A 72,089-nucleotide genomic window follows, 5' to 3' on the forward strand; every position below is an offset into this window, starting at 1 on the left:
GTTTACAGAAAAAAGAAGATAATTATTGTAAACTCAGGATGAATTTAGAGTTAGGGTTTTATTATAAGAATCATTATGAATCTTTTCTTTGATTCCATGTTGTTCAACTGTGGTTGTTTTATCTAGTAGATTTTATGCTACTTTTCCAGTTCAATTCTTGAATCTATTACTTTTTGATTTTTGATTGATGGGGAAACATCGTCTCTCAGAAGAAGAAATTAAAGCAGCGGATGGGTTTTTGGTAAAGAAGACAATAAAGATTTTTTAAATCATTAAATGAGATTCGTATGAATTTTGATCCATATGTTGTTTCTGACAATATAATATCTAATGGAATTTAAAGTACTTCATCTTTTTCATATAATCTTTACTAACCTTGATATTCTGTGTTGAGAAAGTTGTTGCGATTTGTATGATAAATTATGGGTTGTTTTCCTGATCTTGAATTCGTTAATTGCACAAATAGCTTAATCAGATGGATGTAATTGATTTTGGGCTCAAGTCCCTTTGATTAATTTGGAAATTATGTCATAAATTAATACTTATAATTAAGTTTTAATTTTTAATATTAATTTTACGGGCTAACCCGTGAGCCCGCAGGTTTTACCCGTTACGGGCATGGGTTGAAGAAATGACAACCCGTGAAGAATATCAACCCGCAAGCTTAGGCTTGTTTTAATCCGTAACCCGCGGGTTGGTCACAAGCCAGCCCCGACCCGCCCGTTTTCCAGCTCTACTTGCAATGATGACTCTGTAAGAGAAGATTATATTAGTTATGTGTCATAGTAGTGAAGATTATATTGTTAGTAAAGTTTATTCTACTTACTTTGCAAATAGAGCTAGATGATGAATCTCCCATCCCTTGTGAAGCTTTAACCGTGCTTGCTTTCTTGAGAGAAGGATTTTTGTTATTTGGTGAGTGGTTTGTGTAGATTTTTCTCAAGGAATGGGGGGTATTATATACAAATGAATCACCAACGGTCTTATTTTTCAAAAAACTAGCCGTTTTTTTTTAATTTCACAAACACCGGCATAGTCGCTATTATAGATCCAATGCCGGTTCTTTGTAATGGCATTGAATGTTGTTGTACAAACATGCCATTAATGGTTGAATATTTGGCCCAATCTCTTTGAAGAAATTCCCTTGTACCGGCATGGTTAGCTTATGGCAAAACTGTACCGGTACTTGTTGCCAGCAGCTTATGTCACAATTACCTCAATGTCGGGTTTGGTGATTTTTAAAAAAAAAAGTCGTTGAGGTTTTTCTCTATATAAAGTGAGATAATACTTGGGCCCAAAAGTCCAAAACTCATGTGTTTTTATATATTTCCTTGAGCCTCTTAACTTAGAAAACCTAAACCCTAGAGTAATTATCTATAAATAGCTTAGTATAGTACCTAATCTTATATACAACAAATGGCATCGTTCGACTCGGAGGAAGATTTAGCAATCACCCAAGCATGGTACGCCAAAACTCGTCCTTCAACTATAGATAACAACACGCGGGATTCCATGTGGTTGAATATTTTTAACAAATTTATTCACGATTACGGTAACCCGAAAGGAAGAACTACCAAACAAATCGAGAAACGACACGACATCATCCTAAATGCGGTGGTTGAGTATCTAAAAATGAAACACCGGATCAATCACGCTACCCGCAATACATTGTCCCTTCAACAACTCATAAGTATCTTTATGATTAATTCGACATAATCTACTCGTTTGCAAATTTAATGAAACAAACAAAGTTTTTGTGTTGTTTTTGTAGCATCAAGCCGTGAAAACGTGTTACTTACAAGAAAAGGGGGAAGCATTCATGTTTGAAGCCAAAGTCAACCATATTGTAACCAAAGTCACGGAGTACCACCAGCTGGGTGAATCAGAGACAGATTCTTTTTAAGAAGATTGATAGTTTAGTGGTGTTTGCTCAGGTTTTTAGGGCATTTGGTTAGGTATTTCGTAAGGTTTTGTGGGTAGATATCTATGTAAACCCTCACGAGACTATAACTCGTCCACTAGGGTCGCTTAGGGGTTTAAAGGCTTGATGCATGTGCTAATTGCATTCGTTGTTCCGTCGACAAGGATTACGTTTGAAATAAATTATATTTCCGGCATTCTATGTTTACATAATTCCATGCCGGTACCAAGAACCGGCATGGGTTTTATATATTTATTACATGTCGGTATAAAGTGTCAAGCAATATATTTTTTATGTGTATATAAACCAGGTACCGGCACTGATGATATATACGAAACAACGCCGGCTCCAACTTCCGGCGCGTCGTTTATCCTTATTAATATGCCAGCAAATTAAAAATTCAAATTTTTGCAAGTACAATAACGACCATATTTGGGCACCATCCTATAAATACACTTTTCTCCCTACAAAACAACACACACCTGGTTCCATATACTCTAAAAGGATGATATCATTATATAATATTTCTAACTCTACCAATACCTCAACATACAAAGAATGGCATCCTTTGATTCAAATGAAGATTTGTCGATCACCAAAGCTTGGTACGTGGAAACTCGAACTAAGAGCCAGTCCTCCGTAAGGGTGGATTCCGTGACCTTTTGGGGTAAGGTATACAACAAATATATGCAAGAGTTTGGGAATCCGAATAAAATAAGTGTTAAAAAGATTCATGATAGGAACCAAGTCATCGAAAGTGCGATACTTGCTTATTTAGAAACCAAAAACCAATTTTCAATGATCCCCACTTTAACTTGTCCATTGACCAATTTGTAAGTATTGTTGTGGTTTATTTTACGTGATCCATGTTGTTTGATCTTCATATTAAAAACCACTAACCAAGTAAGTTTGTGTTATGTTTTTGTAGCACGAAGTCGTCAAAGCGCGCTACTTGGAGGAAAAGGGGGAAGCATTCGCATTCGATTCAAGCTACCAATTCACGGAATCCAAAATCCCGGAGTATGCCCCGGAGATGATGGAGGGTGTATCGTCCTCGGACGAAGATTGATGGCTTTAGAATTTTGTGTGTAGGTTTTGTGGATAGATCTCTATGTAAACCCTCACGAGACTATAACTCGTCCACTAGGTTCGCCTAGGGGTTCAAAGGCTTGATGCACATGCTAAGTGCATTCGTTGTTCCGTCGACAAGGATTAAATTTCAAATAAATTACATTTCCGGAATTTTATGTTTGCATATTTCCATGCCGGTATCTAGTACCGGCATGGATATTTTATATTATTATATACCGGAATTAAGTGTCAAAACTCTGAGTGCAATAAAAAATGTTCCTGCTTTTTAGTTATATACATTAGCGTGCCGGCAATCGTTTCCGACATTGTCGAAAATCTAACGTTCACTGCCGGAATAGAGCATTCAGTGCATAACGGCTAATTTTTTGAACCATAAACCAGTAAAGACCATTTCCGGCGTGGGATCTAAGATACTGACAATGTCGGAATGTTAAAGTGGAAAAGAGTCGTTGTGTCCTCATCTATTTAAAGGAATGGATACACTTATTGAAGTTGATACCTCAAGAAAATAATTGGGTGACCTCCACTACATCTCTCTCATGGCAAAGAAATCATGAACTACCGATTTCAGAGATTTTTTATATGAAAAAAAAACAAATCCACTCCGATAGGGAATCAATCATCGTCCACCACCAACTCAATTCCCATGATACTAGAAAAACCTAAAAGGAAGGAGCCAACCACCAAATCACTTGCCGCAATGGAAGAAGAGATACTTAGAAGGAAAAGAGTAAAGAAGAGCAAGCAATACAAGAAAAATATCGCAAAGAAACTAAAGAGATAATCGAGCGTGTAAAACAAGCGAACATAGAAGCGGATGTTGAGGAAGAAACCGAATGGATTAATAATTACTTCATAGTTTCGAATTTTCCGGAAGACCACCACCCTTCAAACCTTTTTTGGGGTCTTGTTGCGGATGGTCCTTATATGTCGAGGTTATATGACGGTAAGTGCAAGAAACGCAAAATGGATTACGGGGATGAGTTTGTAGCGAATCGTACAATTGTCCACATAATATTGTGTCGCAAATAAAATGAGTTTCTCGCAAGATACCGAGATAATAGGTATCAAGCTCAGTAAGCATATACCAAGTGGAGAAAAGAGCCTTTTAGGCATTTCGAAGTTGCGTTGTTTGTTGAATCTCGTACCAAGAAATGATGTTAGTTGTAATTAGCTTGAAATCTTTCATTTAATGTTTTTAATGTTTATGTGTAACGTTGTTTATGTATTTAATATTTTTTAGTTTATTTCCTTAGTATTATGAAGCCCAATTTGGGTCAGTTTGCTTGCTTAAACCTTTTGGAGACGCGTTAATAATGAATCAAGAATCACTACCGGCGTTGAAATGTGATCAGCATACTGTGCCGGTTTTATGGTTACAATTGAAACTTATTGTCACCAGTACCGCACTGAATTTTGCCATCTTTCCATGCCGGCATTCTGACGGTTACAAACACAAGTTATGTGGCAGTTACAAACTACTTCATCACTAATTTGACGGTTACAAACTATTTTATCCACTTATTTGACGTTATAAAATCCTTAATACCATTTTATGCGCCGGTTACAAACTCCTTCATTCTATTTAAGTGACGGTTATAGAAAGGAAATTATTCAATCTCCCTTTGTAGTCACTCTCCCATTTTGTTTCATCTTCTATACCAAAGACAATGGGTCGTCGCAAACCTCGTGAAAAACCCATAACCAATCCTGAAGAATCTGCTGATGATGGTGGTAAATCGAAATCAAAAGCGCAAGAAATGGAGGAGCCTGAAGAGTCTGTTGGTGAGGCTGAAATAACACAATTGCTCCGGTAAGTGATGTATATGTTGAATTGAAGTATTTTTAGGGTTTATCCAAAGTGAAACTTGTATATTTAGTTTCTTCTACACTATAAGTAAATTTTGAAATTGAAATTTGTATTTTAGTTACATGTTTGATTCGCGGTAGAATTCAATTTGAAAATCATCCAGATTATATGTCTTGAATCCCTATTTTATTGCATGACCCTGTGCATGAAAATTAATTGAATACCATGCCGGTTTCCGTTTCCGGCGTTGTATATTTGATCAATAGTATGCCGTTTTCGTTAGCCTCTTTTGTTAAAAACTCTATATGAAATTAAAATGTTCCGGCATACACAATACATATCTTACAATGCCGGCAACAGTGCCGGCAGTGTCTATATGTGAAAGTTCTATGCCGGTTTTCCTTACAAAAAATTGTTAATTCCGTGTCTAAAATTCAAGACAACCAGCATGGATTTGTAAATATATACCATGCCGCTATCAAGAACCGGCATTGATGTTATGTTCAACATATATGTCGGCTGTGATTATTTAACTCAGTTTACATATTAGAACATAGGTCAATAGCAGAAAAAAAGAACAAAGGAAAAGGAAAAGTTGTTGTAGAACCAAAACGTAGGTCTTCTCGACGTAGTCGTCCTGATCCGGGTACTGCTAAGGTGACAATTCAAGATCAACCTATAAGCGACTCAACCAGCAGTGATGATGATGATGATGATGAGTGGGAACAATTACCTGTACCGGAATGAGCAGGTGGCTCATCCTCGCAAGCAGGTGGCTTGGGACATACTGGTGTCGGAGTTGAAGCCCCTGAGGATAATGAAAAGGCAACCCCAGACCACCTTTCTGATAAATATGACATGATTCCGAACCGCGATGACGGCAAACATTGGGGTGAACCGATAAACCCGCAACTCTTATTTGCTTACAAACACTCTTGGGCTCGTTGGATCTATCAATCTTATGTAAGACGTTTGCATCTTCTTATTATATTATTTATCTTGTTATTGTATTATTTATCTATGATCAAGTGAATTGAATTAAGTTTGGTGTGTTTTTATAGGACCACAAAAAAGCCTTCCGTGTTAGCTGTCATCAACAGACGGACTTATGGCCTTTGAAGCATGAGTGCGTCGCTGTTAAAGCAATAGTCAAAACATCTGCGTTGTATCCCGCGATTAAAAATTATGTGGCCACTGATACCGTCACGGCGGACTTCTTTTTGGAGCGATTTTTTGGTGAAACTGATATCATGCATTTTTCTTTTGGCGAGATGACCATTATCCCTGAAGATGTCCAAAGGATAATAGGTCTAGAGGTTCTTGGGAAAGCCGTTAAGGTAGGAGATGACTCTAAGGACCTTGGATGGGACAAGATCTATGAGCTGACTTCTAAGTTGTTTGGATGGGACAAGGAAACCACTTTGGAAAATATGTACAAGACAAAGAGTTCCCAAACAAAGACCATCACATTCGTCAAACTCGTTGAATTGTTTGGGAACACGAAGAACAAGGAATTGAATCACGAACAAGTTCAACAAACTGTCGCTGCTTATATGTTGTTCATCTTGGGCTCCGCTATATTCCCTGACGCTAATGGTAACAGGGCGCATATGAACAACCTACAATACTTGGATCCGTTGGAAAAGGTTCATGAGTATTCATGGGGCACTGCTTTCTTGGCACATTTTTTGGCAGAAATGCGTCGAGCTTCAAAGGCTTATGCCCGTCAATTTAATGGGAATTTCACTGTAATTCAGGTATAGCGAACTACTTATTTTTTGATTGTTGTCATTAAAATTGTTAGTTTCCAATTATTTATTTTCTTATATATTTCATTGGAACGATCTTTCATTGGCGCATGTATGGGCTTATGAACACTTCACAAAATTGTTCATACAGTATAAAGGATTGGAGGTTGTCCCTGATTATCCACAGAATAGACCTCTAGCTAAGAAATACTTCTTCAACAATACCCCAAGGCCCAATAACAAGAAACGGTTATTAGCAATGAGATTGGCTTTGGATTCGATGGCTACCCAAGATGTTGTGTTTGACGCATATAGGAATGCCATAGGAGTTCACTTCGAAAGGCGTGACAATGTTTCATTTTACAACGGACCGTTATTTCATCCAAAAGGATTTGTTATGCACAACCCTCGATGTGTAATGCGCCAACTTGGGTACAAGCAGAAAGGTCTCACGGATACATCTTATCAGAAATTCTCTCATGACTTTCCTAAATGCCAATCAAATGAGAACAATACTCTCATAGATTACGACCCCTTTGCCTTGGAATCTCTACACTTGCACTGTCTTCGATATGTGATGGGAGTCCGTACTTCCTTGGCCTACCCCTTCGCCTTGGAACTAAAACTACATCAACTTTGATATCACTTGGGTTTGTTACCAACTTTTCCTCGTCACCTTGTTGTTCTATGTCACTTGATGATGATATCTTTGGAGGCCTACCCCTTTTCCTTGGAACCTCCGCTAGATCGACTATGGGTATGGCTTCGGAATGCGCACCTTGTTCTTCTTTGTCACTTGATGTTGATACCTTTGGTGTCCTACCCCTTTTCCTTGGAACCTCCGCTAGATCGACTATGGGTATGGCTTCGGAATGTTCACCTTATTGTTCTTTGTAACCTGATGTTGATACCTTTGGCGGCCTACCCCTCTTCATTGGAACCTCCGATGAGTTGTCTTTTGGTGTGGATACGGAATCCTTCGTTTGTTGTTGACTTGATAGCGGTTCCTTCCTCGACCTACCTCTTTTGTTTGGAGTCTGCACTTCCACGAACCTTTGTTCCAAAATCTCACTTGCGGTTAGATCTCGTTTTTCACTTGCTGCGCGTTCTTCTTCACGTTGAGTCATTCCTTTCAATTCTACCATTTGTTTTCTCCTTGACGTTTTAGTTTGGGGTCTACCTATTGGATCTCCCTTTTCTGGATCTTCGCTTTGTGTGATCCATGGACGAGTAATTATCCTTAGTTGGATCAACAAGACTTGCCGGCTTATCGAGGTGCCACGTGTGTAAGCTTCGTAGAATTCCTTTGCTGCGTTCGTATCCCATGGAGATTGCCCGGGATCTCCCGAAGGAGGAGGGTTGAAAGATAGTTGCTTCCAAAACGGATCAATAACCTCAATAGGTATCACTACTTCATACTTCACAAGCATATGACAACACGGAAGCCCCAATGAGCACATGTCGGGACAAATACACACATCACCCGGTTTTCCGTAATTTTTCTCATATTCCATTTGTCTCATCATATGTTTTGTTGCCCAATGAGAGACGATGAATTCTATTCCTTGGAGCAACTTACGATAACGAATAAATTGAGTCATCCTTTCCATTGAGCTTTTCTCAAAAGCCACCTTGATCCTATTGATATCAGCCTTAAAGTATTGCTTCATTGCCTCGGTGACCGTAACCACATTGCCTTGACCGGACTGGATGAGATCTTTAAATCTCCCATGAGCGGACTCCGCTGCACTAGTTGATTCAGTCTTGAAGTGTCTATACCGGTTTGTCCATGCACGCACAAATTTTTCCTTGAACTTGTCCAACCATTGAGTCTGACAATACCAGACGGCAGTCGGATAAACTTCGTTCCAATCGGCAATAAACTTCTCCAATCTCTTTTCGTACATAACCTCGGTAAGAGACCAATAAAATTTCTCCCAATCTCTTAGAAATTACAACCACTTTTTATGATTTTCCACATGTTCTTTGTCCACTCGCTCCTTTATCTTGCCTCTCTCATCTTCTTCTTCTTCGGAGGATAGTTTGTTCTTTCGAACATCTTCCTCTAGTTGAACAATCATTCTCTTATTAATATCCGCCTTAGTGGGTTCAAACAAGACATGGCATGTTTTTATGATATTTTGACGTATATGATATGTACATGGGAAATTTTGTGCGTCCGGAAAACGTCGGATATTGCTTTCATTAATGCATCATCTTGATCGGTTACGATCACCCTTGGAAGTTGATTTTCCCGAAAGAATAATTTCTTTCTTTGTCCCTCTCGTTTTCCATTAAACACCAAGCTAATGTGAATGTTACCTTGTCCGAGTTTTGCCCCACGATGTTGAACAACGGAATATTGTATTTGTTTGTCTTGTAGGTACAATCCATCATAAGAACACCACAACATGTATTTGCCAATTGTGAAAGCAAAGGATGCGAAATGAATATTTGAAGGGGATTCTCGTCTGACCCTCTTTTAATGATACGCGTGTAGTTGTAATCCCAAGCCATCTTCTCAAATTCTTGCATAACGGACCTCCCTTCCCATTCCACCCTTCTAATAGTTGCTTGTGCGCTATAAATTGTACGTAGAGAAGACACGTTGGACTCATCGTTTTCCTTGAAGCCTCTGAGAATTTGTCTCGGCTTGATAAGTCCTTTGGTCAATCTCTTTACATCCTCGAACTTATGAGGTTTCAGCTTCGCAACTAGGGAGTGACCAACGAAAATCTTTTGGATCCCGGTGGTTATGACAGCCACACAAAACCTCACAATCCCAATTGTTCATGTCATTTAAATGCAAAACAAGCTTAAACGGGCAATCATTCTTCCTCGTACGAGTCTTGTATACCCTATTAGTCTTCTTTGGATATACATAATCCTTTCTCTTGTGGCTATTCTTCTCCTTGTATTTCCCACTTCTCTCGCAAGCCATCTCAAAACGCCTCTTTGAACGTTCGGTATTCCTCACCAACACACACATGTTCTTAAGAGCCGTTTCTTTAGCCCAAGCGATTGCTTCATTTCGATCTATTATTCCCTACATAAGATCAATTTCACATTCATTAGAAGGTTCATTACTAGCAATCCATTAGTAAAGTATTTTTTGGTCACATACCGGAGGTATTTTATAGTATTCCGACGTATCCCGATAAAGCGGCTTTGCATTTGTTGGATCAATATATATCACCACCTAAAGAATGAACGAAAATTAGTTCCAAACGAAATTAAAACACTATGCCGGAAACAAGTACCGGCATGCTCGACCAATGTTCTGGCATTGTCGAACTTAGCCCAAAATGAAGACCAAATTTGAAACATATTCCGACATACATTATTCGTTAGACAGCAACGCCGGAAAACAAGGTGCCAACACTGTCGTCATTTATTATCCCAAGCCGGTACACGCTACCGGCATTCCAATTAATTGATATATAATGCCGGTATTTAGGTCTGGAAAACATTTATTCCTGTATGTTTTTTTGTAGGTTCCGATATTGTAAATTTGAAACTCAACAACGCCGGTTCCACTGCCGGCATTCTCGAAATTGATGGTACCACGCTGGTAACTGGTTCCGGCGTTGATGGTTATTAATTTTCCATTCCGGTTTTTGGGTTTACATGGAAATGTTTCCTGTATGTTTTTCATGCAGTTCCGGCATGGTAACCTATCAATGAACCCATACAAGTTTAATATTCCGTAGTATATTCCTTGGTAGGTAAAAAGGTAACCGCGTATCGGCATAGTTTTTTGGTAGAATACTATGACGGATCAATATTCAAATTGGGGGATATCGCTTTACCAGCATGGTCGTAGTATGAATATTATGCCGGTAACGCGTCTGCCGGCATGGTATTCATACTACGACCATGCCAGCACCGAGGTTTTACAGTTGAAAAAATGGCGGGTTTAAAGAAAAAAACCGATTTTTCAACCTCCTAGCAGCGTTACCTGTGTATTGGGGATGCTTACATGTTGTGCAAGTTTACTTTCTTTTGTAGCTTCTTTGAAAAACTCTCCATACTCGTCAAAATCATCATTCAAGAGTGTTGGCTTAACAAAGAGTTGCAATTGAGAGTTGTTGTCGTTAGCTCCTTGTTGTAGTGAGCTAAAGATTCAGCAGCTGCAATTCTCTCCTCACAATCATCTTCCATTTTTACAAAAAATTTCCACAAAAATATTTTTCCCTCCTTCTACTCTCACTCACTCACCCAAATTCAAATAAAACACACACTAATCATTTATCAAAAATCTTAAATTTTACTAATTATTATTAATCACTAATCCTGATTAGTGAGGGGTAGATTAGTAATACGTAAAATACTTAGAAAGGGGTGACCCCGAATTGATATCTGGAACCAATTTTTTTTCTTATATCCCCCAATTCCTTTTTTTATCCCCCAATTAATGGTTCATGTTTAAGACGCCATGGACGAACAAAATTCCTCCATATATACAAATTAATACGTACTTAGAAGCTAAATACCCACCACCATTCTTTCCACCTGTGCTAAGTAGAATTATTACTTGAACCATTTGAGCCAGAGAGAAATCCACACTTGTCGTATTGGCCCAACGCAAGGAAATCCATCATCAGAACCATAAAAATTACTCCCTCCGCTACTTTTAATAGGTTGGTTTGGTTTTTAGAGAAAATTAAGGAAATTAAGATAACCAATCATTGAAAGTGGTCCTCATGACACTTGTCAATAAAATAAGTGAAGTGAAATGGTCCCCATGACACTTGTCAGCAAAAGAAATATAGTGAAATGGTCCACATGACACTTGTCATAAAAAGAAGTTAAGAGAAAAGTGGTCCCACAAAACCAAAGTAACATTTGACTTTCCCAATTAGGAAACCATCATATATTTTTGAAACATTTATTTACAGAAACCAGCCTATTAAAAAGTAATGAAAGGAGCATGAATAAATATGAAATTTGTTTCTAAGCCCTGAGCTTACCTGGCCAACCATGTTAAACCTACAGGGATGAAGAAAATAGAGTTAAACATCATCCGTTAATAAGGAGCACAAGAACAATAATTAAGGAAGTTAATTCATAAATTTGCATACTAGAGAGTACCAACAAGTCAACCAAGAAGCAAAAGGCGCCCAGCTAGGGCCGGCGAGCTTGGCACTCCAGTAGTAAAGACCACCAGAGGTAGGGTAAGATGAGCAAGTCTCAGCCATGCTTAAGCCAACGAACATTGTGAAGAAACCATATCATGTTGATTGGACCACCATATTGTAAACCCTGACTGTAAAGGGTAGTAATTCCTTGAAGGACTGATACTGTCACGAAACATAACTCAAAGTTGGATATCATCCTGCGCATAATTGTCCAGACCAACTCATATTATTCACTACGTTAATTTTTAATAGGCTGGTTTCTATAAATAAATGTTTCAAAAATATAGGATGGTTTTCTAATTGGGAAAGTCAAATGTTATTTTGGTTTTGTGGGATCACTTTTCTCTTAACTTCTTTTTATGACAAGTGTCATGTGGACCATTTCACTATATTTCTTTTGCTGACAAGTGTCATGGGGACCATTTCACTTCACTTCTTTTATTGACAAGTGTCATGAGGACCGCTTTCAATGATTGGTTATCTTAATTTTCTCTAAAAACCAAATCAGCCTATTAAAAAGTAACGAAAGGAGTAACAAGTATCATTTAAAATGGATAAAAAAAGAATATATGGTGAAGGGGACTACTTACGAATGACTGCGGTCAAGTTCCTGGTAGTATCCAAGCTGGGCCAAGCGTGATTCCCATGTATCTATTCTAACATCATTCCCATCCTGAGAAAGATCAGCTTCAGATGGAAATACCCGATCCAAATGTTCCAAAACCATAGTTTCAGTATCTTCAGCGACGGAACCAGGATTTTATGTTGGAGTGGGCTAAAAAATGTGTTAACGATTCGTGTTTAGTAGTAGTTCGAAACGTTATACGTATGTTTATAATTCGATTTACTAATATGAGTTCGTCCCAAAATCCGAAGACATTAAGTTGACAAATTAAACTAACACTTTTAGCATTATTATGGCATAACACAAACTCTAGATATATACAAGAGGCTGAGAGGGCTTAGTCATTACTTGATAGCTATGCGTCATCCAACCCATTCACCATTAGTTGGTTGACACCTCACTAACATTAAGCTAATATAATCTCTATATTTATCTCTAATCAATTCTTAATCTGGCATAGACTTAATCCAATCCAGCTTAGATTGGAACTAAACACAAATTAGCTTAACCTTAACCTAATTTGTTACTAAACCAACATAAAGTCTAACAAACAACACCAACACTTTTAGCATTATGATCGGAAGGGTATGAATACATCATGCATCTTTGGTCCTAGGTAAGAATGAAGTTTTCATTTGTCAAGCATACAGAGCATATATGTACATGGATTATTTGGATTCGTAAAAGTTCAATTCGGCCAAAATGTGGTCAATGTTTCGTGATTCAGTAGTAGTTGGGAACATTATACGTATGTGTATAATTCGATTTATTGATATGAGTTTGGACCAAAAATTTGAAGTACACTAAGTCAACAAAAGTAATACTTTTAGCATTATTGAAATGCCATGCTTTGACGCTTTATATCAATATTCGAAGGATATGTGAGGTACCCTCAGTAAATAAGAGTTTTGCGAGGCATCCACATTTATTTATTTTTTGTAAAAAAAGATCGGGGAATATAGTTGGGCTCGGATGGCCCAAGTCGGGAAAAATGATGATGGACGTGTACCCATATGCTCATCGTCGGATGACAGGGGATCCTGAATTGAATTATGAGAAGAAATGGATAAACTCAGAATTGGAACATCCATTTCCATTATCAGTGGCTGCGTGACGAAAAAAAGGATGGTTCATCCAAGTCAGATGAGCTGAGTCAGACAGCTGACTGGGATGAACCAAGTCAGCTAGTTCCAAACTCACTGCAACAGCATCACAAGCAGCAACACAATCACCCTCTAGTAACCATTATCTCATTCCAATTGTTTTTACTAGCGTCTATCTCACCCACAACACTACAGATTATGCTTTCAACAGCGTACTCACACAATCTGATTCAATTTCACTACCCCTTGTAATATGATCCGGACTGACTGAGTTTGCAGGTGACGACTCACTTACACACCACTATTCTCAGATCTAATTTCTTCGTCTCTTAACCAGAATCACTCAAAATTAACATGTCAAATTTATAACCCCAAACTACAAAACAAAATCAATGATTTTCATCTAAAATCAAATCACTACGGATTAGAAAACCCCACCAGAAATTAGGTATGTCAATAAAACCTCTAAAATAATGAAATGAACTAATTACATGCACCTGGTTCATTCCTAAGGGGATCACAACAAAAAATAGGTAAGAAGAAAAACCCAAATGCATCTATATGCAGTGATTCACTTTGTCCACAAATGCAGCTGAATCCTAGGGATTTAGATGCCAACCTCTCATCAAATGATATCATATAAAAATTTAGACTCCATTACCTTCAACCACTTCATTTTCATCAAAACCATTCCCTATTGTACGTTTTCTACTCTTCTTATTTGAATGCCAAGTCTATGCACGCACATAACTCCCCAAGTTGAGTCAAACTAAGCTCTCCACGTAAATTGCTGATTGATCTCTGTTTCTTCTTACTGACCCTGCTCCAAGTCCCAGACGCTGTAATAAGCCGTGGTGCCTTCTCCATCATTACCCAAATCCCGAAGAAAACGTTCCCTGTCAAAAGCAGCTTCTTCTTCTTCTTCCTCCTCTTCCTCTGCACGCTGGGGCCATCTCTCAGCTACAAGCCCCAGCCTGGCAGTAATCTCTGCAAAACCAGGCCGATCCCTTGGATCAGTGCGCGTGCACTCCATTGCAAGCCTCACAGCCTCCATTAAGGCCCTGCGCATCCGGGTCGAGTGACCGGTCGACCAAAGCTCTCACATTCTCCATGCCCCTCTTGTAGACGGGACGAAAGCGCATTGCCAAATTCTTCCCTGCCTGACCATCGTCCACTATCGTCTGACCTGTAATAAGTTCTAAGAGAACTATGCCAAAATACACATCAGCTTTGATCGACAAATGACCAGTCATTGCGTACTCAGGCGCAAGGTATCCACGAGTTCCAGCTAACTTGGTCACCACCGACTTCTCATCATCTGTCATTGCCTTCACCAGGCCATAATCCGAGATTTTGGCCTCATATCCCTGTCAAGTAGGATATTTTTACATTTTACATCCCTGTGTACAAAGGCCTCCCTGGACAGACTGTGGAGGTAGTGCAAGCCCTTAGCCACATCTAGCGCCACTACAATCCTCTCATCCCAGCTCATGGGGTTGCCACCAGTGTCAATCCACTCAAAGAGCTTTTGGTGTAGTGTTCCGCTCTCCATGAATTCGTAAACAATCAGATGCTCAACGCCTTGGTTACAGAACCCAATCACAGATACGAGGTGTCTGTGTGTCATCTTCAAAATGGAGAGCTCAGCCTGGAACGCCATCAACCCAGCTACCTAATATGAGATTCAGCCTCTCAACAGCAACCTCGGTCCCGTCCGGAAACTTCCCTCTATAGACCTTCCCAAATGCCCCCTCGCCTAACAAATTTTGTTCACTGAAGTTTTGCGTTACCTCTTGTAGGAAACCAAAGGAGAACTCGCCTTCCACCCTTGAAGAGCAATTACCAGCTTCGTGTTGTGCAGCTGAATAGTGGGCTGGCGCACAGCATTACCAGCTTCTGTAGGCTGCATCCGATTAGCCAGCTGGCACGAAGCTTCCAAAGTTTGCATTCCTTTGCCTGTACGTACTAGCATCTCCAACCGCTTCTTCTTCCTTCTCTGGAAGTAGCAGAACACAGCAACAACAACACAAATTACAAGTACAACTGCTACCACTATCCCAGCTATCGCAGGTGCCGATAACCCATGATGTCCTGCATGATCTAGAGTACTATTGGGGAGAAGGAAAATAAGGTTGGTGAATCAGCAGCCATCTGTAGAAGTACAATAATAGATACAATTCAGATGCCGTACATATCAAGAGTAAAAAAAACAGTATGTTCTCTAAACAGTATTTCAGATGCCGTACATATCAAGAGTCAAAAAAACTTTGTTTCGGATTATGGTACATGATGCTAAGTCAAAATCCGTAATCAGTTAACAAAGGTACACATTTAATCACAGTGGCCAATTCTGACATCAAAAGCTTCCAGGACATGAATGTGGCATTACTCTCAATGTGGTTCCCTAAACAAGCAAGCAACTAGCAAAAATAATAGATAAAATTCTAATTAGGCGTTGTAACTATCACTTATGTCTGTTAATAACAATATCATTAGTTTAAGTCGCATGTTAATTAAAGTTATGCAATGCTAATATGGGGCGACTGCATCTTTTTTTTTTAATGTTTTGAATCATAAAAGACAATTAATTGAAATTCAAAAAATCAACACAATTTCCAATCTAGATAGAACTCTAACAAAGGGTTTCATTTTGGTTACTGCCTCGATCTTACAGACCTATAGATTGCTGAACCCTTTTAGGAAAATGGGGCATCTAATAGTGAACAATCGAAATGTAATCTGCAATCAAATTCACAAAACAAAAACATGAGCTTCTTTTACCTCCAAAATGATGAATGCCGGAAGCTAGTAGTGAGAACCACCAAACCTTCTTCTTCTTGATCAGCTAGTAGTGAGAACCACCAAGAAGCTAGTAGTCAAAAAAATCCGTTATCAGTGAACAAAGGTACACATTTGAACATATACAGTATGGCCAATTCTGACATCAAAACCTTTCAGGACATGAATACGGCATTACTCTCAAAGTTGTTATGGAGACAAACAAACTTATGGAGTGAAATCAAATCATTACTGAGAAAAAAAAGGTTTCTGGTTTAAGTTGTTATGGAGAGAGACAAACAATCAAGTTATATATTAGGGAAAGAAAAACATACAACTTACTTGTATATTTTCTTCAGGTTTAGGAATTAGTCTGATCATGGAATGGTTCTTCAAATCGATTTCCAATTCAGAAACTCTTGTGAAAATTCACAAAACCTGTGCAATAGGTTTTCTACTTGTGCAAACTAATCACAACATCTTCACTCCCTGCAAAAATTGAATCAAAAGAGAAATTAATCACAAAAATTGAATCAAAAGAGAAATTAAACACACTCATACTACTTGGATAACAACACAAAACCTACATGTCTACTTTTCTGGTATAAGAATTATTAGTCTGGTCTTCTCCTTCAATCAGTTTTTTCTTCAGATCTGATGAGTTGTAACAAAGACATATAAAAAAAAAGGAGGGAGTAGCTAGGATAATTAATGGGGGCATTGATTGTATGAAGAAAAAATGCTGCATTATTCCTTTGAGCTCTTCCATTTTTGGGAAGATAGGGAAGAACAAGAGGGAAGGAATTAAGTGATGGTGGGTCCCCAGTTGGCTATTTCTAACAAAGAGAGGGAAGAAAGAGGAAACATTTTACCTGTTTGTTTTAAATCACTATCTCTGGCTCCTCATATTTATCATGTCCCCCAATCTGATAAGGGCTCACCACATCCTCCTCCACTACAGCTACTTGTCTCATTTCACAGGATAAGGGCTCACCAGATTCTTCAACTTTCCGTGGTTACATTTTGATTCAAGCCTGAGAGTCTCTCATTTCCAACCAGAGGGTGTTTTACTGGAAATCCAAGATACACTTTTATCCCTGAGCCATTTATACCCTTTTCTCCCATGATAAAATTACATCTCTTGTCCGAGCCCTCTCTTCGTACTAAACTTACCAGCCAACATATCCATCTCGAAACCCATAAAATCATCACCTATCCTTGCTGCTGCCGATTCTTAAGGTTCCATACATCCACCAGTCGACCAGCTCCTTGCCTCGCTGCCATCTCAGCCAACTACATGTCCATCTCAGCCAACTGAGCTCCATTGGCAACACGTTCCTTGCCAGTAAAAATATCAGTAGCGCCATCTCGACCAACACCCATTCGTTCACCACTGCAATCTACTGCTTCGACTCAAACATTATTAAACAGAACCCATTGACTCAAATCATTTAACCACAAAACACCAGATTATTATCGGACCAAAAGCATCACAAGCACCCCAAATCTCAAGCTAACAGACCCCCACTGAATATACGATTAAACCCAATCTGGACTGCAAGATAAAACCCCATATACAATCAATATCGAGTACACCATCGAGCCACAAACTTCCATCCATCGATAACCACCTTTGCCTGTTATTTCAGCCATTAAGAACAATCAGAACCTTGAATCCATTGCTGTTGTTTCTCGACTAGCCAACGTCACCTAAATCTGTTGTTGGAACTACCACACCCATCAGTTGCATCTCATGCAGATACTCTCTCCATCTCGGTTTGACGACAGCAGCTTTCTCCGACTGCCTACTATCAGCATTTTCCAGTCTCGACTACAGCTCTTTCTCCACTTCGCAGGCATCTTGTATACCAAAACTCCGAGCAGCAACCCACCAACCGAGACACCGCACATCATTCACGACTACCAGCCACATCAATAACCTCAACTCTATCGCGTTTGATACCCAAACCTCCATTACAAGTTTGAATCACTGAACTTGCTACTGACTAACCTTCAACCGAGACTAAGGTAACCACTCCACTGCTACAGCCATCAATCAATCACAACCAAAATTGCCTGGGTAAAAACCCTTCTCAGCCTCTTAGCTCCATTACACAGCCAACAATTAATCTCAATTCCAAACAACAACTAACTGAGAATTAACCACAAACCAGCATCAACAACTTGCACATTGATCGTATTTCAATCCACATAAAACCCCCAAATCTGTTCTTGGTGGTAGATGAAATCCATCACCAATCAAAACAATAACATATGCAGACAAACCCATTTGATTAATTCACCATCTTACCTTTGCATTCTATCTAGAATCCCTCGAATTAGTCCCAATCTCAGAAACCCCTGAATCCATTGTACATTCACTGCCCTCTTCGTTTCCCTTTTCATACCAGCAATAACAACTCTTGAATCTCCTCCTTTCTCGCTGGTTCTCAGCTTCAAACCAGTCCACTTACTTCAGCAAATCGAACTCCTCAAAATCTTCAATTAAACCCAATTTCAGAAGAATCCCACCGTTACAAATTCAGCCAACACCACCTCTTTGCAGCTGTGGATTGAGACCAACCAGTTGCACCCAAATCTCAATCTTCAATCTTCTGATTTCGGGAGTGGAACTTGAACTCTGTAGAAAATCAAAAAACTGCTCGAAAGGGTACTTGAAATCTCAATCTTCAACCAGCTTAGTGATCAAAACCCAAGTTTGCGATAAGAGTACAAGCACGAAAATATTGTGGAGGAGAATTGGCCACGTTGCACTGTCCGGATTAGGTGGTCTGACCCACATAAGCATTTATTTATTTATTTTATTTTTTTTGAAGAATGAAATTTATTAAATTACTAGTGAATTATTACACAAGGATTGTGAATTCCCCAAGATTCATCAATTACAATTAGATTGGCAAGCCTTGAATCTTTATCAACATGATATTGGTCCAGAATAGTCGTCTACGAACAGGAGTTGCATCGATGGGGGATGTTGGTGTCGAAGGTCGAAAGACCTTCGGTCAATGCTTTCCACAAGAAAAGTTGAATTTTTGATGGACATGCAATGCCCGCAAGAATTTATATGGAGGTAGAGGTGTTCGATGCAGTTGATCGAAGTTGCTAATCAGGTCTTCGTATCTTGTTACTGCTCCTAGTGATATCTGTCTGCTCCTTTGTTTTTCGGCTTGATTCATAACTTCAAATTGAGTTTTTAGCCCTGATTGCTTCTTGAGGTAATCTTGGTCCTTGAAAGAGTAGTGCTAATAGTGTTATTACAAGAGTACTAAAATACCGAAATAAAAATACTATTAGACTCAACTAGATACTGCTATCAAAAAACTATAAGTAACTAAACTAAGAGATAGTATTACATACTATGGAAACAACTTGCTGAAAAGATGAAATACAATGAAATAGACTAAAACTAAAAACTGACGAATAGAGGTGTTGAGTTCATCGGCCCATACGCATACAAGGTACGAGTTGTGCTTGTTGTTGTGATACAAGATGAAGTAGTAGCTTGAAATATTTTTGTTTCCATCATGAGGAGAAGAAGAGCCTGCTGCTAGATGAAATAACCTAAGGATTCACCAGACTTGCACCAAGGTTGGCAGTTAAAAATTCGGAGGATAAATTTGAAACTGTAGTCGAATACTACCAGTCTAATTTTGAAGTGAGTTGAAAAAATTTCTGGGTGTCCTGAATTTAGGTGGGGAATTGATATGAAGCTGAAGAAACTAACCCGAAGATGGTATTTTCTTAAGATGAAAATATTAAAGCTTAAAGAAAAACCCAGAGATTCAATTGGAAAGAACCCCTAACATGAAAAACTTTCAGAACGACCCAATTCCTCTTGAACAGAAACCAACAAAGGATCCATGGAAAGGAATACTAATTACTATGTGACACCCACTAAAACTTCGCAGACAAATCTGAGTTATAAAACCAGACCACAAGGAGCTCACTAATATTTTTTGAAAATACATACTATAGAAACACAGGCAAGGAGAAGAAAACAAAAAATGACACTACCAACACTACCACACTAGAACTTTGAGTTGGTGGTTTGAAAACTTGCCTTACAACATTCAGATACCAAAACAAATAGGAAGACTAGCTGGTTAACCAGGGGCTTCACTACCCAAAACAGATGCAAAAACGAGGAATTGAAACCTACACAAAAACACAAAACCAAAAAAGAGGGACCAAGTTGGTTACGAAGGATGATGTCAGGATCAAGGTTTCATGATATAAAAGGATAACTTACATGATAAATTGAGACAAGGTACGGCAAACAAAAGGTTCACAGAGATTAAAACAGTCAAAGGTTAGATTAAATCTTCAGTCAAAGGATAACTTATTAGTCGAGCCCTCTTTCTTTGGTGCCTTGGCCCTTTTGACTAACATTTAGGTTGTTGATTGTTCTCGCAGCAAACCCTTTTCGTCTTCTATTTTTAGCCGTTATTTATCCGTAGAATAATATTCATTTGTATTTTCTACAAAAGCATTAAAATAGTGTTGTGCAAAAACTCTATTTTCCATATAACCCCAGCCGATGAATAGAAAACACGTCGTCGATTTCCTGCGAAGGGGTGCGTAGTTCACAGAAAACTCGGAAACAAAGTTCCGTTACAATTGAATATGCATAAGGGAATCTTATTGTTTAAAAAAAATAAATTATGGTGTTCAACAATATAATCCATCCTTAAATAACGTCGGACTAACAAAACAAAATAATAAAGAAGTCTACCCCAAAGAAATTATCCCCGCTGCCTCACCACTAAATAACGAAAATAAATAATCGAAGAAGTATAGATGTCCACCCTCAGTTAGATATCTTCATAATTTTCATCGAAGTCTAATTCCCATGAAGGAAGACACTTGTACTCCCAAATATTTTAGACCCCTAAGTCTAATTGGGAATGAATATAAGATAATCTCAAAGATACTGGATGAAAGATTGAAGACCATTATGCCTTCCCTTATATCTGACTTCCAAGGAGCCTTTTTTCATGATAGGCAAATTCTGGATGGTGTTCTAATAGCCAATGAGTGTGTGGATAGTAGATTGAAATCCAAAATTGTTGGAATTTTGTGCAAAGTTGATATGGAAAAAGCATTTGATAACATAAATTAGGGAAGCATTATTTTGTATTCTTCATAAGCATGTCTTTGGTGAGAAGTGGATTGGTTCACTCCAACATTAAACATGTTGGATATTTTCAAAAGTGTTTTCCATATGTGTCTTCTTCTGTAGAAATTTGCAAATGCATAAAATATTTGCAATCGACTTGAGCATAGGCTAATCATTTGTTCTGTAAACTCTACTTCTTCGTAGTGGTCATGTTGTGGCTTCTTCAACCTGGCTTTAAGATTCAAGTTTTTCCCCAATGCTGCTTCTCTGCGATGGTCGTGTTGTGACTTCTTCAACCTGGATTTAAGTTTCAAGTTTTTCCACGATCCTACTACCTTCCATCTTTTTTCTCATTCATAAAAACATCTGACATTCGTGGTTTTTCACGACAGTTAGATATTAACATTGCAAATACTTGAGCTTTTCTAGTTGTGATTCAATGACCATTATGTTAGATGATACTTGAGCTTTTCTAGTTGTGATTCAATGACCATTCTGTTAGATGAAAAACCAATTTGTGGTCATTTTGAATATATCCAAGGGCATTGCATCAGACTATGCGGTCATCCATGAAACATAATGGAAAAATCTCTTTTGCTCACACACATAACATTTGTTTTCCTTTGCTTTTAGAAAACATGATATTGGTTGAGAATGTTTTCGGTTTGGTTTGGAAAATATTAGTTGTAAGATCAACTGCAATGGTGCGAGTATAACCAAAGATCAAAGACCAAATAAAATGACCAAATTTGAGTTTAGTCTGGTGTGTGACGCTACGGGTAGAAGACTAAATTTCGTCGAGCGTGCACTATACGTTCGCCTGGTGTGGGGCGTAAACTATACGTTCGCCCGATCAGATTCCAGAAAACTAAAAAAAAAAAAAAAATTGGGGCGGAGGTATAAAGCCCTCCCCATATATATAAAGTTTAAAAAAAAAGAGTGGGGCGGAGGTATAAACCCCGCCCCTCCCAAAAGAAAAAAAAACATTGGGGCGGAGGTATAAAGTACGCCTGGTGTGGGGAGGGGACTTTATGCACGCCTGGTGTGGGGCATTAACTATACACCCGCCTGGTGGTTGGGCATTAATTATACGTTCGCTCGACTATATTTGGTTTTGGTCTTGGTCTTGGACCAAATATAGTCTGGGATTTGGTCTTTGGTCCGGATTTTAATCGATAGTTCGTCCGCTGTGTCTCGTTTTTTGACCAAATATTTGGTTATACTCGCCCACTGTGGTTGCTCTAATGTATCATTTCATTTATAATTTAAGGAAAAACATGATCCTTATTGATAGACAGATTTATGTGTCTGATTTGATATCAATTATCAATTTTATTGGTACCCTTTTCTGTATTTATTTTTGTATTTTATGTTTTTGTAGGTGTTTTGGGAGAAATAAAATTTTACAGAGAAATTGGCTCGAAAAGTGGTTTTACACTCCATGAGAAAATTATTATAGGCACCCAAAAATGTCTTAAAGGAACCCCAGAGCCTAGTTAGAAATTCGAGACACGGAAAAAAGTTCACCACGACAAACGTACGAGTATTATACGATTTTCGGTCATTCGGATTCGGTCATAAAGTCAGTCTGTGGTGCAGAATACGACAGTAATTCGGAAAGACATATGTACGTGTACAATTCCTTTTAGACATATGAGTCCCAAACGGAAAATTCTAATAAATAGAAAGTTTATTTTCATGGTTACATTGAATCAGAAATATGATTTAAACTAAGTTTTATGTGTTATATAGATAATACATTAAAAATATATAAGAACAAGCAAAATAGCTCAATAACTCAATGGTTACAATCTTATTTGGAAAACTAAGGGTCATGAGATCAATTCCCTTTACTAAGGTTCAGTGATAGTTCGAAAATATGATTCGAGCTCGATCAGTTCGAAAACGTTCGCGAATAATTTGTCGAATTATTAACTTGGCCGCGGAGGAGTGATAAAAGCACCCCAAAAATTGTATATCTTCCCTCAATTTGGGTCAATCCCTACAACATTTGTATCTATTTTGAAAGATTCAAAATAATCTTGGAAAATCCATACCTATCTTCCAAAATTTGTGTCTATCTCGAAAGATCTTTTCATATCTTTCAAGATTCGTGTCTATCTCCAAGTGACTTCCAAAATAAGTCTTTGAGCTTCAATAATAAGCCAAATAGGGTTTCTTTAATAAACCAACACCGACTGGGCTTCCAAAATAATCCAATTAGGTTTCAATAATAAGTCGTGGGTTTATTTAATAAACCGAATGGGCTTCAATAATAAGCCAAGTGTTTCATTAATAAACAATTGGTCTTGTTTAATAAACCGACTGGACTTCAATAATAAAGCAAGAGTTTCTTTAATAAATCAACCGGGTTTCTTAAATGAACAGACTGGGCTTCAAAAATAAACCATGTGTTTCCTTAATAAACCAACTAGGTTTCTTTAAGAACGATTTTTTGGGGACCATGGTTTTATTTTGGGTAAAGACATTAGAAGTAAATCTAGGTCACCCCTTATCTGGATATTTATATTAATACCTAAATTACTCTCCTGATTAATTTTGGGTGATGATTAGTTAGTGTTGATAATAGTTAGTGTAATGATTAGTGAGATGATTAAGTTAAAGATAATTAGTGAGATTAAAAAATCAGATGGTTTTTTTTTAAAGAAGTAGAATTATTGAGAGAGTAAAGTTAGAGAATATGAAGAAGGAAAACATGAAAAACGATGGATTTTACCAACCACAACCGGAGGAAGGGTATTTGGGTACCCAGGTGTGCTCCAAACTTAGATAATGTTGGTTGAATTGCTCCAAACTTTCAAAAAAAATGAAAAATTTTATGTAGATTTGGGTCAGTTCGGTTACCATATGTCAAGAATATGTAACCGAACACACCTAAAAGTGTAGTTCGGTTACGTTTTCCAAACATGCAGGTTACCGAACTCGCTCGTTAATGGAGGTTTTGGTCGTACAATATAATGTTCGGTTACGTAGGATAAAATGGTAGGTAACCAAACTTTGAACTTAACAATTTATTTGGGTACATCTTGTGTGTTCGGTTAGTTCGCAAACTTCAACGCAACCAATTTCCCAACCGAACTGCAGGTTAAAAGTAACCTAGTGTTAGAAGTTCGGTTGGTTCGCAAACTTCAACATATTTTGCGAATCAACCGAACTGGGATTATATATGCATATATGCAATTAGGTAAACGTTCAGTTACTACGAAATTTATTTCTTGGCGAATTAGGTAGAGTTCGGTTACGAAGTTTCAAAGGTAGAGTTCATTTACAAAGAAAACTTAACATTTTTGCGAACGAACCGAACTTGTGGACTTCTTGTTATTTTCGTAAATTAAAGTTCGGTGATATCCTTATTTTGCGAAGGAACCGAACTTATGGACTTCTGTTGTTCTAATACAAGAAGTTCGGTTAAAAGTATTTTTTGCGAATCAACCGAACTCTATTGGCTAAGTTCGGCTACTTTGTAGTTTTAAAAATTTTTGCGAAAAAACCTAACTCTATTGGCTAAGTTCGGTTATTTTGGAACTTAAGATAGTGGCAACAACAACACAGTTCGGTTAGACTGGATTTGTTTTTTCGGTTACTTTGTAGTTTTAAATTTTTTTTGCGAAACAACCGAACAGAGAGTTCGGTGACTTAGTTTTAAATCCAATAGAACCGAACTATTCTTCGTGTTCTTCTTTTTCAAGAAGTTCGGTTAGTAAACTAGGGTTTTTTGGAAAACGGCCTAACCGAACATGGCTCTGTAACTCCTACTAAAACCCTATTTTGATGATTTCTATTCGATTGAAGCAATCAAAATCAAATTAAAGTGAAGGGTTTGTTGGAAAATACCTCCGGAATGGTCCCATGGCAGAATCAGGCTGCGACTGGCGTCTTTTATACTCGATAAAATTATCATGTAACAGAACTTAATTGTGATTGCATTGATGTTGTTACATTTCTTAAATAGGCGGTGGTGGTGGTGGTGGGAGGAGGTGGTGGTGGTAATCGGTGGTTGGTGGTGGTGATAATCGGAGGTGGTGGTGGTGGTAATCGGCGGTGGTGGGCGGTGTTGGTGGTAATCGGTGGTTGGTGGTGGTGATAATCGGAGGGGGTGGTGGTGGTAATCGGCGGTGGTGGGAGGTGGTGGTGGGAGGAGGTGGTGGTTATATATATATAGGTGGTTATTAGGTTGGTTTTAAACTAAATTAGGTTAAGGGTAGGTTAGTCATTTCAACGTTTTAGGACACCCCTTATCACTATAGGGAAGGTGGCCTAGTAAAATCATGGTCCCCTCAAAAAAACCATGGTCCCCAAAAAATCATTCTTCTTTAATAAACCGGCTGGTCTTCAAAAATAAATCAATCAGACTTTTATAATAAGCCATGAGTTTCTTTAATAAACCAACCTGGTTTCTATAATAAATCATGGGACTCCATCATAAACCAAATAGGCTCCCACAGCTAGGCGAATGGATAACTTGTGTAGCATGCACGTGCACCATTTTAAATGGTACAAACACACACAATAACGATAATCACCAATATCCAATGGTCGTGGAAATCAATGATCTCTAATAATACTCCTATTTTTATACATCATCGCATTCTGGTTATTATTTAGATTGATAGAATCATTGGTGTTGCCGAGTTTCAGACTAAACTCAGGTCATTAATACTATTTTCTGGAAACTTCATCACTATATTGCAACGACAGCAAGCTCACGTTGCTGGAATATTTCCACACCGACCTCTTCAAAAATTGTTTTAGAATTTTTGCATGTCATACAGTATGAAATGGCATATGCAGCCCATTTGTTCAAGGACCTATGCGGTTGGAGATATTGTATGATCAAGTGGTCTATACGGTTTCACGCCCAATGGTAGAAAGCCTAAATTGGGAGCCATGCCCATGCATATTCTTGTAAAATAGGCAAGTCAAAAATTGTTTACAACATTAATAATTAGGCTTCAAATAATCAGAGATGGATTTTAGCGGAAAAGTCTTTTTTAAAGTTATTTTGCCGTCATTTGTGTCATGGCTAAGGTTCAAAGTTGTTGGGACTCGGGAGGGTGAGAAATACCAATTATTGGGACATTTTTATGAATAAGTACTCATTTTCAAACTTTTAAAGCATCTCTGAATCTGAAATAATGAAACTCCTCTTGGACAAGTTATAACGCCAAAAGTTGTACTTCTCATTCTTATTCAGTTTACTCCGATATCTCATAGTTCCATAAATTTTGATCTAATCATACAAACTAGATAGTGATTTCGGTATAAGTTTATAATTAATAACTAAAATTGATGAAGAAAAACTGGTGTGCGACACACCTTTTATAAGCGCATATATAGATAAGGAAATTAAAAGATCTGAATCTCATCACAATCGCTGGCCACTCATGTCTTGTGACTTTGTGATCCTATATGAAACTCATGCACTTCATGGATGCAATTTGAAAGGATAATCTTGTATTAATACTCGGTTCATACCCCTTTCTAAAGATTTCGAGTTTTGGGAATAGAACCAAATAGAAAAAACGATCAACCTTACATACGGAACTCCGGAATGAACAATCACATTCTATTCATCTGTGCTATAATTTTCCATTTTGCATTTCCAGAAAGAATTAGTATGTCAGCCTTATAAGCTAACGTACTATGACTAGATTTTCCACCTTTCAATTCTCAAAAGGGAAAGCGAAGTTTCACATTCAAGTTATTTATCAAGTTGGTTACATAATAGAGGCATGTTTCATGGTGTATTTCCTTAAATCAATTTGCTATCAGTTGGAAAGAAGTTTTATTCCAACCACCTTGAGGAAGCTAGATGAAGGTGTTGGAAGTGTTTCGGGGTTGCTGCTTTCTGCTTCCCTTTTTGTTTTTAGTCAATATTTGTTAGAGTTCATATATCATGTACGTACTTTGAGTCTTTAACCCTCTTTCTATAAAAGTTTAATTTATTGATAAAAAAGAAACCCTAAAAGTTTACACTTGACTGAACGCTAATTTACAACAAAGGCTGATGCTTCAAACTTAGAAACACTGATCGAAATGGAAGAAATGACATTTTCATACAGGACGACAACTACAACAAAAGATACGACTAAATTTAACATGTTCTAAAGAAGAAATATAAGCATTTATTTTTTCTTACAAAACAGCATGGATTCATAGCTGTGGGCACCTTGGACTGAAAAAGCTTGAAAGAACCATAGAGTTTAGGATTTCGATCATGGAACCAGGTTTCATGCATCGAGGAGTCTTGTAATGTGCAACTGATGAACCTTGGTTGATTGCATGATCCATCAGCTTACAAAACGTTCATGTCTCTACAATCTTTATCTCTAGGGTCCAATTAATTTCTTGTTAGTGCGCATATAACGATACTCATAACCGAGGAATTCTTCCATTACCAGACAACATTCCTCAAGCACTTTCTGAGGAATTACGGCATTGTTATTGTTTCCCTGAAGTTCCCAATAGAGCACATAGTGTCCTGGAAAAGTTGATGTATCAGGAAAACTAGTGTATTCAACAAGAGAGACATTAGACATAATCATAAGATGGTCAACTGCATTTTGAAACTCAGTTTCGTTTGTCTTGTCCATATCAATGCTTAGAACTACATTTCTTCTCCGCATGAAATTGAACTGAGGAGCATTGTTCTTGAACCCAGCAACTCGTAGCACGTCTCCAACTCTATACCGATAAATTCCTTGCATAATACATAAGCGTAATATCAGCACGTACTTGACGAAATAGTGTGTAATCAAAATTATTGAATATAATCAAGTTACCTGCATAATTGGTGACAACAAGCTCATATTCTCGTCCAAGCTCAACCTTGACGAGATCAACCAGTTCTGGATGATGTTGTTTTTTCTCCTGGTTGAAGTTGTCATTTTGATTATCATCTTCCCCGAGTATCGTCAAGAACTCAAAATATGCCAATGTAGGGATAAGGGTGTAAGAAACTTCAGGTGGCTTAGTTAAAGGGTCAAGGTTTATACCTAAGAAGCATTATGAACATGCGTACATATGGCTAACAATGGGAAGACCATTACTATAAAAATCAATGTTATCGATGTGATGAGACATTGTCCCAGTAATGATGGTGACGATGCACTTAGAATTAGGACATAACCTAAACACTATGCCTTCCCATGATGAATCTCTCTTACACTCATTCTCGATGAAATCAGCAAGTTTGGGGTTTGTCTTGACTAGTATTTTCATGACCGCTTTTCTCACCGATGGGTCAGTGATTTTAGGGTGGTCTTCTGCTATAGTTCCATGTCGGATATCATCACATAGAAGGGTCCAATGTTGATGTAAACACTTAGCGTCTACCATAAAACCCGAAGCGAAAGCGAATCCTAGGCGAAGAACTTGTTTGTTTTGATAGAGGCCACAAAGTAATTGAGAATATAGACTTTGATGAGTATCCTCACATAAAATGGTTTCTATTGGGCTGGTGTAATTAATATTACTAGACAAATTTCTGGAGGTTTTGGCTACGCTTGTAGATACTAAAGATGATATTATTCCTCCTGGTGTTTCAGTACATAGACTTACAAAAATAAACTGCATCGCCTTTCCTTTGTTTAAACCAGGAATATGCTGATTTAAGACCGGAATTAAGAGGGAGCAGAATTGTCGTGATTTCTCAGCTTGTTCTTCTGTTGATGGTATTAATTTACTCATTCCAGATGAAGTTCCAGTGCTACGGAAAAACTGAGAAATAGGTGATTTGCAGAGAGTAGATGAAATACTATTACCTTTAGCGATGAGCAGATCAATGTCAGGTTTTAGATCTTCATATGTAACCACGGGCATGATTATCTTAAATGTCTTACGATCTGTTTGTCCGTTTAAACCATGTCTTTGTAAGCAGTCGACTTGAGCATTGCAAGATAAGATTTCTGCGAGAGATTGATTTTGAACTTCATCGGCATTATTATAATTTCTTCAATGAATTGAAGTGCTTCCTTGTTCTTCTTATCATGGTAATGTTCATCAATAGTATCACTGCAGTTGGCAATATTACTGTTTTCTGCAACAGCTATGGAATCATCTATTGCATCCGGTATATCCATCTTTGTTTCTGATGAACAGATTGAGAAAAAATAGATGATACTAAGATCGGTGAATGAGTTGATTAATAAAAATAGAGCAGTTAGATCTAATTTGATGCTCTAATAACATATCTAATAGCAGTATCAAGCTCATCTGTCTCGTCAGACAAATGTAATATTCCTATTGCAACCACTTTTGGAAGGCGTACATCTGACATGGGAAACATGCAGTTAGGCGGGACTCAAGGGAGAATCATTGACAAGTTTCATATAATAAGCAGGATCTACCTAACACGTACTTTCAGTACACATCCCCAGATGCTATACACATGTAATAATGAGAAATTGACTATATATATATAATATGACAAGGAATTAAGTGTCATTTTACTACCCATTTTGTTTGATCAATGGTACTTCAAACCATTATATGTGATGTTCACCATAGAACTTAGATGCCTCTATAAAGAGAAAGTGATATAGAGAAAGTGATATGCTCGAATAATTCCGATAGACTCCGATGTTTGTTAATTTTGTCTCCTGAAGAACTGATCAGGATGGTGTTGGAACAGATTGTGCATTATAAAATGTTCGATGGCAGCACACATTTAACGCTATGGTAAACAACCAAAACGGTATATATTAGAAATATGAATAGCAATAGTATGCTTACACTTAATTAGCATAAGGCCATAACATAGATACTGTGCTTTTCCATGATGAACCTCTCTTATACTCATTCTCGATGAAATCAGCAAGTTCGGGGGTTGACTTAGTAATTTCATGGCCTTTTTTTGACCGATGATTTTGTGTGTGATCTTCTGCTACAGTTCTATATCGGATGTCATCACAGAGAAGGGTCCAGTGTTGCTGTAAACACTTAACAACTCATATAAACCTAAATCCAAAGTGAATCCTAGTCGAAGAACTTGTTTGTTTCGATAGAGTCCGTAAAGTAATTGATAATATAGACTTTGATGAGTACCCTCGCATAAAAGGGTTTCTATTGGATAGCTTTTCACTAAGCTTGTAGATACTGCAGACAATAAGAGTCCTAGTACATGGACTTACAAAGATAAGTGTAGAATATAGTCCATTATGTATCTGTTATATCCATGTATAGTCCATTGTATTCGGTCTTTCTGTAATAATCCATTATACAAAATGTATCTAGTAAGCTATCTATAAATATATGCCTCTCCACCCTATTAGGGTTGTGCGAGAGTTTATGCAATTGTTCATGGTATCCCAAGGACGATCTCTCTAAAAACTCTAGCCTCAACTTCATCCTCTCCTCAAGAAATCTTTAGCCTGCTCTTCTTCTTTTCATCGCCATGTCAACTGCCTCAACCCAAGATTTTTCTTCATCCTCTTCTTCTTCTTCCTCAAGCACCATGGCTTCTCATTCAACCACAGGAACCCCAACTATCCCTGCATCTTCAACTATGAGCGTAGGCTCTCTTATGTCTTCTTCTTCTTCTTTCTCTTTGAACGATCACCTTTCCTCCATTCCTCTACCAAAATAGTTCTTTTAGACAGAACTAACTATCTTCTTTGGGAATCTCAGATTCTTCCTATTCTCAAATCCCAAAGACTTTATAAATATCTTGATGATTCTTATGAGATACCTGACAAAGAACTTGTTACTGAAGGAACTGAAGACAAAACTTCCAACCCAGCTTATGAAGAATGGGAAGTTATTGATCAAACCATCATGTCTTGGATCAACTTTTCTCTCACTGATCCTATGAAGTCTGAATGTGGTCGTCGTGGAAACTCTCGTGAAGTATGGAAATATCTTCGTTCCACTTATGCTACTATTAATCCAGCTCGGATTCTTCAACTCAAAGAAAATCTCTCAACTATTCAGAAGGGAAATTCTTCGATATCTGAATATATTTTGAAGATAAAGGAAATTTCTGACTCTCTTGCAGCAGTTCTCCAACCAGTTTCTGATCTTGAGCTTGTTCTTTAGGTGCTGAATGGTCCAACATCTACACCGCTGTCATTGATCGCACTACACTTCCAACCTTTACTGAGCTTCATGCCCTGCTACTCCATCATGAGTCCCAATCTTCAATATCTACAGAATCCGGTCTCCTTCTTTGTTGGTGCTTCTGGTCGTGGTCAAGGCTTCAACAACCATTCTGGTCGTGGCCGTGGCTCAAACAATGCTCCCGGCCGTGGTCGTGGAGGTGGTAATGGTCGTGTCAACTATTTCAACAACTATAAAGGAGGTAATAATCAAATCAATAATAAACAATGCGAAGAATGGGTGGAACACAAACAGAAACTCTTCTGGATGGAATAATGGTGGTGGTCGTGGAAATAATGGTGGTTCTCAGTTCAACGGTGGTTACAATCCTGGAAACTATGTATCTGGCTATCCTGGTCGAGGTCGTGGCTATAACGGCAATGCTGCATCAGTCCTTGGTCCCCCCCCCCCCCTCAGAACTTAGTTGTTACATGCCAATGGTGTAGCACCAATGGTCACACTGCTCAGACTTGTCATCGCCTTACTCAATCTCAGAATCTTGATCTTCCTCAATTCTTTTCGGCAATGCAAATTCAGTCTATGCCGTATGAAAATCAATGGTTTGTTGATATTGTTGCTTCTTCTCATATGACATCAGACTCTTCTCAGATGACAAATCGTATGGAGCATAATGGTAATGAAAAAATTCTTGTTGGTAATGGTAAGATGTTACCAATTTCAGGGGTTGGTGATATCACTCCTCACACACCTTCCTCTAGCTTGGTTTTGAAAAATACACTCCATGTTCCATCTATTTCAAAGAACTTGGTTTCGGTTGGCCAACTCACCAAAGATTCTGACTGTGTTTTCACTTTTGATCGTCATGGGTTTTGTGTGCAGGATCCACTAATGGGAACTCTTCTGTACAAGGGCATGAATGAAGCTGGAATGTATCCTATTCTCCACAGTTCTCATCCATCCTCTAAGCCCTTATCAGTCTCAGCTCTCTCTGCTACCTTAGTTGTTGTTCGTGCAAATCTTACAATCTGGCATATGCTCTTAGGACATCCCAACAACAGTGTTTTTCAGCATCTTAAATCGAATCGGTCTTTTGATTCTAGTTCTTTTTATCATTCTATTTGTCCTAGTTGTGTTGGTGCTAAACATCATCGTCTCCCCTTTCAATCTAGAGCTACTTATTCTAATAAAATTGGTGTTGTTATTCATTCTAACTTATGAGGTCCTGCACCTTTTAATTCAAATTGTGGTTTTCGCTATTTTCTCTTAGTTGTCGATGAGTGCTCTCGTTTCACATGGATTTATTTTCTGTCTAATAAAACACAAGTATTTCGTTGCTTTCTTAACTTCAAATCTTTGATTGAGACACAATTCTCTACAACCATTCAGATTCTCCAAACTGATGGTGGTACTGAATATGCTGAGCCATTAAAATCTTACTTATTTGAGAATGGTATTATTAGTCAATCTTCTTGTCCGAGCACGCCTCAACAAAATGTCATTGTTGAACGTAAGATACGACATATCACTGAGACTGGTCGTGCCTTAATGATTCAAAGTGGCTTTCCTGAAACTTTTTGGGCTGAATTTTACGCTACAGCTGTTTATTTGATCAATCGATTACCTACTGCTGTTTTATCGAATCAATCTCCGTATTCTGTTATGCACAATCGCCTTTCGGATTATGATTTTTTGAAAACCTTTGGTTGTCGTTTTTTTTCTCTCTTGACTCATTTTGGAAAGAACAAAATTCAACCTAAAACTCTACCGTGTGTATTTATTGGTTATAGTGATCGTCATAAAGGTTATAAGTGTATTGAAGTTAAGAGTAATCGCATTTACATATCTCGTCATGTCATATTTGATGAGTCTATTTTTACGTATGCTACTGATGCTGGTGTTATATCTCTTGTTCTCTCTTCAAATTCTTCCACTGCTACCATCTTAAGTTGGCCCAACACCGTCTACGTTGCTCATCTAACTCCACCATCGACTTCTCCTCCTACTGTTTCTATAACTCCACTTCCCAGTCAACATCCATATTCTAACTTATCTTCTCCTTCACCCGATTCCACAGCTACACCAACTTCTCACACTTCGTCCTCTTTCCCTGCTTCGTCTATAAATCCCAGACGACTTTCTTTCTCTACTGATGATGATTCCTCATCTCCATCCTTGTCTCCTGTTCCAGCTCCATCTTCTCCTAGAATTTCCAGTCCTTCATCCACTTCATTATCCTCATCTAAAGATCCTTCCTCTACTCAGTCCACATCTTCAGCAGACTTGCCAATTGTACATGAGGATCCTCAGTCGATTCCTAATGCACATCCCATGGTTACAAGGCTCAAGGACCATACTATTCAGCGTAAAAGGTTTAAGGGATGCTTTTCTAGTAGATATCCACTTTTACCTTGTTTTGCAGCTCACTATGCTTCTCTCCCACCTGAACCGTCTTGCTTTACTGCTGCCTCAAAATTTTCGGAGTGGTGGGCAGCTATGCTTGAAGAATTCAATGCGTTACTTCGCAATCGTACTTGGTCTCTCGTTCTTCGACGTCCTGGAATGAACGTTATTGGTTGTAAGTGGGTTTATCGAGTCAAGCAGAAGTCTGATGGCTCCCTTGACAGACGCAAAGCTCGACTCGTTGCTAAAGGATATTCTCAACAACATGGGATTGACTATGATGAGACATTTAGTCCCGTTGTTAAACCAGTTACAGTAAGGTTAGTTCTCAGTCTTGCAATTTCTTATGGCTGGCCACTTAAGCAGTTGGATGTTAAGAACGTATTTTTACATGGTTCTCTTGATCAAGAAGTATATATGAAACAACCTCAGGGGTTTAAGGATCCACGTTTTCCAAATCACGTTTTCTTGTTGCATAAGGCTCTTTATGGATTGAAACAGGCTCCTGTTGCCTGGTTTCATGGATTTGCTACTTTTCTTTTGCAGCTTGGTTTCAAATCGTCTCAATCGGATGACTCCATGTTTATCAAGAACTCTACTACTGGTATAGTAATTCTCTTACTGTATGTTGATGATATCATCTTGACTGGTAGTGATATTGCTGGTATTCAGTCTATGCTTCCACAACTTCAAACTGAGTTCTCTATGACTGATTTTGTATTCCGCAATTAAAAATTATGTGGCCACTGATACCGTCACGGAGAACTTCTTTTTGGAGCGTTTTTTTGGTGAGACTGATACCATGCATTTTTCTTTTGGCGAGATGACCATTATCCCTGAAGATGTCCAAAGGATAATAGGTATAGAGGTTCTTGGGAAAGCCGTTAAGCTAGGAGATGACTCTAAGGACCTTGGATGGGACAAGATCTATGAGCTGACTTCTAATTTGTTTGGATGGGACAAGGAAACCACTTTGGAAAATATGTACAAGACAAAGCGTTCCCAAGCAAAGACCATCACATTCGTCAAACTCGTTGAATTGTTTGGGAACACGAAGAACAAGGAATTGAATCCCGAACAAGTTCAACAAACTGTTGCTGCTTATATGTTGTTCATCTTGGGCTCCGCTATATTCCCTGACGCTAATGGTAACAGGGTGCATATGAACAACCTACAATACTTGGATCCGCTGGAAAAGGTTCATGAGTATTCATGGGGAAATGCTTTCTTGGCACATTTTTTGGCAGAAATGCGTCGACCTTCAAAGGCTTACGCCCGTCAATTTAATGGGAATTTCATTGTAATTCAGGTATACTAAACTACTTATTTTTTGATTGTTGTCATTAAATCTGTTAGTTTCCAATTATTTATTTTCTTATACATTTCATTGGAACGATCTTTCATTGGCGTAGGTATGGGCTTATGAACACTTCACAAAATTGTTCATACGGTATAAAGGATTGGAGGTTGTCCCTGATTATCCACAGAATAGACCTCTAGCTCATAAATACTTCTTCAAGAATACCCCAAGGCCCAATAACAAGAAACAGTTATTAGCAATGAGATTGGCTTTGGATTCGATGGCTGCCCAATATGTTGTGTTTGACCCATATAGGAATGCCAGAGGAGTTCACTTCGAAAGGCGTGACGATGTTTCATTTTACAACGGACCGTTATGTCATCCAAAATGATTTGTTATGCACAACCCTCGACGTGTAATGCGCCAACTTGGGTACAAGCAGAAAGATCTCACGGATACATCTTATCAGAAATTCTCTCATGACTTTCCTAAATGCCAATCAAATGAGAACAATACTCTCATAGTTTCCGAACCCTTCGCCTTGGAATCTCTACACTTTCACTGTCTTCGATATGTGATGGGAGCCCGTACTTCCTTGGCCTACCCCTTCGCCTTGGAACTAAAACTACATCAACTTTGATATCACTTGGGTTTGTTACCAACTTTGCCTCGTCACCTTGTTGTTCTATGTCACTTGATGATGATACCTTTGGAGGCCTACCCTTTTTCCTTGGAACCTCCGCTAGATCGACTATGGGTATGGCTTCGCAATGCGCACCTTGTTGTTATTTGTCATTTGATGTTGATACCTTTGGTGGCCTACCCCTTTTCCTTGGAACCTCCGCTAGATCGACTATGGGTATGACTTCGGAGTGCTCACCTTATTGTTCTTTGTAACCTGATGTTGATACCTTTGGCGGCCTACCCCTCTTCATTGGAACCTCCGATGAGTTGTCTTTTGGTGTGGATACGGAATCCTTCGTTTGTTGTTGACTTGATAACGGTTCCTTCCTCGACCTACCTCTTTTGTTTGGAGCCTGCGCTTCCACGAACCTTTGTTCCAAAATCTCACTTGCGGTTAGATCTCGTTTCTTACTTGTTGCGCGTTCTTCTTCACGTTGAGTCATTCCTTTCAATTCTACCATTTTTTTTCTCCTTGAAGTTTTAGTTTGGGGTCTACCTATTGGATCTCCCTTTCCTGGCTCTTCGCTTTGTGTGATCCATGGACGAGGAATTATCCTTAGTTGGCTCAACAAGACTTGCCGACTTACCGAGGTGCCACGTGTGTAAGCTTCGTAGAATTTCTTTGCTTCGTTCGTATCCCATGGAGATTTCCCAGGATCTCCCGAAGGAGGAGGGTTGAAAGATAGTTGCTTCCAAAACGGATCAATAACCTCACTTCTTCATACTTCACAAGCATATGACGATATGGAAGCCCCAATGAGGACATGTCGGGACAAATACACACATCACCCGGTTTCCGTAATTTTTCTCATATTCCATTTGTCTCATCATATGTTTTATTTCCCAATGAGAGACGTTGAATTCTATTCCTTGGAGCAACTTACGATAACGAAGAAATTGAGTCAACCTTTCCATTGAGATTTTCTCAAAAGCCACCTTGATCCTATTGATATCATCCTTAAAGTATTGCTCCATTGCCTCGGTAACCGTAACCACATTGCCTTGACCGGACTGGATGAGATCTTTAAATCTCCCATTAGCGGACTCCGCTGCACTAGTTGCTCCAGTCTTGAAGTGTCTATACCGGTTTGTCCATGCACGCACAAATTTTTCCTTGAACTTATCCAACCATTGAGTCCGACAATACCAGACGGCATTCGGATAAACTTCGTTCCAATCGGCAATAAACTTCTATAATCTCTTTTCGTACATAACCTCGGTAAGAGACCAATAAAATTTCTCCCAATTCAATTGTCGTAATGCCGAATGATAATTATAGTCCCTCTCGTTTTCTATTAAACACCAAGCCAATGTGAATGTTACCTTGTCCGAGGTTTTCCCCACGATGTTGAACAACTGAATATTGTATTTGTTTATCTTGTAGGTACAATCCATCATAAGAACACCACAACATGTATTTGCCAATTGTGAAAGCAAAGGATGCGAAATGAATATTTGAAGGGGCTTCTCGCCCGGCCCTCTTTTAATGATACGCGTGTAGTTGTAATCCCAAGCCATCTTCTCAAATTCTTGCATAACGGACCTCCCTTCCCATTCCACCCTTCTAATAGTTGCTTGTGCGCTATAAATTGTACGTAGATAAGACACGTTGGACTCATCGTTTTCCTTGAAGCCTCTGAGAATTTGTCTCGGCTTGATAAGTGCTTTGGTCAATCTCTTTACATCCTCGAACTCATGAGGTTTCAGCTTCGCAACTAGGGAGTGACCAACAAAATCTTCCGGATCCCGGTGGTTATGACAGCCACACAAAACCTCACAATCCCAATTGTTCATGTCATTTAAATGCAAAACAAGCTTAAACGGGAAATCATTCTTCCTCGTACGAGTCTTGTATACCCTATTAGTCTTCTTTGGATATAAATAATCCTTTCTCTTGTGGCTATTCTTCTCCTTGTATTTCCCACTTCTCTCGCAAGCCATCTCAAAACGCCTCTTTGAACGTTCGATATTCCTCACCAACACACACATGTTCTTAAGAGCCGTCTCTTTAGCCCAAGTGATTGCTTCATTTCGATCTATTATTCCATACATAAGATCAATTTCACATTCATTAGAAGGTTCATTACTAGAAATCCATTAGTAAAGTATTCTTAGGTCACATACCTGAGGTATTTTATAGTATTCCGACGTATCCCGATAAAGCGGCTTTGCATTTGTTGGATCAATATATGTCACCACCTAAAGATTGAACGAAAATTAGTTCCAAACGAAATTAAAACACTATGCCGGAAACAAGTACCGGCATGCTCGACCAATGTTCCGTCATTGTCGAACTTATCCAAAAATGAAAACCAAATTTGAAACATATTCCGGCATACATTATTCATTAGACAGCAACGCCGGAAAACAAGGTGCCGGCACTGTCGTAATTTATTGTCCCAAGTCGGTACACGCTACCGGCATTCCAATTAATTGATATATAATGCCGGTATTTAGCTCTGGAAAACATTTATTCCTGTATGTTTTTTTGTAGGTGCCGGCATTGTAAATTTGAAATTCAACAACGTCAGTTCCACTGCCGACATTCTCGAAATTGATGGTACCACGCCGGTAACTGGTTCCGGCGTTGATGGTTATTAATTTTCCATTCCGGTTTTTGGGTTTACATGGAAATGTTTCCTGTATGTTTTTCATGAAGTTCCGGCATGGTAACCTATCAATGAACCCATGCCAGTTTAATATTCCGTAGTATATTCCTTGGTAGGTAAAAAAGTTAACCGGGTATCAGCATAGTTTTTTGGTAGAATACTATGCCGGATCAATATTCAAATTGGGGGATATTGCTTTACCGGCATGGTTGTAGTATGAATACCATGCCGGTAACGCGTCTGCCGGCATGGTATTTATACTATGACCATGCCGGCACCGAGGTTTTACAGTTGAAAAAATGGCGGGTTTAAAGAAAAAAATCGATTTTTCAACCTCCTAGCAGCTTTACCTGTGTGATGGGGATGCTTACATGTTGTGCAATTTTACATTCTTGTGTAGCTTCTTCGAAAAACTCTCCATACTTGTCAAAATCATCATTCAAGGGTGTTGGCTTAACAAAGAGTTGCAATTGAGAGTTGTTGTCGTTAGCTCCTTGTTGTAGTAGAGCTAAAGATTCAGCAGCTGCAATTCTCTCATCACAATCATCTTCCATTTTCACAAAAAAAATTCCACTCAAAAATATTTTTCCCTCCTTCTACTCTCACCTCACTCACCCAAATTCAAATAAAACACACACTAATCATTTATCAAAAATCTTAAGATTTTACTAATTATTATTAATCACTAATCCTGATTAGTGAGGGGTAGATTAGGTAATACGTAAAATACTTAGATAAGGGGTGACCCCGAATTGATATCTGGAACCAGTTTTTATCCTTTTCTTATATCCCCCAATTCCTTTTTTTATCCCCCAATTAATGGTTCATGTTTAAGACGCCATGGACGAACAAAATTCCTCCATATTTACAAATTAATACGTACTTAGAAGCTAAATACCCACCATCATTCTTTCCACCTGTGCTAAGTAGAATTATTACTTGAACCGTTTGAGCCAGAGAGAAACCCACGCTTGTCGTATTGGCCTATCGCAAGGAAATCCATCATCGGAACCATAAAAATTACTCCCTCCGTTACTTTTAATAGGCTGGTTTGGTTTTTAGAGAAAATTAAGGAAATTAAGATAACCAATCATTGAAAGTGGTCCTCATGACAATTGTCAATAAAATAAGTGAAGTGAAATGGTCCCCATGACACTTGTCAGCAAAAGAAATATAGTGAAATGGTCCACATGACACTTGTCATAAAAAGAAGTTAAGAGAAAAGTGGTCCCACAAAACCAAAGTAACATTTGACTTTCCCGATTAGGAAACCATCCTATATTTTTGAAACGTTTATTTACAGAAACCAGCCTATTAAAAAGTAAGGGAAGGAGCATGAATAAATATGAAATTTGTTTCTAAGTCCTGATCTTACCTGGCCAACCATATTAAACCTGCAGGGATGAAGAAAATAGAGTTAAACATCATCCGTTAATAAGGAGCACAAGAACGATAATTAAGGAAGTTAATACATGAATTTGCAGACTAGAGAGTTATGAAAACGTAAATCACGAAGGCATCTATATGTTCACAAACAATGTTCGCATTCTATACACATGCTCACACTGATGAGACGATTGTATTGATTCCTTGGCTCAAAACCTTCGGGTTTATCATTGCCTCGTCTAATATCATCACCAGAGGCGTTCACATAGAGGAAGATAAAGAAAACGAAATGTAAAAGTAATATAAATTGCTGAAATGTAAATAAGACTGGGATTTACGTGGTTCAACACTAAGGCCTACATCCACGGGGTTGTCGCTTTCACTATGCATTTGATGATTACAGAGGTAGTCGAATAACTTTGGAGTTTACACAGGTCTGCGAATTTTAAAAGGTAAACTTACACTAACAATTCTTCTCTCTTGACTTCTCTCTAAACCTCTCTCTCCTTTTCGATCCCCTCTCTCTTGGTGGAGAGGGGGTATTTATAGGGTTAGAATGTGGGACCCGTTTCTGAGAGCCGTTGGAACCGTATCTTCTTGTGTTTTGTGTCCATCACGCAGAGGTCTTCGTTCATTGCTTGGTCACGCAGAGTCATCCTCGTTCGTTCCACGGGTTGATCGACACGTACACTGCTCAGAGTGTTTAATGCGGGTAGTTGAGACGCATGCTCGTGTCAGACAAGTGTCTTCTGCCCCTGTCACGTCCATGTCAATCAACCTTCTCTTCACCGTTGATCTTGGCTTATTTTGGGGATGAGATAAAGCAACTCTTCGGGAGTTATTTGGTGCTCCGCAGTACACCGTGCTTTTGGTACATCCTTTAACTTCTGCCCTTGGATTTGTTCGGGCGAAGATCCGACGTCGACGGGATGGGCTTCTTGGCTGTGGGCGTGTGTCATCATGTTTTGATGACTTAGTTCGCATGCTCTCCACGTGTATTCTCACATACACGTGTTTGATGATGAAATATGTACACACAATTTGCCCCTTTTCTTCGGGCTTGAGTGTTTAGTGGGAGCATTGAAGAAAACAGACGTTACATATTCCTCCTCTCTCCTAATAACTTCTCCTAGATACTTGGGTACGTTTCTTACTCGTGCATTAACTGCTCATTTAATGGGCACATTTCCCATTCCTCCATTAACTTCCTTCTCTTTCTTTCGAGTATATAAAGGAGAGGAGAAAAAATTAATTTCATTCTCCTTGAAAATTAATTTCATTCTCCCTGTCAGACTTCATCCTTTGTTCTTCAACCATTAAATTCTCTGCCCTAGCATTAATCACGCTCGTTTCTTCTTTGTTTCTGGTTTGTTCTCTCATTTGTCTTCTTTTGGGATTTGTTTGTGGTGGTAAGGTTTCTTTTCTTCGTTTCTGTTGTTTTAAATTTTGTGTTGATTGTGTTGATTGTAAATTTCCTGCTGTGTGTACCTTGTTTGTGATGAAGAACATCTTTCGATGCATGTATGCTAGTTTCCCCTGTTCTTCTTCTCAAGTCGAGGAGGCCAGTGTTTCAGTATTGATTTATTGATTTTTTTTTTTTAGTTTTAGGGTTTTTGGGCTATGCTGAGATGAACTGTTAATTTTGTGGTTTTTTGATCTTTGGTGATGCCCTCGTGTTTGCTTCTAACTTGTTTTTTGTACCTCCTCGCAGCCATGTCTGACCGTCCGCGGCTTCCTTATCAAACTCCGCTTCCAGTCTGCCGAGATCCCCTCCGCGTAGAGAGTCTGATACATCTCCACATGGGGGAGATCTCTCTAAATTGTCGCAGATGGATCCCCGCGGTAATAGAGTTTCGTCTTCTTCTGGGACGAAGGCTTACCCTAGGAAGGGGGATCCATCGAAGGGCCCTTCCGGGTCTCGATACGCTGCCAGCCGTGCTCCTTCTCGTCCTCGTGATGACTCCAGGTGTACGCAGACACCTCCTCGCGGTGACACCTTCGATATTCCCCCTCTTCGTTCTATAGTGCCCGTGCAGAACCCTCTGCCGCCGCCTCCAGTACTTTCTTTCAAAGGGAAGAACTCCAAAGGTGTGTGCCGAGAGCTGAATCATCTAAAAATCCTCCTTTCAAAAGAAAAGCTTCCGAAGCTTTTGTTGGTTCGTCCGATCCCGCGGAAGAAGAGGAGGCTGTCCCGGTGATACGCAGCGTTTCGGTTAGCAAGAAGAAAGTCACGTTTAAGCACATTGACCTTGAAGTTTTCAAGGAAAAGCATGAGCTCAAGCCTTCGAGGTTCGTTTCTATGCCCCTGAGGATGATATTACTTACGAGCTCATCTCGAAGTATCAGTTTGATGAGTTTCATCTGTTGACTACGGTTGGAGCCTTCGAGGCGGGTCTTATGCTGCCGTTGTATAAGTCTGGTGATTCCTTTATTATGATATGCTGGCTGGTCGCGAAGGCTCTTCCACCAATACTCATAGTCGTTCCGTGTCGCAATTCGGGGAACTATCTCCGTGCACTGAGGGAATGTTATCTGCGGAGTAAGGGGGAGACGACGATGACATGTTACGTTCCAAATCCCGCTGAGAGGGAGTGGTATACTCCTGAAAACTTCAACAGCTCCTTTGGGGATTATGTCAATAGTAGGAACCGTAAACCGTGGAGTTAGTCTTCGTAACCTCGCTGCTCCTCGGGGCGAAATTCGTCTCTTAAGTGAGGTGAGCGATGCCAAACTGAAATACGTTCCAGGCACCGAGGGGTCGGCTCAGCGGAAACTTTTTCCTGCTCGTGAAAGGATCAAGCGTGACCATGATTATGAGTGGCATGCCACTGTTATTGAAATTGTTGGTCCTTGGGCGTATGGTTGGATTCCCGGTCCGCGCGGTTGGCGTCCTTCTGAGAGTAGCAGGCCTCGTGAATCTCCTTGCTCGTTATGGAGATTTCTGTCCCTGGCGTTTAAATTTCGAGGGCATGAACTTTCCTTATGCTCTCGACGTTGTTGATGGAGACGAGGAAGAGGGTTCTGGTGCTATACTTCCACCGAAGAGTGCCGCTACTACCAAGGTATGGTTATTGCAGATTCTGGCCGCGCCCCTCCTTTTTTGAAAATCAAACTGTGTATGAGGAAATAACTCTTTTTGTGGACGTGTATTGGTTTGCAGGTGTCGAAAAAGAAAAAGATTGGGCCCAAGCAGTCTTCTACCATTGTGACGGGTGAGGCTGAGGTTCATGAAGAAGTTACCAGTCCAGTGAACGAAGAGTTTGCCGAGGATGAGGAAATGTCTGATGGGGAAGAACGCACTGATACTTCCCCTCCTGATGTCGAGGAAGAGGTTGGTGCGGGTTGTGATGGTGTTGATGGGGGAAATACCGCGGTGGCCGAGGGAAGTGTTACCGCGGAAATGTCTGCTCCTGCTGGTGATAACCCTGGTGGTCCGGAATTTATCGGAGGGGGAGGCTGCGGAAACTCTCCCCACCATTTCTCAAGAGTTCTCCTTTGACAGGATATATTCCGCAAGGGAACTCTTTGATGATGCCCTCGGTTTTCCCGAAGATTTTCTTTGCTTTCCCCCAATGATGATTGGGATGTGCTCGGGGATTTTGGTAAGGAAAATGTGTTGTTCAGAATGAGGGCGCGGATCACATTGCGGGTGGTGATGCCGAGACTTGTGCTGATGGGGAAATGACAGCAAAGGGGAAGTCTGTGGTTGACTCACCTTCCGAGGATTTCCCTCACTCGCTGATGTTTGAGGGTGAGGATGCCATAATGGATTGGCTCAAGAAAAAGAGTCTGTTTTTTGTTCCCCATCCTGCCCCGGTGGTTGCTGGCGAGAAAGATTCTGATGCTTATACTCGTCGGATGATGGAGCTATCTTCCGAGGCGCGTGTTGCCGAGATGTGGGGGAAAAGCTTGAGTGTTCCAGAGGCTACCCTCGTAGCGGACCCTCCATCTTCTGTTGCTGAAATGATGGCCATAGCCGATGGGTACCAATATGGTTTTCCCCAGCAGCGTGTCTTGGAGGTAAGTCCTCGTACATATCTCTTCGTGACACTCGAATCCTTCGGTGTAATAATGTTTGCCGTTTGATGTGTAGATGATGAGGAGTGAGCATTGTAACCATGTGTGTATCAATTCTTTAAAGCGAAATCTTTGAAGCTGGAGGCTAAGCTTCGTCACAGGGAAAAGGCATTATCTGCGGCTGAGGTGGAGATAGAAGAACTGAAGAATAGCCTTAAAGAGAAAGAAAGGCTGGGTGAAGCGGAGGCTGGTCTTCGTTCAGAGCTTGCCACCGTTCGCGCTGAGTTAGAGCAAACTCGCGGCAAAGTTTCAGCTTTCACAGGTTTAGTTCTTCTCCATCTTTTATCCCTCGTAATTCCTTTCTACTACTGTTGTTCTGTCTGAGTCTCCCCACCCTATCTTCAGTGGGTGGAGTCCCCGAGATGATATGGCTTCGGAATGAAAGGGCACGACAAAAATCTCGTATCAAAGAGTTGGTCGAAAAAATTAAGAGCGAAGCCAAAAAGTGGGACGCTCGGGCTGAGGGATGGCGCGCAAGGCATGTTCAGATGGTTGATATGCAGAATCTGTATAACCATGACCGTATTTTTTCAATGGTACGCTGCTGTGGACACGTGAGAATCTGCGGGAATCCCGTGAGCGTACTTCGTTGTTAGAGGCTAGAATACATCTTCTGGAAGAGGAATTACGAAAGGCTCGCTCCCTTCCTTTTCGGGAATTAGGGAGAGTATGCTGTGTCTTACCAGAGAAAGGGACGATGCCAGAGCCGAGGTTGGGGCTCTCAGCAAAGCCCTTGCTGCGTCTCGCGCTGAAATAGCCCGCCAGGCTGAGTCTGAGAGAAATCTCGAAGTATGCATGTACAGACTTAACAAAGGGGTAACAAGATAAACAACGAAGTCAACCATCTTCGTCACATGGATTCGATGAAGCAGGTAGAATTAGATGCAAGTCAATTTCTCTCACCAACCTTCAACTAGATTATAAGAAATCCGAGGAATATGACTATCTTGACGAAGCGCGAGACGCGGTTGTTAATGAGTATGAAGAGGCTTCGGCTTGTGTCGAAGGTATAACCTCATTTCATCGAGTGTGATTTTGTCTTTTCTGTGCTAACTCCCTTGTGTTGTCTTTTTCAGAGCTCGAGGGACAACTCCGCGCTGCAAATGAAAAATTTGAAAAGGCTCAATCTTCCTTAGCGCAGCAGGAAGGACAGACTAATTATTTTAAGAGTCTGGCGGCATCCCGCGAGGAGGCCGTTGGTGCTGCTTCTAAAGAAGTGAATCGTCTCCTCGTTGTTATCTCAAGCCCACCAGCGAACGACAGTTATTATGCATAAGGCTCGGTGTCAATTGGCGGAGGAGACAAACAAGATGCTGGAGAAGATTGAGCTTGGCCTTAAGACCGATGGCCTCGTCAAGAGCTATCCGCGTCGTCCTGTACCTGCCTCCTTGCCTGGCTCCTCGGGACCCTCTTCTGGTGGGAGCGTCCCTTCAACTCTTCGGAACAACCCTGCTGATGGGGCGGCATCTTCCAAGTAGAAACCACGGCATTAGCCTTCAGTTAGATTTTGCTAGTATTTTGTAAAAGAATGTTTTTGATGTGTTTTTTTCTTGAATTGGCCTTGCCGCTTTTGTAACCAACCCTTATGAAATGGATCCTTCTTTTGGTATACCTGCAGTATCAGTTTGTTTTTTATTTTAAGCATTGTGAGGAAGGACATTAAAAACAAAAGAAGAATGTTTTAAGTGTTTGGGTGCGATACCGAAGGGAGGTACCTTCGTGATCGTCTTGAGACCTGTCACCCCCTGCGAAACCCTGGGCCAGAGGATTCCCAGACGGTGGGGGCCGAGGAAACGTTCTAGGATATGGGGTTAAAATATTTACATACACCCATTCCGTCGACCCGTTGCCTTAAGATTGGTTGGGTATCTCTTTCTGCTGGGTGCCTTCCCCCTGGTCTTACACTCATGGACACTGATGGGGGAGCCCTGAGAGATTGTAGATTAACTACTTTCCCCAATATTGTTATAAGTTTTGTTTACTTGAAGGTTTCAAAAGCTTGTTTGATTGATAGGTTGAGGCCTGCTACTCCTCGTCCAGAGATAGAAACATGTAAAGCGGTTACGCTGCCTTCTTCTTCTGGTATTCTTCACGCAGATGCAAAGCTGCGTTGCTCCTATGGGTAGTACGGTTTGAGCCACTTAGCATTCCAAGGATGCCGGAGGACCTCGCCTTTCAGATTGCGAAGATAGTAGGAACCGTTTCCCGCAATGTCGTGTATTATAAAAGGTCCTCCCCATGTAGGTGCTAACTTTCCCCATTTCTTCTCGTTGATACTGTGGGATTGTTCTTAGCACATACTTCCCCTCTACAAAATTTCGAAGCTTTACCTTTTTGTTGTACTCCCTCGCTAGTCTTCGTTGATAATTTTCCATCTTCTGCAATGCTTCCCTCCTTCTTCTTCCAGGTCGTCCAATCTCTCTAACATCATGTCTGTTGTGAGATTTTTCTCCCATGCTTCGGTCTTTGTGGTTGGCATGAGGATCTCTGTTGGGATGACTGCTTCAGCTCCATAAGTGAGGAGAAACGGGGATTCCCCAGTGGCAGATCTTCGTGTTGTCCTGTATGCCCATAACACATTGTGCAGCTGTTCACACCATCGCCCCTTATGTTCGTCTAATTGCTTTTTGAGGATAAGGGCGAGGGTCTTGTTAGTGGCTTCCGCTTGTCCGTTGCTTTGAGGGTATATGGGGGTGGATTTGTTCTTCCTTATTTTGAAAGTATCGAAGAGCATGTCTATATTTTCCCCTGTAATTGCTTACCATTATCGGACACGATTTCCGCTGGTATGCCGAACCTGCAAATGATGTTTTGGAATATGAAAGTAAACACATCCACGTCTCTGATCCTGGCTAAGGCTTTAGCTTCCACCCATTTACTGAAGTAGTCCGTGGCTACTATCAAAAATCGTCTTTTCCCTGATCCTTCGATGAAAGGCCCGACGATATCTATGCCCCATTTTGCAAATGGCCACGGGATCTATACAGAATTTAACGTTGTTGCTGGCGCGTGTATCTTTTTGGCGAAACGCTGACATTCTTCACATCGTCGGGACATTCTTGCGGCATCCTGTATCATTGTGGGCCAGTAATATCCTTGCATTTTTGCTTTGTCGGCTAGTGATCTCATGCCGCTATGATTCCCTGCGTCACCATAATGGATGTCGTTTAGAATTCGATGCCCCTCTTTCTGGACAAGCAACGTAGTAACGGTCCGAGGAAGGATTTCTTGTACAGGACCCCATCCCGAAGATCATATCTTCCTACTTTGGAGAGTATTTTCCTGGCTTGTTTATGATCCGCGGGTAAGGTTCCTCTTCGAGAAACGCATGGATCACCATTCTCCAATCATCTTCGTTGCTGAAATCTTCGTCTTGATTTGCTCTTGACAGGATATCTTCTTCGTCAAAATCGTTATGGATGTCTTCTCCTACCTGGTCTTCGATATTTTCTTCCACTGTATCTTGATTGGTAGCAAGGAGAATTGCGATGCAATTGAAGGCTCGTATACCCTTGTTATTTTAATAGCTTCGATGCTTTTGTCCTTCAGCATGGATGATATATATGCTAGGGCATCCGCGTGCCTGAGATCCCTTCTGCATAAGTGCCGGAACTTGATGTTCGGAATTTGTGATGCCAATGTTTGGACCAAGGCCATGTAAGCTGAGAGGGTGTCGTCGTACACATTGTACTCGAGCCCTATTTTCGTATGACAAGCTGCGAATCACTTGTCAGTCTTACATCGGTTACCCCCATCTCTATTATTAAGCGGAGGGCATGTACGACTGCCTCGTATTCGACGATGTTGTTAGTATGCTCTTTGAATTCTAACCTGAGTGCCTGTACGATCCTTTCTCCAGTTGGGGTGGTGATGACAATGCCTATTCCTCCCTTCCTTATTTTTGGAACCATCGACGAACTTCCCATTGTCTTTGACTCGCGGGTTCGAGGACATCATTGGATCCTTGCTTTCTTCATCGGCTTCTGGTATTCCCTTAATCTCTTCGTCGTTGTCCAGGGGGAGGTCTGCTAAGAAATCCGCCAAAACTTGGGATTTTTGGGAATGTTGAATTTCATGAATGATGTTGAATTGGTCCAGGTGGGTGTTCCACTTGGCTATTCTGCCTACTTTTCCCGCGCTTTTGAGGACTGCTTCCAGTGGTGCTTTGCATGGGACGCGGATGAAGTGAGTTAGGAAAGGTTCTCAGCTTTTGAGTAGCCCATACCAATGCCAGGATAAGTTGTTCGATCTTCGTGTAGTTCCTTTCCGCAGAATTGAGGGTCTTACTGACATAATAGATAGGTTTTCTATCTTCGTATTGGTTTTGACCAACACTGCGCTAACTGCGTCTTCTGTCGCTGCTATGTACAATGCCAAAACCTCATCAGGATCAGGCTTCTGCAGGATTGGAATTGAAGCCAGGTGTTCTTTGATTTTTTGGAAGGCTTCTTCGCATTCTGCGGTCCATTCAAACTTACTCCCTTTTTTGAGAATATTGAAAAAATGTTTGCATTTGTCCGAGGATCGGGCAATAAATCTGCCCAAGGCTGCTATGGACCCATTGAGCTTCTGCACTTCTTTTAAATTCTTCGGGGATGGATTTCTACTATGGCCTGAATCTTCGCTGGGTCTACCTCAATGCCCCTTTTTGTTACCAGATATCCGAGGAATTTCCCTGAGTGACACCGAAAGTGCATTTTCTGGATTTACTTTCATGTGATGTTTCCTCATTGCTTCGAAGATATCTCTCAGATCCTGGTGGTGATCTTTGCGCAGCTTACTTTTGACGAGCATGTCATCAACGTAGACTTCTAAGGTACTACCAATCCATGGCCTGAAGATAGCATCGACCATTCTTTGGTACGTTGCCCCTGCGTTTCGAAGTCCAAAGGGCATTCTAGTGTAGCAATAAAGGCCATGTGGGGTGTAGAATGCTGTGTGTAGTTGATCTTCTTCTGCCAGGGCTACTTGGTTGTAGCCAGAATATCCATCCATGAATGACAGCTCTTCGTATCCTTCTATGCTTCAACCAGTGATCTATGCTTGGCAGGGGATAGCTGTCCTTTGGACATGCCTTGTTGAGGTTAGTAAAATCGATGCATATCCTAACCCCTCCATTTTTCTTAGGAACGACGACCATGTTGGAGATCCATGTAGGGTACTTGACTTCCTTGATGAACCCTGCTTCTAGTAGTTTCCGAAGTTCTTTTTCCACTGCCTTATGATACTCCGGTGCAACTTTTCTTATTTTCTGCCTGAAAGGTGGCGTGCCTGGTTTGATGCGCAACTCGTGTTGGATTATTTTCGGGTCAATCCCCGGCATATCTCCTAGCTTTCAGGCGAATACATCCGCGTATTCTTTAAGTAATTTGGTCAAGGAATCTTCTCTTCTTTCGTCCATTATGGTCCCTACTTTGATCATCTTCGGGTTTTCTTCCGTTCCTATGTTGATTTCTTTTACGGGCTCTACTGGTGTGAACACCGGCTTCGGATCCCCGAGGACTGGGACGTTCTTTGATTTCTATTTGGTATGTTTCTTTCCTTCGTTGGCTGCTGAAGTATGATGAGTGCCAAATAATGTATATATTTATCCCTTTTTGTTGGCAATTAACTCATCTTTTGCATTAATTCTACATTTTATCCCATATTCTGTATTTTCATTGTTTTCAAGAATAAATATTTTTTTTACTTAATTTTGCATTTTTAGGTAATAAATAAAGTCTGGATGAATAGCGGAGCGTAAAAGAGCAGAAAAGCGGTGAAAAGCCGGGAGGAATTACACAAGGAAGTCGCGAAGAATGTTGTGCACAAGACCAAAAGGCTAGAAGTGGGCTTGAAGAGGAAGAATTGTTCTTAAAGAAGATATGGGCTTGGCATACCCAATGCCCAAAACCCTCACCCAAGTCCATTTCCTATATCCATACCCGTTTCTCATGTAGCCGTCAGATTGGATCCATATCATCATCCAACGGTCGCCTCCTCTTCGTGCATCAAAGTCTGAAATTCCTGACCAACACTACATCACCTAACTCCATCTCACGCCGTTAGTTTCGTTGTATCTCTTCATCCGACAGTCGCTGAAGGCTATGTTCCATCTTATCGTTGGATGCATTTCAGATGTATCGATCCAACGCCTATCGCTCGCCTAACATCGAAATCTGATGAGCCCGCCTCACACTCGAACAACCTAACCCTATACCCTTCAGACAAACACACCCCTAATCCCATCGACCTTCTCTTTCTTCTTCCCCCTTCTTCTCTTCTGCAACTCGATGTCCAGCGCCATCACCACACCTGCTCCGTCTGCCACCACCCTCCACCACCAAAGCCATCATGGCTCCTACCAACCCTAAACCCATCATCACTACCACTTTCACCAACTCTATAGACTTCTATTCCACCAATTTCACGCCTCACCAATCTCATGAACCCTAGATGTGAAATTGGTAGAATAAGTTGAAATAGAGTTGTAATTAGAGCATGGGTAGACGCAGGAGAGGAAATTGAAGTATGGGTCGACACTTTGGAGCAGTTATCAGAGATTAGGTGAGTCGATTTTGATTTCTATTTCACAACAGAAAACCCTAATTTTACAAATTGAAGATTTTTGGGAATTGTTGATTGTAACTAGAAATAGCAGAGTGGGTGAAGATAATTGAGTAAAATCAGAGCTGTTAGGTGAGTCAATTTTGGATATTTGGTAAACCCTAATTTCACTGATGTGGTCCTGATTTGGGGATTTTTCTTATATGTATAAATAGGGGATGTGTGGGAGGATGAAAAAATCTCTGGACTAGCCAGTAGAGAATTAAACCAAAATATTATGTAATTCCAATTTCAGTCTTCTTATGCAGTTAACAGTTGATTGTTGTGTGTATGTTATGTTTGAATTATTTTGCATGATGAATGCTTGTGTTTGTAACATGTTGAGCATGAGCTAAGTAGCACTAAGCTAAGGCTCAGTTGAAGCCTTGTGCACTGTCAATTGACAGGTTGCTAGGATAGTTATCCTGATGTATGTTTTGATTGAGCAATGGGAAGAGGTTAATGCTCATAGTGCCTGTGATTGATTGTTCTGTCAAAAGACAGTCAATGCTAGGGGCAAACTAGTGAGCAAATTAGTCTTCCTCCCATTCTAGATGTATGCATAGGAATTTTAACTCAACCTAGAAACATGTTGTTTGATTAGGACACAAGGTGGATCCTAAGCCTTAGCTTAACCACTAATCCCTTTGCAGTCACTTAATTTCAGTTCTATTTTGTTCCCTGCTAAATTTACTGTTTTTCTTGCCTGTTTTCCTTGCAATTTGTAGATGTTGTGCACTGAAATCAGTGCACAATCTCACCCCTGCCCTTGGCTCACAGCCTTGGTTCCTTGCTGTTTTGCCATCTTGTGTTAACTGCTTTGTTGTGTTAACTGTTTTAGTTCTTTGAATCTGCCACATTACCTTGCTTTGCTCACTGCCATAGTGCCCTGTCTCCATTGCTAGCTTAGGAAAATTTCTTTTATGCACTCCTACTCCCTGTGGACTGATCCCTTTCTTATCCCTATATTATAAAGCTTGACCTTGTATACTTGCAAGTGTTTTTGTGTGTTTTCCATTCCACACCAAGTTTTTGGCGCCGTTGCCGGGGAGTGGTGCTGTGTGTTGAATTTTTTATCCTTGTTGTCCTTCATATACCATTGCATCTCTGTCAAGATCATTGCAGAGTTACCTGAGCTGCTGTTGCTGCTGCTGCTGCTGCTGTTGCTGTTGCTGCTGCTGCTGTTGCTGCTGCCAAGCCAAAGCCTGCTGCTGCCAAGACTGCTGGGCTGATGCATCTCAACAAGTTGCTGGGCTCATCCAACTGAGGTGGGCTTGTGCCACCATTACTGCTGGGCTTCACCACTTCAACTGAGCTGGGCTCTGTTGCTGCCGGGCTTGTGCACCTTCTGCTGCTGGGCTCTGTTCCACCTGTTGCTGCTGGGCTTGAGCGTGAGCTGCTTAGGACGATCCTAAAGCCCAACTGGGCTGTGCAACTAAAGGGAACAAAAGCCTAACTGGGCTTCCCTCCTTAACCAAGTAAGCCTAAACCATGAGTAACCCACTTGGGCCCCATTAAATATTCAATTTGGGTATGTAATAATTAATTTATTTTTAATTTGGGCTTGTAATAATTATTTTTATTTTTATTTTCTTTTTCTTTTATTTTCTTTTATTTTTCTTTTATGGGCTTGTAATTATTATTATTGTTTTTATTTTCTTTTATGAGTTGTGCTAATTTATGCTAGGTTTAGTTCAAATTTTTTCCAAAGCCCAACTTTAAACCAAAATCCCTTGTTAGTCCAACACCCATTCAAAACCAAATCTTCGTAACCCTTGTGGGCCAAATTGTTTCCGATTGCTCTGTCTGACCAACATGTTAGTTAAGGTACCTACTAGGACATGATTGTGACCTACAGAGACCAAACAAACAGACTTGTTAGAATTAACCCAGACGAACCTATCGAAATTCTAAGTTCTGAGGGAGACAGTCCAGATCAACCAGAAACAATGGGAGAACCCCGTACCCTCAAGGATTATATGTACCCAACTAGAGCCAGTCAACCTTCTTGTATTGTGCTACCCGAGGCTAATGGCCATTATGAGCTGAAATCAAGCACAATACAGATGCTTCCTATTTTTAGAGGTGTTGAGAATGAAACCCGTACCACCACGTGAGAGAATTCGAGGAAATTTGTGGAACTCTGCGTTTCACTCAAATGTCCGACGAAACCCTAAAGTTAAGGCTTTTTCCTTTCTCCCTGAAAGATAAGGCAAAGGCCTGGCTCTATGCTTTACAGCCTCAATCCATCATGACATGGGATGACCTCATAAAGGAGTTTTTCAAAAAGTTTTTCCCGAATCACAAGACTGCGACAATTCGTTAAAGTCTGAATAGCTTTGTGCAATTAGAAGGTGAGACCTTAGCTAGATACTTGGAGAGATTCAATGAATTATTGCTCCAATGTCCCCATCATGGTTTTGAAAAATGGAGACTTGTGCAAATTTTGTATGAAGGTCTAGATGTGTCCACCCGAACAACGGTTGAGTCGATGTGTAATGGTTTATTCGTAGACAAAACTGCTGATGCGTCTTGGGACTTCTTGATTGAAGTAGCTGAAAAGACGCAACAGTGGGAATCCATCCGTGAACCCAGAAAGACTACATCCGAAGCGAAGGCTTTTAGGATTGAAGCGGATTTCGAGGGAAGAGCAAACATGGCATCAATAGTTAGGAGATTAGAAGAGTTAGAACTACATAAAAATTCAAAACCTTCCACCACTACTCTCCGAGAACATGTCGCTTCGTCTGTTTGTGCTGCTTGTAACGACCCCAACCATCAATTCCAAAATTGTCCCGATTTGCTTGCAGTCCAGGAATCTAGGCTTGAACAGGCACATGCCATGTTTCAAAAACCAGAGCATAACCCTTATTCACAGACCTACAATCTAGGATGGAGAAACCACCCTAACTTTTCATGGTCAAAAGGACCCACTCAGGAAGGACCATCTCAACCCAATCAGAGCTATCAAAACAATTAGGGATATCAGAACAATCAAGGTTATCAACACCCGAGAAACCCTCAACACAATCAAACTCTCAACAACATCATATCCTCAACAATACCGACAAGAGATTATCCACCCTAGAGGAAATGTTCCAGAGTTGATGCAAAGTCAGAAAAATCTAGATCAAAAGATGGATCAAATGTGTGAGAGAAAATGGTAAACGTCGAGCCAACCCCAACAAAATCCAAAGAGGATATTTCAAACAGGCACAACATCCTGCACTGAAACCTCACCGATCAAGTCCATGCCATTACCACCCTCCGAATGGTAAAGTCATCGAGAACAACATGGGCGAACTAATGAATCTGATACAAATTCCACGCTGTCTCCACAACCCCAAAAAACCAAAAAACCTGAGCAAGTTGGAAATCTGACAATTCTACTGCTATGAATGTCCCTTTGCCACTCATTCTCCTGTTCCCCATTTCCTCAAAGATTGATCTATCAACAGAAAAGTACCATTATAATGAGATGTTAGATCTGTTCAAGAGAGTCAACATCAACATTCCTTTTCTTGAAGCAATCAAGCAAATCCCTGCTTATGCCAAATTCCTCAAAGACTTGTGTACTCAAAAGCGCAAGTTCAATGTGCAAAAACGTGCTTTCTTAGCTGAGCAGGTGAGTTCCATCATTCTGAACAAAACTCCACCCAAGTTTAGGATCCAGGATGTCCAACAATTTCTTGCACTATAGGAGAACACACGGTCAATAAAGCGTTATTAGACCTAGGTGCAAGTGTTAACCTACTGCCATATTCTGTTTATGAGCAGTTAGGTCTTGGGGAGTTGAAACCAACATCTATCACTCTACAACTGGCAGACCGAACTGTCAAGATTCCTCGTGGAGTGGTCGAAGACGTTTTGATCAAGGTTGACAAATTCTATTTCCCGTAGACTTCATTGTCTTAGACACTCAACCTGTACAAAACCCAAATTGTCACATTCCTGTCATTTTAGGACGGCCTTTCTTGGCGACGTCCAATGCAATCATCAACTGTCGGAATGGAGTGTTTAAAACTGTTTTGGTAACATGACGGTTAGAATGAATGTGTTCGATATTAGTCAACAACCTGTGAATCTTGATGATGATGATGTGCATGAAGTCAATATGATTGAAGGAAATGCAAGATTCGTTGACTAACATTCTATCCGTCGACCCCTTTCAAGCATGTATGGAGAACTTTAACTCAGATTCCTATGTAGTGACGTCCATCATGATGCATACTGTAGTGACGTCCTATCCTGCTGGAATCTGTACCTCAAATGGACATCACTGAAAGGAAATATGAGTGGAACCACCCTTACTCTCTGATTCCAAGCTCATTCCATCCATTGTTGAGCCACCCAAGCTTGAATTGAAAACATTGCCTAGTACGTTGAAGTACGCATTCCTAGGTTCTTCTGATACTTTACCCGTCATTATTTCATCATGTTTAGACACGGAACAGGAAAGTAAGCTTTTAGAAGTACTTAAGGAACAGAAAGAGGCCTTAGGATGGACCATATCAGATCTCAAAGGAATTAGTCCCACCATTTGCATGCACCACTGGTGTAAAAGGAAAAGAACTACCTAAACTAGCCTGCAAGTATACAGAGTTGTTGTAGATAGGGGAGTAAGAAAGGGTTTGTCCACAGGGACTTGGAGGATTTGCTGAAGTTCTCTTGGGGAGTTTCTAAGGTATCTGAGTTCAAGGGAGGGTACTAAGGCTTTTGATTCCACTACTTGACCCTAGGCTAAGGAAATTGTGATGCAATGTATGTCTTGTTCTTTCATGAAAGATTACAATGAAGAATAGAGTAACTAACCTAGCTAAATGACCCTAGCATCAGTTGTCTTTCAACAGCACAACTGATCACAAGTATTTAGCTCAACTAGCTAACTGAGCTTAAGGCAATCTCTCTAATGGATTAAATTCTTACAACTGACCTAGCTGCACTCCTAGCATCAGCTGTCTTCTAACAGCACAGCTGATCACAAGTGAAGTAACTCAAGTGGCATTTCATTAATCCTAAGGCAGTTAAATCATTCCAAGACAATACATATACATTTACTATCCTAGCATATGATCAAGAGCTTCCTCTAAGCCCTAGCAAAAGAATTAGAACATGAACATGCTTATAATCATGATATTATCACATATGCACATGCTCCACATTATAACAGTACACTCACAGTCAATTTTTATGCATCACAAATATTCCACATGAACTGAAAATGTAACTGATATGAAGTAAAATGAAAACTAAAACATGTGTTCACTGGCTAGCCCAGAGATGTCCCCAGTTACAACCCAACAATACATATTTATACCCACAGACCCAAATTCCCAAAACTACAAAATAGGGTTCTTCCCCAAAAATCAGTTGAATTAGGGTTACCTAATTTTTTGAAATTGATCCTTGAAATCGTCGACCCATGCTGTAATTGCTCCCTGACCTCTTCTCATGCGCCAATTGCAACTCTAGGTTACCTAATTCATCAGTTTTTCACGCCTAGGGTTCGGACAAAGAAGCGTGAAAAAGTGAGAAAATAGGGAACTAGAGGGCTAGGGGGGAGATGGGTTTTTGGTTGTTGGTTGATAGGGTGATGATGGTGGCGGAACTAGGGTGGCTGTGGCAGGGAGAAGGTGGTGGCGACAGTTGCAGGGAGGGGTGGTTTTGCAGCAGGGTAAGGGGAGAAGAAAGAGGTCGACTAGGTTCTGGCTAGGGGTTGTTTGGTTAGTGGGATAACACTTAGGTGTTTGAGTGTTGAGCGGGATCATCGAAGTTTGATGTATCGCGCTATGGTCTGTGGGATGTGACGATGGTAGGTGGATCCAACGGTGAGATGGGAGGCTGTGGGTAGCGACCGTCGGATGGAGATGCAACGAAAAGGACGGCCCAAGATGGAGATGGCGTTGCGATGTAAAGCGGGAGCTTCGGAGTTTGATGTGCGATGATGGAGCGACCGTAGGATGGATGTGAAATGCTTCGATCTGACGGCTGAATCCGAGACGGGCTTGGATAGTGGAAATGGGTTTGAGAAAGGGCTTTGGGCCTTGGGTATGCCAATCCCATATCTTCTTTAAGGACAATTCTTCTCTTCAAGCCATTCCTAGCCTCTTGGTCTTATGCACAACGTTCTTCGCGGCTTCCTTGCGTAAACTCCTCCCGGCTTTTCACTACTTTTCTGCTCTATTCCGCTCCGCAATTCATCCATATTATTTATTACCTAAAAATAAAAATTAAGTAAGAAAAATATTTATTCTTGAAAACAATGAAAAACAGAATATGGGATAAAATGTAGAATTACTGCACAAAAGATGAGTTAAATGCCAACAAAAAATGGATAAATATATACAATATTTGGCACTCATCAAATACCCCCAAACCTGAATTTTACTTGTCCTCAAGTAAAAAAACTAAGGAAATCCTAACTATACCACTGTCGCTGGTCTCTCGAATGCATTTAGCGTATGCACTAGACTTTTTAACCACTAAGTGTCCCTAGTGGACGAGTTAAGTCTCGTGAAGGTTTGCTTAGAACGTACTACAAAGTTCTAGGTCAAAATATAAGCTCAGATTCCATCAAATGTGACATGTGCCAAAACAGTTAAGCTCACAGCAAAATGGAAATGTCAATAGCATCGAAGGCACAATCCTAGCACTGATAACAAAAAAAAGACATGTGATAAGAGTGTAAAGTGTATCTACACATGTGTAAGAAAGATTTGAAGTTATGACTACTAATCACCAAGAGATAGTTTCTCAGGCTAAGAACTGAGGTCGAAATCTAGCTAGCTGTCCGGACTTTACGAGAATTGTGATGAGTTGGAGGTATTTCACAATTCTCGCGTTGTACATCAATGGCACACCCTCCTTGCTTATTACAACAAAACAACAAAATGACTATTTACATGACTCTTTACTTGACTATTCTCTTTTTATTTTGGAACAAGAGATGATGGAATGATAAATACTTGATTTTTTTGTATTTTCTGATATTTTTTTGAATATAACATCGATTTTTTTTTTTTTTTTTTTTTTTTTTTTTTTTTTTTGAACTGGAAACACTTTTGATACATAACAAAAAGAAACAAAAGATTACATGACACTTTGCAAGAGGTAGCCCTTTTTGATGCACCCAGTTAAATTCGATGGTTGTCTTTCTTAATGTAACCTCCACCTTCTATCCCAACCAACCAAAGAACAAGCTAGTCCAGTTTCGTTCAGTATTCTAAAGTGATTGGCAATCGTAACTTCCTATCCAACACCTTGAAGATCGAGGCCATACATGTATTGGTAGATCGTGCGCGTGCAAATTTCTTATCACTATGTGAATTGTGCTAGAATCAGGGTGCCTAAATATCTAGACTAAGACTCCTAATAAAAATACATATTTGCACAAGAGTCAACATTTCAAGGTAAATGAGCTCCATTTTTATGATTTTTCATTTTTTTTAATTTTTTTGAATTTTGATTTTTTTAATTTTTTTGGAATTTTTCAAAAAAGAAGGAGTTCGTTTTCAATTATAGCAATTATCATGGTATCTACTCTATACCCCCAAACCTAAACTAAACATTGTCCTCAATGTTTCAAAACATGGAAAGAATTATAAAACATATATGAAGAGGAACATGCTGAGTAGAGTAAAAGGAGAGAGAATACCCGATTGTACGGTGGTAGCTCGATTAAAACTCCGTTATTCAAGGCAAAAATCCATCATATTAGCAGTCACAATGGATGAGCACAAAATATACAAAAGGAAATTTAACTAACACATTATCTACAAGAAAATTTGGTTTTTAATGGGATTGGACTTTTTGGAAAATTTGGTTTTGTTGGGAAAAAGAAAATTTTGGTTTTTTAGGGAAAGATTTGGAAAACTTTTTGGTTATTTAGGGAAAGAGTGGACCAGTTTAGTCCACATAGACTGGGTCCTCCAGGTTGGTTGTTTCAATGTCGGGTGGAATGGCTCAAGGAATGGCTTTAATCTCTGCCCGTTGACTTTGAAAACGTTCTTGTTGGAGACATCCTCCAGCTCTACAGCTCCATGAGGAAAAACTGTGCGTACTAGGTACGGACCCTTCCATCTGGAACGCAGTTTTCCTGGAAAAAGATGTAATCGGGAGTCATACAGCAAGACTTTCTGACCAGGAGTGAAGGATTTGCGTAGAATACGCTTGTCATGAAATATCTTCATCTTGCTTGTACAGCTTGGCACTGTCATAAGCCTCATTTCTCAATTCTCCAACTCGTTGAGTTGAAGTTTCCGTTGAATTCCAGCTTCGTCCAGAGAGAAGTTCAGCTCTTTGATTGCCCAGTAGGCACGATGTTCTAATTCCACAGGTAGATGGCACGGCTTTCCATACACTAGACGATAGGGGGACATGCCAATTGGTGTCTTATAAGCTGTTCTATAGGCCCACAAAGCATCATTCAATCTCAATGACCAATCTTTCCTGGACGGGTTGACCGTCTTCTCCAGAATGTGCTTAATTTCCCTATTAGACACTTCCACTTGTCCACTAGTCTGAGGGTGGTACGGAGTAGCAACCTTGTGAGTTATGCCATACTTGCGTACTAAAGACTCAAAGTACTTGTTACGAAAATGTGAACCGCCGTCACTGATGATAGCTCTAGGGGTACCAAAACGTGAAAATATGTTCTCCTTTAGAAATGAAAGTACCACCTTGTGGTCATTTGTTCTGGTTGCTATGGCTTCTACCCACTTAGAAACGTAATCAACTGCGACTAGGATGTACAACTTGCTGTCAGACATGGGAAATGGACCCATGAAGTCTATCCCCCAAACATCAAAAATCTCCACAATCAAAATGGGGTTCAATGGCATCATGTTTCTCCTCGAAATGCTTCCTAGCTTTTGACAGCGTTCACAAGCAACACAATAATCATGGCAATCCTTGAACAATGATGGCCAATAGAATCCACACTGCAAGATCTTTGCAGCGGTTTTCTTGGCACTGAAATGGCCTCCACATGCTTGGTCATGACAGAAAGATATCACATCTTTCTGTTCCATGTCGGGTACACATCTCCTAATGATTTGGTCTCGGCAGTACTTAAACAAATATGGGTCATCCCAAAGGAAATGTTTAACTTCAGCCAAGAACTTGGAGCGGTCTTGTCTCGACCAATGTGAGGGCATCTACCTGTAGCAAGGTAGTTAACAATGTCGGCAAACCAAGGAAGGTTGTCACAGACATCAATTGTTCATCAGGGAATGATTCTCTAATCAGCTCAGATTCATCAATAGACTCACTAGTTAATCGGGACAAGTGATCAGCAACCACATTCTCACAACCTTTCTTATCACGGATTTCGATGTCGAATTCCTGTAATAAGAGTATCCATCGAATAAGGCGAGCTTTAGCATCCTTCTTAGAAAGAAGATACTTCAAAGCCGCATGGTCAGTGTATATGATGATCTTAGATCCTATCAATAAGATCTAAACTTGTCTAATGCAAATACCACGGCAAGTAACTCCTTCTCGGTAGTCGAATAGTTGAGTTGAGCATCATTAAGAGTTTTACTAGCATAGTATATCACATATGGTAGTCTATCAACACGCTGTCCTAAAACAGCGCCAACGGCGTAATCAGAGGCATCACACATGAGTTCGAACGGTAGTTCCCAGTCGGGTGGTTGGACAATAGGAGCTAGGTGAGGAGAGTCTTGAGTTCTTCCCATGCCTTCACACACGCAGCATCAAGTTAAAGACAACATCTTTGGCAAGTAGGTTACACAAAGGGCGAGATTTGGCTAAAGTTTTTGATGAATCTCCGGTAGAATCCGCGTGACCTAAAAATGATCGAATCCCCTTCACAGAGTGGGGTTGGGTAATGTTGAATGAGGTCGACTTTAGCTTTATCTACTTCAATTCCTTTTTCCGATACGATGTGTCCTAGAACTATGCCGGAGTTCACCATGAAGTGGCATTTTTCCCAGTTTAAAATCAGATTCTTTTGCTTACATCTTGATAGCACAAGGACTAGATGGTCCAAACATTCGTCAAAAGAGCCAAACACAGAGAAATCATCCATAAAGATCTCGAGAAAACTATCTATCATGTCTGAAAAAATGCTCATCATGCAACGCTGGAAAGTAGCAGGTGCATTACACAGCCCGAAGGGCATACGTCTAAAAGCAAATGTCCCAAATGGACACGTGAATGTAGTTTTTTCCTGATCTTCCGGTGCAATGTGAATTTGGTTATAACCGGAAAAGCCATCTAGAAAACAGTAGTGACTGTGTCCAGACACACGTTCTAGCATTTGGTCTATGAAGGGAAGGGGGAAGTGATCTTTTCTTGTTACTGTGTTCAACTTCCTGTAGTCGATACATACTCGCCATCCTGTGGTTGCGTGAAGGGACTAACTCGTTCTTTTCGTTCCGAACTACAGTAATGCCTGACTTCTTAGGCACAACTTGAATGGGACTAACCCATTTACTATCTGAAATCGGATATATGATACCCGCATCAAGTAGCTTCAAGATCTCACTCTTAACAACGTCTCTCATGTTAGGATTAAGTCTCCTTTGCATTTCCCTAGATGGTTTGGCATTCTCTTCAAGATTAATGTGATGCATGCAAATGGTGGGGCTTATCCCTTTGAGATCTGAGATGGTCCATCCTAAGGCTTCTTTCTGCTCCTCAAGTACTCCTAAAAGCTTGTTTTCCTGTTCTATGTTTAATCGTGAAGAAATGATAACAGGTAAAGTATCAGAAGGACCTAGAAATGCATACTTCAAAGTATCAGGTAATGGTTTCAATTCCTGTTTGGCCTTAGGAGACTCATCCGAAGATATAACAGACTTCTCAGAAAGTGGGAGTTGTTCCACTGTAGTCTGCCATTTAGTGATGTCCATTTGAGGTACAGATTCGAGCAAAGATTGGACTTCACCAATGTATTCATCATACAACTCCAAGTTAACATCTTCCAAACATGCTTGCCAGGGATCTTTTGACATAATGCCAGTCAATGAATCTTGTATCAAACTCTCAATCATATTGACCTCATGTACATCCTCATCATCAAGATTCACATGTGTTGACTAACATTAAACACATTCAGCTCGACAGTCATGTTCCCAAAAGACAGCTTCAACACTCCATTACGACAATTGATGATCGCATTAGATGTCGCCAAGAAAGGACGTCCTAAAATGACAGGAATGTGACTATCCGGGTTTTGTACAGGTTGAGTGTCTAAGACAATAAAGTCTACAGGAAAGTAGAACTTATCAACCTTAATTAAACATCCTCAACTACACCTCGAGGGACTTTGACGGATCGGTCCGCCAATTGGAGAGTTATGGGTGTTGGCTTCAATTCTCCAAGACCTAACTGCGCATAAACAGAATATGGCAGGAGGTTCACACTTGCACCTAGATCTAATAAAGCTTTACTGACCATGTGGTTTCCTATAGTGCAAGAAATTGTTGGACAACCTGGGTCCCTAAACTTAGGTGGAGTTTTGTTCAGAATGATGGAACTCACCTGTTCAGCTAAGAAAGCACGTTTGTGCACATTAATCTTGCGCTTTTGAGTGCACAAGTCTTTGAGGAATTTGGCATATGCAGGGATTTGCTTAATTGCCTCAAGAAAAGGAATGTTGATGTTGACTCTTTTGAACAGTTCTAACATCTCATTGTAGTGGGTGCTTATCTGTTGGCGAACTAACCTCTGAGGATATGGAGCAACATCAACATTAGGAGTTAGAGGGTATTCACAACAGTGGGATTGTCGGCTTCGCTAATGTACTCAGGTTCCTTTTCTAAGTTGGAGGTGTTCTTTGGTGGTGTAGGCAATGATATGCTTGGCTCAGACTCATTTGATTGTGGTATGCCTACATTGTTCTCAACAATCTTACCACTTCGGAGAGTGGTGATGGAATGGGCTTGATCGGGTGAGGTTTCATTGCAAGATGATGTTCCTGCTTGAAATATCCTCTTTGGATTTTGTTGGGGCTGGCTAGGAAGTTTACCCTTTTCTCTTGTATTCAGTGCATCGCAAATTTGACCCATCTGTAGTTCTAGAGCGGAGACTCGTTGATCAGTTGCTTTCTCATTCTTCATCAGATGTTGGGTCAATTGATTGATACTCTCTTCAATGCTAGACAATTTCTTGTCAGCAGTGTATTGAGGGTACGACTGCTGTTGAGGATTTTTAGGGTATTGATAGCCTTGATTGTTTTGATAGCTTTGAGTGGGTTGAGATGGTCCTCCTTGAATGGGTCCTTTAGACCATGAAAAATTGGGGTGGTTCCTCCATCCTGGGTTGTAGGTCTGAGAATAAGGGTTATGCTCTTGTTTTTGAAACATAGCATGTGCCTGTTCTAGCCTAGATTCTTGGAATGCATGCATTTCCGGACAATCACTGACCTGATGGTCAGAACCGTTACATATATCACAGATAGCCATTTCGACATGTTCACAGAAAGCAGTGGTAGAAGGTTTTACGTTTTTCTGAAGTTCTAATGCTTCTATTCTTCTTGCTAGTGCTGCCATTTTTGCATTTTCCTCAAATTAGACTCAATTCTATGGACCTTATCTACAGGTGTAGTCTTTCTAGGTTCACGAATGGACTCCCATTGTTGAGTTTTTTCAGCAACTTCAATTAGGAAAGCCCAAGAGTCATCAGCACTTTTATCTGTGAAGAGTCCATTGCACATAGACTCTACAATTGTTCGGGTGGAGACATCTAAACCTTCATACAAAATTTGCACAAGTCTCCATTTCTCAAAACCATGATGGGGACACTTAAGCAACAATTCATTGAATCTCTCAAGATATCTAGCTAAGGTTTCACCTTCTAATTGTACAAAGCTGTTCAGATTTTGACGAATTGTCGCAGTCTTGTGATTAGGGAAGAACTTTTTGAAAAACTCTTTTGTGAGGTTGTCCCATGTCCTAATTGACTGTGGATGTAAGGCATACAGCCATGACTTGGCCTTTTCCTTCAAAGAAAAAGGGAATAGTCTCAATTTTAGGGTTTCGTCAGACATCTGAGTGAAACGTATAGTTCCACAAATCTCCTCAAATTCTCTCACGTGATGGTAAGGGTTTTCATTTTCAATTCCTCTAAACACGGGAAGCATTTGTATTGTGCTCGATTTTAGCTCATAATGACCAGTAGCTTCTGGTAAAACAATGCACGAGGGTTGGCTTGTCCTTGTGGGGTACATGTAATCCTTGAGGCTACGGGGTTCTTCCATTATCTCAGGTTGGTCCGGTGTGTTTTCCTCAGAGGATGTGGGTATGTCAATTGGGTCTATTGGATTGACTCTAATTAGTCGGTTTGATTGGTCTCTAAAGGTCACAACCATATCCTAACAAGATCATTGATCGATGAACTAACATCTAACAAGCCCACAGTCAATGAAAAACACGACCTAAAATTTGGTTTTGTTGGGTTTTGGTTTCACAATGGGTTTAGAGAAATTTTGGATTAATTGAGACAAAAAGCCCAAACAACTAAAAAGGCTTTTGGTTCTTGGTTTTTTTTTTTTTTTTTTTTGTAAGGTTAGGAGCCCAATGATTGGGGTATAAACCTATAGTCCAAAATAAAATGCAAGCCCACAAAAGAAAAGAAAAATAAACAAACAAATAATTACAAGCATATAAAAGAAAAAGAAAAAGAAAAATAAAAATAAAAATTATTACAAGCCCAAATAGAAAATAAAGAAAAAGAAAAATTATTACAGGCCCAAATATAAACACTTAAATACAAGCCCAGATAAATTTAATGAGGCCCAGTTGGGTTAGCTCATGGGTTAGGCTTACTTGATTTTTGGAGGGAGCCCAAATTTGGGCTTTTTATCCCTTTTTGGTTGCACAGCCCAGTTGGGCTTTAGGATCGTCCTAAGCAGCTCAGTTGGTTCAAGCCCAGCAGCAAAGAGTTGGCACAAGCCCAGCAGCAGAGAAATAGGCAACCTTAGTTGGCAGCTTCAGCACCAGCAGCAGCTTCACAGCAACAGCAGCACCAGCAGCAGCTCCACAGCAGCTTCACAGCAACAGCAGCAGCAGCAGCAGCTCCACAGCAGCTTCACAGCAACAGCAGCAACACTTGCACTTGCAGCAGTGCAAGGTAGTGCACACCAACAACAGTAGAAACCAACACTTGCACACTTGCACACCAACAGCAGAAAACAAGCAGCAGAAACCAACACTTGCACACCAACAGCAGCAGCACTTGCACTTGCAGCAGCACAGCAGCAGCACTTGCAGTAGTGCAAGGTAGTGCAAGGCAATGCACTTAGTGAAGCAAAAACAAGACAGAAAACAGGAAACAAACAGAAAACAAGCAAACCGCTACCGAGTCCCCGGCAGCGGCGCCAAAAACTTGGTGTAAAAGGAAAAGAACTACCTAAACTAGCCTGCAAGTGCACAGGGAAGTTGAAGCAAGAAAGAGTAAATAGGGGTTTGTCCACAGGGACTTGGAGGATTTGCTGAAGTTCTCTTTGGGGAGTTTCTAAGGTTATCTGAGTTCAAGGGAGGGTACTAAGGCTTTTGATTCCACTACTTGACCCTAGGCTAAGGAAATTGTGATGCAATGTATGTCTTGTTCTTTCATGAAAGATTACAATGAAGAATAGAGTAACTAACCTAGCTAAATGACCCCTAGCATCAGCTGTCTTTCAACAGCACAACTGATCACAAGTATTTAGCTCAACTAGCTAACTGAGCTTAAGGCAATCTCTCTAATGGATTAAATTCTTACAACTGACCTAGCTGCACTCCTAGCATCAGCTGTCTTCTAACAGCACAGCTGATCACAAGTGAAGTAACTCAAGTGGCATTTCATTAATCCTAAGGCAGTTAAATCATTCCAAGACAATACATATACATTTACTATCCTAGCATATGATCAAGAGCTTCCTCTAAGCCCTAGCAAAAGAATTAGAACATGAACATGCTTATAATCATGATATTATCACATATGCACATGCTCCACATTATAACAGTACACTTCACAGTCAATTTTTATGCATCACAAATATTCCACATGAACTGAAAATGTAACTGATATATGAAGTAAAATGAAAACTAAAACATGTGTTCACTGGCTAGCCCAGAGATGTCCCCAGTTACAACCCAACAATACATATTTATACCCACAGACCCAAATTCCCAAAACTACAAAATTAGGGTTCTTCCCCAAAAATCAGTTGAATTAGGGTTACCTAATTTTTTGAAATTGATCCTTGAAATCGTCGACCCATGCCTTGTAATTGCTCCCTGACCTCTTCTCATGCGCCAATTGCAACTCTAGGTTACCTAATTCATCAGTTTTTCACGCCTAGGGTTTCGGACAAAGAAGCGTGAAAAAGTGAGAAAATAGGGAACTAGAGGGCTAGGGGGGAGATGGGTTTTGGTTGTTGGTTGATAGGGTGATGATGGTGGCGGAACTAGGGTGGCTGTGGCAGGGAGAAGGTGGTGGCGACAGTTGCAGGGAGGGGTGGTTTTGCAGCAGGGTAAGGTGGAGAAGAAAGAGGTCGACTAGGTTCTGGCTAGGGGTTGTTTGGTTAGTGGGATATACACTTAGGTGTTTGAGTGTTGAGCGGGATCATCGAAGTTTGATGTATCGCGCTATGGTCTGTGGGATGTGACGATGGTAGGTGGATCCAACGGTGAGATGGGAGGCTGTGGGTAGCGACCGTCGGATGGAGGAATGCAACGAAAAGGACGGCCCAAGATGGAGATGGGCGTTGCGATGTAAAGCGGGAGCTTCGGAGTTTGATGTGCGATGATGGAGCGACCGTAGGATGCTGAAATGCTTCGATCTGACGGCTGAAATCCGAGACGGGCTTGGATAGTGGAAATGGGTTTGAGAAAGGGCTTTGGGCCTTGGGTATGCCAATCCCATATCTTCTTTAAGGACAATTCTTCTTCTTCAAGCCCATTCCTAGCCTCTTGGTCTTATGCACAACGTTCTTCGCGGCTTCCTTGCGTAACTCCTCCCGGCTTTTCACTACTTTTCTGCTCTATTCCGCTCCGCAATTCATCCATACTTTATTTATTACCTAAAAATATAAAATTAAGTAAGAAAAATATTTATTCTTGAAAACAATGAAAATACAGAATATGGGATAAAATGTAGAATTACTGCACAAAAGATGAGTTAAATGCCAACAAAAAATGGATAAATATATACAATATTTGGCACTCATCAACCACATTATCCTTGAAGAGAATGCCAAACCATCGAGGGAAATGCAAAGGAGACTTAATCCTAACATGAGAGATGTAGTCAAAGGAGAGATCCTGAAACTACTTGATGCGGGTATCATATACCCAATACCTGATAGCAAATGGGTTAGTCCCATTCAAGTTGTGCCTAAGAAGTCAGGCATTACTGTAGTTCAGAACGACAAGAATGAATTAGTCCCTACTCGTACAACCACAGGATGGAGAGTATGTATCGACTACAGAAAGTTGAACACAGTAACAAGGAAGGATCACTTCCCGCTCCCTTTCATTGACCAAATGCTAGAACGTGTGTCTGGACACAGTCACTACTGTTTTCTAGATGGCTTTTCCGGTTATAACCAAATTCACATTGCTCCAGAAGATCAGGAAAAAACTACATTCACGTGTCCATTTGGGACGTTTGCTTATAGACGTATGCCCTTCGGGTTGTGTAATGCACCTGCTACTTTTCAGCGTTGCATGATGCGCATTTTTTCTGACATGATAGATAGTTTTCTCGAGATCTTTATGGATGATTTCTCTGTTTTTGGTTCCTCGTTTGATGAATGTTTGAAGCATCTTGCCCTCGTGATATCCAGATGTAAAGAAAAGAACCTTGTTCTAAATTGGGAAAAATGCCATTTTATGGTGAATTCAGGAATAGTTCTAGGACACATCATCTCAGAAAAAGGAATTGAAGTGGATAAAGCTAAAGTTGACCTCATTCAACATCTACCACAACCTCGCTCTGTGAAGGAGATCAGATCATTTCTAGGTCATGCTGGTTTTTACCGGCGATTCATCAAAGATTTCAGCAAAATCTCCAGACCTCTGTGCAGTCTTCTCTCCAAAGATGTTTCCTTCAATTTCGATGCTGCTTGTGTGAAGGCATGGGAGGAATTAAAAACCCTTCTCACCACCGCTCCTATAGTCCGACCACCCGATTGGAAGCTTTCGTTCGAACTTATGTGTGATGCCTCTGATTATGCTGTTGGTGCTGTTTTAGGACAGCGAGTTGATAGACTACCATATGTGATATACTATGCTAGCAAAACCCTTAATGATGCCCAACTCAATTATTAAACTACCGAGAAGGAATTGATTGCCGTCGTTTTCGCATTAAACAAGTTTAGATCTTATCTGATAGGGTCTAAGATCATCATATACACAGACCATGCGGCTTTGAAGTATCTTCTTTCCAAGAAGGATGCTAAAGCTCGCCTTATTCGATGGATACTATTATTACAGGAATTCGATCTCGAAATCCGTGATAAGAAAGGTTGTGAGAATGTGGTTGTTGATCATTTGTCTGGATTAACTCTAGAGTCTATTGATGAATTTGAGCTGATTAGAGAATCATTCCCAGATGAACAGCTGATGTCTATCTCAGACCTTCCTTGGTTTGCTGATATTGTTAACTACCTCGCTACAGGTAGGATGCCCTCACGTTGGTCGAGACAAGACCGCTCTAAATTCCTGGCTGAAGTCAAACATTTCCTTTGGGATGACCCATATTTGTTTAAGTACTGCCCAGACCAAATCATTAGGAGATGTGTCCCCAACACTGAACAGAAAGATGTGATATCTTTCTGTCATGACCAAGCATGTGGAGGCCATTTCAGTGCCAAGAAAACCGCTGCAAAGATCTTACAGTGTGGATTCTATTGGCCATCATTGTTCAAGGATTGCCATGATTATTGTGTTGCTTGTGAGCGCTGTCAAAAGCTAGGAAGCATTTCGAGGAGAAACATGATGCCATTGAACCCCATTTTGATTGTGGAGATTTTTGATGTTTGGGGGATCGACTTCATGGGTCCATTCCCTATTTCTGACGGTATATTGTACATCCTAGTCGCAGTTGATTACGTTTCTAAGTGGGTAGAAGCCATAGCAACCAGAACAAATGACCACAAGGTGGTACTTTCATTTCTAAAGGAGAACATATTTTCACGTTTTGGTACCCCTAGAGCTATCATCAGTGACGGCGGTTCACATTTTCGTAACAAGTACTTTGAGTCTTTAGTACGCAAGTATGGAATAACTCACAAGGTTGCTACTCCGTACCACCCTCAGACCAGTGGACAAGTGGAAGTGTCTAATAGGGAAATCAAGCACATTCTAGAAAAGACGGTTAACCCGTCTAGGAAAGATTGGTCAATAAGATTGAATGATGCTTTGTGGGCCTATAGAACAGCGTATAAGACACCAATTGGCATGTCCCCCTATCGTTTAGTGTATGGAAAGCCGTGCCATCTTCCTGTGGAGTTAGAACATCGAGCTTATTGGGCAATTAAGCAACTGAACTTTTCTCTGGACGAAGCTGGAATTCAACGGAAACTTCAACTCAACGAGTTGGAAGAATTGAGAAATGAGGCTTATGATAGTGCCAAGTTATATAAGCAGAAGATGAAGATGTTTCATGATAAGCGTATTCTGCGCAAATCCTTCACTCCTGGTCAGAAAGTCTTGCTGTATGACTCCCGATTACATCTTTTTCCGGGAAAACTGCGTTCCAGATGGAAGGGTCCGTACCTAGTACGCACATTTTTTCCTCATGGAGCTGTAGAGCTGGAGGATGTCTCCAACAAGAACGTTTTCAAAGTCAACGGGCAGAGATTAAAGCCATTCCTTGAGCCATTTCCACCCGACATTGAAACAACCAACCTGGAGGACCCAGTCTATGTGGACTAAACTGGTCCACTCTTTCCCTAAATAACCAAAAAGTTTTCCAAATCTTTCCCTAAAAACCAAAAATTTTCGTTTTCCCATCAAAACTAAATGTTTCCCAACAAAACCAAATTTTTTCCAAAAAGTCCAATCCCATTAAAAACCAAATTTTCTCGTAGATAATGTGTTAGTTAAATTTCCTTTTGTGTATATTTTGTGCTCATCCATTGTGACTCCTAATATGATGGATTTTTGCCTTGAATAACGGAGTTTTAATCGAGCTTCCGCCGTACAATCGGGCATTCTCTCTCCTTTTACTCTACTCAGCATGTTCCTCTTCATATATTGTGTTATAATTCTTTCCATATTTTGAAACATTGAGGACAATGTTTAGTTTAGGTTTGGGGGTATAGAGTAGATACCATGATAATATGCTATAATTGAAAACGAACTCCTTCTCTTTTGAAAAATCAAAATTAAAAATAAAAAAATTAAAAAAAATCATAAAAATGGAGCTCATTTACCTTGAAATGTTGACTCTTGTGCAAATATGTAATTATTAGGAGTCTTAGTCTAGATATTTAGGCACCCTGATTCTAGCACAATTCACATAGTGATAAGAAATTTGCACGCGCACGATCTACCAATACATGTATGGCCTCGATCTTCAAGGTGTTTGATAGGAAGTTACGATTGCCAATCACTTTAGAATACTGAACGAAACTTGACTAGCTTGTTCTTGGTTGGTTGGATAGAAGGTGGAGGGTTACATTAAGAAAGACAACCATCGAATTTAACTGGGTGCATCAAAAAGGGCTACCTCTTGCAAAGTGTCATGTAATTTTTTTTCCTTTTGTATATGTATCAAAAGTGTTTCCTTTAAAAAAAAAAAAAAAAAAAACGATGTATATATTCAGAAAAAAAAAAATAATAACAATAAAAAAAATAAATATCAAGTATTTATCAATTCCATTCTCTCTTGTTCCAAAAATAAAAAGAGAGTAGTCAATGTAAATAAGAGTCATGTAAATAGTTATTTTGTTGTTTCATTGTAATAAGCAAGGAGGGTGTATGCCATTGATGTACAACGCGAGTAATTGTGAAATACCTCCAACTCATTCACAATTCTCGTAAAGTCCGGACAGCTAGCTAGATTTCGACCTTGGTTCTTAGCCTGAGAAACTATCTCTTGGTGATTAGTAGTCATAACTTCAGATCTTTCTTTACACATGTGTAGATACACTTTACACTCTTATCACATGTCTTTTTTTGTTATCAGTGCTAGGATTGTGCCTTCGATAGCTAGATTGACATCTCCATTTTGCTGTGAGCTTAACTGACTTGCACATGTCACATTTGATGGAATCTGAGCTTATATTTTGACCTAGAACTTTGTAGGTACGTTCTAAGCAAACCTTCACGAGACTTCAACTCGTCCACTAGGGACACTTAGTGGTTTAAAAGGCTTAGTGCATACGCTAAATGCATTCGAGAGACCAGCGACAGTGGTATAGTTAGGATTTCCTTAGTTTTGTTTTACTTGAGGACAAGTAAAATTAAGGTTTGGGGGTATTTGATGAGTGCCAAATAATGTATATATTTATCCCTTTTTGTTGGCATTTAACTCATCTTTTGTGCATTAATTCTACATTTTATCCCATATTCTGTATTTTCATTGTTTTCAAGAATAAATATTTTTCTTACTTAATTTTGCATTTTTAGGTAATAAATAAAGTCTGGATGAATAGCGGAGCGGAAAAGAGCAGAAAAGCGGTGAAAAGCCGGGAGGAATTACACAAGGAAGCCGCGAAGAATGTTGTGCACAAGACCAAAAGGCTAGAAGTGGGTTTGAAGAGGAAGAATTGTTCTTAAAGAAGATATGGGCTTGGCATACCCAATGCCCAAAACCCTCACCCAAGTCCATTTCCTATATCCATACCCGTTTCTCATGTAGCCGTCAGATTGGATCCATATCATCATCCAACGGTCGCCTCCTCTTCGTGCATCAAAGTCTGAAATTCCTGACCAACACTACAGCACCTAACTCCATCTCACGCCGTTAGTTTCGTTGTATCTCTTCATCCGACAGTCGCTGAAGGCTATGTTCCATCTTATCGTTGGATGCATTTCAGATGTATCGATCCAACGCCTATCGCTCGCCTAACATCGAAATCTGATGAGCCCGCCTCACACTCGAAAAACCTAACCCTATACCCTTCAGACAAACACACCCCTAATCCCATCGACCTTCTCTTTATTCTTCCCCCTTCTTCTCTTCTGCAACTCGATGTCCAGCGCCATCACCACCACCTGCTCCGTCTGCCACCACCTCATCCACCACCAAAGCCATCATGGCTCCTACCAACCCTAAAACCCATCATCACTACCACTTTCACCAACTCTATAGACTTCTATTCCACCAATTTCACGCCTCACCAATCTCATGAACCCTAGATGTGAAATTGGTAGAATAGGTTGAAATAGAGTTGTAATTAGAGCATGGGTAGACGCAGGAGAGGAAATTGAAGTATGGGTCAACACTTTGGAGCAGTTATCAGAGATTAGGTGAGTCGATTTTGATTTCTATTTCACAACAGAAAACCCTAATTTTACAAATTGAAGATTTTTGGGAATTGTTGATTGTAACTAGAAATAGCAGAGTGGGTGAAGATAATTGAGTAAAATCAGAGCTGTTAGGTGAGTCAATTTTGGATATTTGGTAAACCCTAATTTCACTGATGTGGTCCTGATTT

At 40.2% G+C, this 72,089-nt stretch overlaps 2 protein-coding genes and 1 long non-coding RNA gene across 4 annotated transcripts; all 3 read right to left on the reverse strand.

Moving 5' to 3' along the window:
• Positions 1–14,248: 14,248 nt before the first annotated feature.
• Positions 14,249–15,097, reverse strand: LOC113352809 (receptor-like kinase TMK4). The gene is made up of 3 exons (XM_026596580.1): positions 14,909–15,097; positions 14,483–14,804; positions 14,249–14,397 (listed from the first exon to the last, which is right to left on the reverse strand). Exons 1-3 carry the CDS (start codon positions 15,095–15,097, stop codon positions 14,249–14,251), a joined length of 660 nt encoding a protein of 219 aa, XP_026452365.1.
• Positions 15,098–15,269: 172 nt separating this feature from the next.
• On the reverse strand, positions 15,270–18,934 carry LOC113350457. 2 transcript variants are annotated; one of them, XR_003360850.1, is made up of 4 exons: positions 17,088–18,934; positions 16,558–16,704; positions 16,219–16,306; positions 15,270–15,588 (listed from the first exon to the last, which is right to left on the reverse strand). It is a non-coding gene; the product is annotated as an uncharacterized LOC113350457 (long non-coding RNA). The 2 variants fall into 2 exon arrangements; XR_003360851.1 differs by lacking the exon at positions 17,088–18,934 and adding an exon at positions 16,803–16,883.
• An 8,768-nt stretch (positions 18,935–27,702) lies between these two features.
• LOC113352810 (indole-3-acetic acid-amido synthetase GH3.6-like) lies at positions 27,703–29,194 on the reverse strand. The gene is made up of 3 exons (XM_026596581.1): positions 28,516–29,194; positions 28,156–28,368; positions 27,703–28,073 (listed from the first exon to the last, which is right to left on the reverse strand). Exons 1-3 carry the CDS (start codon positions 29,192–29,194, stop codon positions 27,703–27,705), a joined length of 1,263 nt encoding a protein of 420 aa, XP_026452366.1.
• Between the last annotated feature and the right edge of the window lie 42,895 nt (positions 29,195–72,089).

The sequence above is a fragment of the Papaver somniferum genome, chromosome 2 (genome assembly GCF_003573695.1).
Source record: "Papaver somniferum cultivar HN1 chromosome 2, ASM357369v1, whole genome shotgun sequence".
In the NCBI taxonomy this organism is placed as follows: Eukaryota; Viridiplantae; Streptophyta; class Magnoliopsida; order Ranunculales; family Papaveraceae; genus Papaver; species Papaver somniferum.

What these genes read in the sequence shown, in the direction of transcription:
- LOC113352809 (XM_026596580.1), bottom strand. Translation starts at nt 15,097, where the DNA reads ATGGCGTTCCAGGCTGAGCTCTCCATTTTGAAGATGACACACAGACAC. An exon ending in TGAGCTGGGATGAGAGGATT is followed by an intron (nt 14,805 to 14,908) that starts GTAGTGGCGCTA and finishes CCTACTTGACAG; the next exon opens with GGATATGAGGCCAAAATCTC. An exon ending in GCAGGGCCTTAATGGAGGCT is followed by an intron (nt 14,398 to 14,482) that starts GTGAGGCTTGCA and finishes TGGGGCTTGTAG; the next exon opens with CTGAGAGATGGCCCCAGCGT.
- LOC113352810 (XM_026596581.1), bottom strand. Translation starts at nt 29,194, where the DNA reads ATGCCCGTGGTTACATATGAAGATCTAAAACCTGACATTGATCTGCTC. An exon ending in GAGAGATTCATCATGGGAAG is followed by an intron (nt 28,369 to 28,515) that starts GCATAGTGTTTA and finishes AATGCTTCTTAG; the next exon opens with GTATAAACCTTGACCCTTTA. An exon ending in TGTTGTCACCAATTATGCAG is followed by an intron (nt 28,074 to 28,155) that starts GTAACTTGATTA and finishes GTATTATGCAAG; the next exon opens with GAATTTATCGGTATAGAGTT.